This window comes from Oncorhynchus tshawytscha, unplaced genomic scaffold (assembly GCF_018296145.1).
Source record: "Oncorhynchus tshawytscha isolate Ot180627B unplaced genomic scaffold, Otsh_v2.0 Un_contig_5503_pilon_pilon, whole genome shotgun sequence".
Taxonomy (NCBI): Eukaryota; Metazoa; Chordata; class Actinopteri; order Salmoniformes; family Salmonidae; genus Oncorhynchus; species Oncorhynchus tshawytscha.
The window spans coordinates 1-72,089 of record NW_024608758.1 but is presented as its reverse complement, the minus strand read 5'-3'; the positions used below and the strand labels follow the sequence as shown (position 1 = coordinate 72,089).

Below are 72,089 nucleotides of genomic sequence, written 5' to 3'. Positions count from 1 at the left end.
TAGACATCCACTAGGTCATATCACCAGCACTGGGGAAGATAGACATCCACTAGGTCATAAGATAGACATCCACAGCACTGGGGAAGATAGACATCCACTAGGTCATATCACAGCACTGGGGAAGATAGACATCCACTAGGTCATATCACAGCACTGGGGAAGATAGACATCCACTAGGTCATATCACAGCACTGGGGAAGGAAAGGTGTAAATGTGAAGTTAATTTCCTCCTGGAAACCAGTTAGTTCCAGTATTAAGTCCACATGGGTGATTTATTATGGAAATCATATCAGACAACATTGAGTTCATGCATATTATACTGTACGATTCACCTTTATGTGGTTCGTAATTGTGTTGTGTGTGTGTGTTCTATGCCTTTCTGTATCTCTGTGTGTGTGTGTTTCTGTGTCCGTCTCTGTGTGTCTATGCCTTTCTGTATCTGTGTGTGTGTTTTCGGTGTGTTTCTGTGTCCATGTCTCTTCATAAGTGGATGACGGCAGGCCGAGGGGTGGTCCATGCAGAGATGCCCGTGTCTGAGGAGCCCGTCCAGGGCCTGCAGCTGTGGGTCAACCTGAGGAGGGAGGACAAGATGGTGGAGCCCCAGTACCAGGAGCTGAAGGACAGCCAGGTCCCCAAGCCCAGCAGGGAGGGGGTCACTGTGGCCGTCATCTCTGGACAGGCCCTGGGGGTACAGGTGAGGAGCACCATACTAACCATAACCCTGGGGGTACAGGTGAGGAGCACCATACTAACCATAACCCTGGGGGTACAGGTGAGGAGCACCATACTAACCATAACCCTGGGTGTACAGGTGAGGAGCACCATACTAACCATAACCCTGGGTGTAGAGGTGAGGAGCACCATACTAACCATAACCCTGGGGGTAGAGGTGAGGAGCACCATACTAACCATAACCCTGGGGGTAGAGGTGAGGAGCACCATACTAACCATAACCCTGGGGGTAGAGGTGAGGAGCACCATACTAACCATGACCCGGGTGTGGTAGTGGGTGTGGCCAGTTGTGCGGTTTTAGAGGCCTTCTTCTTGGCCGCAGAGACAAACTGCTGCTGTTTTAAAGCAAATTTCCTGAGAGAGAGTCGGACCAAAATGCAGCGTGGTAATTTTGATACATGTTTAATAAACGAATAAACACGATAATACAAAAACAAGAAACGGACCGTGAAAACCTATACAGCCTATCTGGTGACAATAAACACAGAGACAGGAACAATCACCCACGAAACACTCAAAGAATATGGCTGCCTAAATATGGTTCCCAATCAGAGACAACGAGAATCACCTGCCTCTGATTGCGAACCGCCTCAGGCAACCATAGACTTTGCTAGAACACCCCACTAAGCCACAATCCCAAAACCTACGAAAAACCCCCATACATAAACACAACACAAAATAAACCCATGTCACACCCTGGCCTGACCAAATAAATAAAGAAAACACAAAATACTAAGACCAGGGCTTGACACAGAGAGAACATTGTACTGTTTTTTTAAAGCTAATTTCATGCCATTCAAAAAAATGTGCCATAGGGCTGAGAGAAGATTTTAAAGCTAAATGTCCTTCAATTCTACACATTTTGCTGTGGCTTATGGCGTGTTCTTATGCTATCTGAATGACTCAAACAGTATAACTAAATCAATGGGGGCCCCAGGACATGATATTTTTTACATTTTGGATTCATCCCAACTGTTTATTTTTTATTTTGGGGGATTGTTAGTTCTCAAAGGTAATCATTAAAATATATATATATATTGCTCTATTATATTTTCTACATATTTTATCTGGGTTTTAGTTATTTAAGTTTATACAAGTTGTTATGGATGTTAGTTCTGACTTCCACATGACATCAACCGGTGTTTCCCCTATATGCGCTTAGCAGCGCTGCACCACGGGATGGTAAAATTATTTCTTATTTTTATATACGTTGTTCGGTGGCGTCCACGAATTAGCAACGGCAGTGCGCCGCTGCTAAACGCATTTAGGAGAAACACTGGTTGATGTCATGTGGAAGTCATAACAAACAGCCATAAGAACATGTATATACTTAAACGACTAAAAATAGATTTATATATTTCTCACCCTACAATGTAACGCATTTGTAATCATAGGTCCAAAACCACAGTGGATGAAAAAGGGGGGGGGAGTTTATCATCGCCATCATTGTCATCATCATTGTTCCTTTGTCACTGTATTATACAGAATGAATACTTAGTGTCGGCTGTTGATATGATGTGCTGGGGTCTTGCCCATATCAAAGCCAGAAAACTTTATACAATACAATGACTGAGATGTTGAAAGCCTCAGGCCTAGATATGCCTCGCCAGAAATGCCAACCAACCACAAGACATTCAGCTTCATCATGTGACGTTTGCAGGCAATTACATCTTCACGAGTATCCATCCTCTTTCTCACCCCCTCCTTCTCCTCATTTTCTCTGTGTCTGTCTGCTGAGTTAGACGAGACAGGAAATGAGTTGCAGGTTTCTGGGGAAGTGGGTTTGTCATGTTTCAGATGTAAATTTGACCAGGGCCGGTTTGGTTTGGGGTTACTCTAGGGCAGGAGTGGAGACTGACAGACGGAGTTTCTAATGACGTCCATAAGGTTTGTCATTTTACACATGAAAATGTGTTGAAGCTAGGAAAGGGGCGGGGCATCGCTGGGACCGTATTGCCTGACGGGGTTACTCTAGGGCAGGAGAGGAGACAGACAGAGTTTCTAATGACGTCCATAAGGTTTGTCATTTTACACATGAAAATGTGTTGAAGCTGGGAAACGGGTTGCCTCTGGTTACTACAGGGCAGGAGGAGACACTACAGACAGGCAGAGAGGCTAACGATGGCCAACAGGCTAATAGACAGGTAACTGTCAAAATAAAGGAAACACCAAAATAAAGTGTTTTAATATGTCATTGGGCACCACGAGCAGCCAGAACAGCTTCAATGCACCGTGGCGTAGATTCTACAAGCTGAGGGATAAGACACCATTTTTCCACTGGAAATTCCATCATTTTGTGTTTTGTTGATGGTGGTGGAAAACACTCTCAGGCATTGGTCCAGAATCTCCAGTAAGTGTTCAATTGGGTTGAGATCTGGTGACTGAGACACAACACACATTATACAGAACCCTAAGCATGATGGGATGTTAATTCCTTAATTAACTCAGGAACCCCACCTGTGTGGAAGCCCCTGCTTTCAATATATGTTGCATTCCTCATTTGTGTTTCCTTCATTTTGGCAGTTATCTGTATGTAAATGTGTTGGGGCTGGGACTGGGCTGGGGGTGGGACTGGGGATGGGTGGGATAGCTGCACAGCAAAATTTGATTGGTAAAACACACTGTGGTTGTCTGTGGTTGTTCAATTTCACACTTTTTAAGTGTTTATATGAGAATGCCCTTTTAACACTGATACTTCCCAACACCAGTGGCATTAAAATGTTACACTAAGTCAGTGTTATGGTGTTCACTGATACCGTCACAGCATATTCTTCAGTGTTAAATAAACACTGAGAGTGTTACATTTAACACTGGTCCAGTGTCTATACTGGTCCACACTTTCAGTGTTAAATGTAACACTGGTCCAGTGTCTATACTGGTCCACACTTTCAGTGTTAAATGTAACACTGGTCCAGTGTCTATACTGGTCCACACTTTCAGTGTTAAATGTAACACTGGTCCAGTGTCTATACTGGTCCACACTTTCAGTGTTAAATGTAACACTGGTCCAGTGTTTATACTGGTCCACACTTTCAGTGTTAAATGTAACACTGGTCCAGTGTCTATACTGGTCCACACTTTCAGTGTTACATGAACACACTGCTTAGTGTGGAAGCCTTATTTCCCAGAGTGCCTTGCCTTTCGAGTGACTTGTTGAGTTACGACCCATGCCTGTATTTGTTAGTGACAGAGACATGAGCAGCAGAAGTCTGATGAGAGCACATACAAATTCATTGCTTTAAACTAACTATGACAAATGTTACAGAAATGTTGAGCAATGTAATAAAGTGATGACTTTTCAAGTAAGTTATGTTACACGTTATGCTGGCTTACAAATTGTTAGCTACGCTAGCCTTACGAACCGCATATCATTACAACAATTGCTTGTATGTACTGGTATGTTAGCTAGCTACGTAATGTTAGTTGGCTACTAATACATTGAACTTTCCAGTATATTAACTATATGCTATCTAACTACCTACCCAACATTTATTAACTTGATTTATTCACGTCATTCTTAGCTTAGCTAAGTGGTATAGTCTTGGTGCGTTCTCAATGGACATTGTTAATGAAGTCGTAAGATGGCTAGCTATTGATATGTTATCTATGCTAACAAACTAGCACGAAGTTACATAGCAGCAGCAACAACTTCCGGGTGAGACAGGCGATGCGCTACTACACTCAACTGAAAGGATACCGTTTGTTTACAGTATACTAAAATAAACTACTATTATGTAGTATATGTACTCATTAAGTATGTAGTTTACAGTATGTTAGTATGGGTATTCAAACACAGCTATGGTTGACGCATTCATCCATTTTCCGTCCTGTGGCCTTCACCAAGTGAGATCCTAAGCGATTACTATTACAATTACAATATCATTACAATTGTATTATTTAACACAATACAACACATAATTCACAAGGCCTTATTTTTGAGGGCTTAGTTTTACCCTAATAAAGTGGCCTGAAACTCATGGTTTACAGGAAAAATGTAGGCCTGCAAATCACATTATGCTGGCTTGCAAAGTGATGTGTAATTCCTATTGGAATCCAGCCAGAGTGGGGATATCCAACATTTAGAATTTTTATTCACCTGCAACCTGATTCAGAATGACTGCTGGGATCAGAAGAATACCTTAATCATCTATACTGGATCAACCATTTCAGTAATGGGTGCAATGAATCCATATAACAGATTGGATTAGCTTAGAAAATGTATGTTATTTATATTTAATTAATTAATCACTGTACATTCAAAAACATAGATATCGAAACAAACAATTCAAAAAAAAAATCTAACTGCAGTAGAGCATGCTGGGAAATATGATAATGATGGGTGTGGTTTTAGTTCAACACTGGGTATTAACACCAACACTGGGTTTCTTCTAAACCAATGAGTGTTTAACACTTACAGAGCTACTTTAACACCTTAATCAACACTAGAAATGTTACACTGAAAAGTCAGCACCAGGTAACACTGTCTTCCCTCACAGTAGGGCTGGTCTGGTCTTCCCTCACAGAAGTGTTGGTCTGGTCTTCCATCACAGTAGGGCTGGTCTGGTCTTCCATCACAGTAGGTCTGGTCTGGTCTTCCATCACAGTAGGTCTGGTCTGGTCTTCCATCACAGTAGGGCTGGTCTGGTCTTCCATCACAGTAGGGCTGATCTAGTCTTCCATCACAGTAGGGCTGGTCTGGTCTTCCCTCACAGAAGGGCTGGTCTGGTCTTCCATCACAGTAGGTCTGGTCTTCCATCACAGTAGGTCTGGTCTGGTCTTCCATCACAGTAGGGCTGGTCTGGTCTTCCATCACAGTAGGGCTGGTCTGGTCTTCCATCACAGTAGGGCTGGTCTGGTCTTCCATCACAGTAGGGCTGGTCTGGTCTTCCATCACAGTAGGGCTGGTCTGGTCTTCCATCACAGTAGGGATGGTCTGGTCTTCCATCACAGTAGGGATGGTCTGGTCTTCCATCACAGTAGGGCTGGTCTGGAAGGGTAACACCAACAGATCAGGGTGCTAGGTGTTAAAAGAGGGAGTGGAAGGGTAACACCAACATATCAGGGTGCTAGGTCTTAAAAGAGGGAGAGGAAGGGTAACACCAACAGATCAGGGTGCTAGGTGTTAAAAGAGGCAGTAGGAGAGGTAACACCAACAGATCAGGGTGCTAGGTGTTAAAAGAGGGAGTAGGAGAGGCAACACCAACAGATCAGGGTGCTAGGTGTTAAAAGAGGGAGTGGGAAGGGTAACACCAACAGATCAGGGTGCTAGATGTTAAAAGAGGGAGTAGGAGAGGTAACACCAACAGATCAGGGTGCTAGGTGTTAAAAGAGGGAGTGGAAGGGTAACAACAACAGATCAGGGTGCTAGGTGTTGAAAGAGGGAGTGGGAAGGGTAACACCAACAGATCAGGGTGCTAGGTGTTGAAAGAGGGAGTGGGAAGGGTAACACCAACAGATCAGGGTGCTAGGTGTTAAAAGAGGGAGTGGGAGAGGTAACACCAACAGATCAGGGGCTAGGTGTTAAAGGGGGAGTAGGAGAGGTAACACCAACAGATCAGGGTGCTAGGTGTTAAAGGGGGAGTAGGGAGAGGTAACACCAACAGATCAGGGTGCTAGGTGTTAAAGGGGGGAGTAGGAGAGGTAACACCAACAGATCAGGGTGCTAGGTGTTAAAAGAGGGAGTGGGAGAGGTAACACCAACAGATCAGGGTGCTAGGTGTTAAAAGAGGGAGTGGGAGAGGTAACACCAACAGATCAGGGTGCTAGGTGTTAAAGGAGGGAGTAGGAGAGGTAACACCAACAGATCAGGGTGCTAGGTGTTAAAAGAGGGAGTAGGAGAGGTAACACCAACAGATCAGGGTGCTAGGTGTTAAAGGGGGGAGTAGGAGAGGTAACACCAACAGATCAGGGTGCTAGGTGTTAAAGGGGGAGTAGGAGAGGTAACACCAACAGATCAGGGTGCTAGGTGTTAAAGGGGGAGTAGGAGAGGTAACACCAACAGATCAGGGTGCTAGGTGTTAAAGGGGTGCTGCCTGAATGTTGGGGGTCAATGAAATACTAAACATGTTTTGTCCTTTTTTTTGTCCAGTCCAAAATCTTCACCAGGACTCCAACACTGTATCTGGACTTCAAGCTGGATGGAGGAGCCAAGCATGTACAACCAGTTCCTTCAGGTAAAACCATCTTTACTGAATAGGCCTTCTGTGGCTCTGGTCCAGGGCGTTACGTGCTCCTTGAAGAAAGCTCTAGCTGCATGTAACACCATGGACCAGAGCTTGGTCTACTGTAGCGATATTGTTCTGTGTGCTCCATTCATCCACAATCTGGCACTAAATCTGTTGACCTTTTCAGTAAAGTTAGCAGAACCTTTCAACTCAAACCCTAGCTAAGTGCTGTGTGGTGTGTATGACACACGCTTTCTCATTGTGGGAACTGTACTGTACCTGACGTTGGTTTGTGGTGGGAGAAAGTTGCTATCTACTGTCTGTGACAAACAGAAGTCCTCCAGGGGTTGGGAGTCTTCTAAAGTTTATACAACTGGCTTGGTTTCCATGGTCTGCCTGTTCTCTATGGAGTCTGGTGCTGTGTGGTTGCTATGGAGTCAGGGGTGCTGTGTGGTTGCTATGGAGTCAGTGGTGCTGTGTTGAATGGTCACATTATACACTGTGTGTGTGTGTGTGTGTGTGTGTGTGTGTGTGTGTGTGTGTGTGTGTGTGTGTGTGTGTGTGTGTGTGTGTGTGTGTGCACACAGTCAGTGTTGGTGCGTTGAATGGATGGCTCCCACGTCATCGTATTACAGGGCCCTATGGTGGATTAGATATGAGACAATCTCAGTGTTATGGCCCACAGCTCACATGGCAAGACGTCGGTATACCAAGTGGTCAGACTCGCCCACCAAGTCACATCATTTAGAATATGAGGCTTTATAAATGTCGTGATTGTTGTGTATACTGTGACAGTTAACTTGTTAATGAGGTAACAAAATGCATTATCAATGCCAGTCCAAAACAACAGTTTTTCTGTCATCTCTGCTAGGATGGACCTCGTTTATCTACACACTGGCAGGATCTGTCTGTGTTGGTGAGTTTCCGCTATTTAGTTTCTGTTGAACAGTTTTCCATGAGTTCCTAACTGCCCTGCAGCCTCATGTTGATGGTCACCCAGAACAGTGTTGTGTTTGGTAGTGGTTCAGAAACACTCTGCATCTTGTTGCTGTCCCTCGTCCAGAGAGAGAGAGACAATCAAACCGAGCAGGTGCATTTATTTATTAATGTTCCCTCCTCTCCTCCGTCCTCTCTGGGATGTTCCCTTCCTCATCTCCTCTCCTCCGTCCTTTCTGGGATGTTCCCTTCCTCCTCTCCTCTGTGCTCTCTGGGATGTTCCCTTCCTCCTCTCCTCCGTCCTCTCTGGGATGTTCCCTTCCTCTTCTCCTCTCCTCTGTCCTCTCTGGGATGTTCCCTTCCTCCTCTCCTCCGTCCTCTCTGGGATGTTCCCTTCCTCATCTCCTCTCCTCCGTCCTTTCTGGGATGTTCCCTTCCTCTTCTCCTCTCCTCTGTCCTCTCTGGGATGTTCCCTTCCTCCTCTCCTCTGTCCTCTCTGGGATGTTCCCTTCCTCTTCTCCTCTGTCCTCTCTGGGATGTTCCCTTCCTCCTCTCCTCTGTCCTCTCTGGGATGTTCCCTTCCTCCTCTCCTCTGTCCTCTCTGGGATGTTCCCTTCCTCTTCTCCTCTGTCCTCTCTGGGATGTTCCCTTCCTCTCCTCCGTCCTCTCTGGGATGTCATGTCAACGTTGGGATGTAGCCTTCTGATCTGAAGCCAATAGCAACTCTAGGAATGGTTTAGGAATGGGACAAAATCCCACTTGAACCCTTCATGTTGTGATTCATGTTCCAGGGCAACCTTTCCCTATATAGTGCCCTATGTAGGGAATAGGATGCCATATGGGACGCAAATATAGATGTATGTCTTATGGTACTATACCTGTAACAAATGGTTTTACCTACAGTCCTGTGACACCCTGCTATACAGAGTTGAACTATTCCCTACAGTGTTTGTCTATACAGGACATGTTAAGCCTGTCCTTTTTCACGTGTACAAATATCCTTATGCTGAAGTGTTTTATCGTTTCTTTTGTTTGTCAATGGGAAGCACATATTTGAGTTGGAGGAATTGTATTTTCATTATGATCGATGTTAGCTAGCGTGAGTCGGAGGAATTGTATTTTCATTATGATAGATGTTAGCTAGCGTGAGTTGGAGGATGATGTTAGCTAGCGTGAGTGAGGAATTGTATTTTCATGATCGATGTTAGCTAGCGTGAGTCGGAGGAATTGTATTTTCATTATGATAGATGTTAGCTAGCGTGAGTTGGAGAAATTGTATTTTCATTATGATAGATGTTAGCTAGCGTGAGTTGGAGAAATTGAATTTTCATTATAATAGATGTTAGCTAGCGTGAGTCGGCGTTATTGTATTTTCATTATAATAGATGTTAGCTAGCGTGAGTCGGCGTTATTGTATTTTCATTATGATAGATGTTAGCTAGCGTGAGTTGGAGGAATTGTATTTTCATTATGATCGATGTTAGCTAGCGTGAGTTGGAGGAATTGTATTTTCATTATGATAGATGTTAGCTAGCGTGAGTTGGAGGAATTGTATTTTCATTATGATAGATGTTAGCTAGCGTGAGAAGGCGTTATTGTATTTTCATTATGATAGATGTTAGCTAACGTGAGAAGGCGTTATTGTATTTTCATTATGATAGATGTTAGCTAGCGTGAGAATGCGTTATTTAATGCTCTTCACTCATTTAGAAAGGGCTTCTGTTACATTTCACTCATAGTTGATATTTGTTTCTACAGGAAGTTGCATTATGATCTGATTAAATGGAATCATTGCTTCGTAGGATCTCACGGAAAACTCCTTTTTAATTGTAGACAGATGTTTTGAAACCAGAATCAAGTTGAACCGTTCGCTGTAACTAAGATTAAAGTGGGTTTGAACCGAGATGCCACTGAATCGACAGTGTAGTCTGTAAGGCAAATCAAGCACAGCTGTGTCTGAAAAATATATCCACCACAACTTGAAGCGTTTTGGCGTTTCAGCATTTCTTTTGACCTTAGTATTCAGATGAAGGAAGCAGACGTAACCATCTCAGATAGAGAGGAAATGCACATTTTCTTTGGTTCTTGATTGCTCTGTTTCCCTCGGGTTAAAATCTTGACAGAAATTCCTCAAATGAAAGTTGTTTTGTTTACCATTTCCTTTGAGGTAATAATCTTGTTTTCATCCCAGGGGCCCGTCTGTAGAGTTCATTCTGTTTTCCATTGCTCTTTCAGGGCCAGATGCAGAGCAGCAGAAAGCGGAGCCACATCACACCATCGTGTTTGATGATGGAGACTGCATAGCCGTAGAAAACAAGGTAGGCTGTCTGAACTTCTTACAGACTCTTAACACAGTTTTCAGGAATTGTAAATTCACTAAAACTCAAACTCCTTTCTCCAGACATCAGAGGTTTGCCATTTTGTCTTGATTGCGGACAGCCGATCAATGAACCGGTGGTCCAACATGGTAAGACCTTCATTTCTTTACATCACTGAACTCCAGTCAGTTACCACAATATTGGATCGTTCATGTGTAACGTGACACACTACACTTTCCTTTTTCTCTCCAGGTCCGTTTGTGATGAACACAGAAGAGGAGATCAACCAGGCAGTCAGAGACTACAGGACAGGGACCAATGGGTTCGAGAGGGCTACGGCTTGGAGGTCTAAGATCAGGGATTCCTTCTAAGAGTCGGCAGACATCTTCTAATCATGTTATAGGTCTTGTCTTGTTATGGTCATGTGACCCAAGTGTATTTTAATAATGAACCAGCTTGATGTGTGTTTGTCTCTTTTTAAATCATTAAGTTCTCATTTTATACAGATTTTTTTTCTTCTCAAATAGATGTTTTGTTACTGTCCCTCCAAGCCATTAAACTGACATGTAAATGATGAAAAAAGCACTTTTAATTTAACCTCAACAAAACTATCCTGCCGTGATGTCTCCAGAAGCTATCTAATGGAACCACTGATTCGTTCCAGTCATTATGTCCTTGGACAGACCTCAGAGGAGATGCAAGTATCCATTACGGGAAGGAGGGAAACCAACCACGTCTCACATTTCAAGGCCATTTGCATCTGGCAGAATGACGTCTCATACTGTGAAACAGCGGGTCTCCTCTCCCTCTCTATCACATCTCCTGTTTCTCCCTCCTCCTCCCTCCCTCTCTATCACATCTCCTGTTTCTCCCTCCCTCTCTATCACATCTCCTGTTTCTCCCTCCTCCTCCCTCCCTCTCTATCACATCTCCTGTTTCTCCCTCCCCTCCTCCCTCCCTCTCTATCACATCTCCTGTTTCTCCCTCCCTCTCTATCACATCTCCTGTTTCTCCCTCCCTCTCTATCACATCTCCTGTTTCTCCCTCCCTCTCTATCACATCTCCTGTTTCTCCTCTCCCTCCATCCCCCCTCTCTATCACATCTCCTGTTTCTCCCTCCTCCTCCCTCCCTCTCTATCACATCTCCTGTTTCTCCCTCACTCTCTATCACATCTCCTGTTTCTCCCTCCCTCTCTATCACATCTCCTGTTTCTCCCTCCTCCTCCCTCCCTCTATCACATCTCCTGTTTCTCCCTCCTCCTCCCTCCCTCTCTATCACATCTCCTGTTTCTCCCTCCTCCTCCCTCCCTCTCTATCACATCTCCTGTTTCTCCTCTCCCTCCATCCCTCCCTCTCTATCACATCTCCTGTTTCTCCCTCCTCCTCCCTCCCTCTCTATCACATCTCCTGTTTCTCCCTCCCTCTCTATCACATCTCCTGTTTCTCCCTCCCTCTCTCACATCTCCTGTTTCTCCCTCCTCCTCCCTCCCTCCCTCTCTATCACATCTCCTGTTTCTCCCTCCTCCTCCCTCCCTCTCTATCACATCTCCTGTTTCTCCCTCCTCCTCCCTCCCTCCCTCTCTATCACATCTCCTGTTTCTCCCTCTCCTCCTCCCTCCCTCTCTATCACATCTCCTGTTTCTCCTCTCCCACCATCCCTCCCTCTCTATCACATCTCCTGTTTCTCCCTCCTCCTCCCTCCCTCCCTCCCTCTCTACCACATCTCCTGTTTCTCCCTCCCTCTCTATCACATCTCCTGTTTCTCCCTCCCTCTCTATCACATCTCCTGTTTCTCCCTCCTCCCTCCCTCTCTATCACATCTCCTGTTTCTCCCTCCCTCTCTATCACATCTCCTCTCCCTCCATCCCTCCCTCCGCAGACAATCAAACCCCTGGGCACACACTGGTTGAATCAATGTTTCCTCGTAATTAGACGTTGAAATGAGGTCTGTGCCCAGTGGGAAGTGAGTTTTGGCTGGGATGGGATAGGGGTGGGGTGGAGGGTGGGAGCGTCCCTCCCTGGCCCATGTATCCATGCTGCGTAGCTGAGGTCTGGATCACATTTAAAACACATGTTCATGCTGCTCCAGATAAGCTGAACTCTGTGGAAATACAGTGGCTTTGGATTTAACAGCCAAGGCAGGGGCAGACAGAACAGACTTATAGACAGACAGAGCAAGGCAACATCAGACAGGGACAGACAGAACAGACTTACAGACAGACAGAGCAAGGCAACATCAGACAGGGACAGACAGAACAGACTTACAGACAGACAGAGCAAGGCAACATCAGACAGGGGCAGACAGAACAGACTTACAGACAGACAGAGCAAGGCAACATCAGACAGGGGCAGACAGAACAGACTTACAGACAGACAGAGCAAGGCAACATCAGACAGGGGCAGACAGAACAGACTTACAGACAGACAGAGCAAGGCAACATCAGACAGGGGCAGACAGAACCAGGGAGACAAGGCAGGGGCAGACAGAACAGACTTACAGACAGACAGAGCAAGGCAACATCAGACAGGGGCAGACAGAACAGACTTACAGACAGACAGAGCAAGGCAACATCAGACAGACAAACAGAACCAGGGAGACAAGGCAGGGACAGACTTACAGACAGACAGAGCAAGGCAACATCAGACAGGGGCAGACAGAACCAGGGAGACAAGGCAGGGGCAGACAGAACAGACTTACAGACAGACAGAGCAAGGCAACATCAGACAGGGGCAGACAGAACCAGGGAGACAAGGCAGGGGCAGACAGAACAGACTTACAGACAGACAGAGCAAGGCAACATCAGACAGGGACAGACAGAACAGACTTACAGACAGACAGAGCAAGGCAACATCAGACAGACAAACAGAACCAGGAGACAAGGCGGGGCCAGACAGAGCCAGGGAGACAAGGCGGGGCCAGACAGAGCCAGGGAGACAAGGCGGGGCCAGACAGAGCCAGGGAGACAAGGCGGGGCCAGACAGAGCCAGGGAGACAAGGCGGGGCCAGACAGAGCCAGGGTGACATGGTGGGGACAGAGAGACAGACAGATAGACAGAGCCAGGGAGACAAGGCAGGGTGACATGGTGGGGACAGAGAGACAGACAGACTGACCCAGGGAGACATGGTGGGGACAGAGAGACAGACAGACAGACAGACAGACAGACAGACAGACAGACAGACAGACAGACAGACAGACAGACAGACAGACAGACAGAGCCAGGGAGACATGGTGGGGACAGACAGACAGACAGCCCTCTCAACCCTGAAGGACGGGAACTAAGTGTGGGGCCATGCTCGCTCGATGTGACAAGCAGGCCCTTTAACACAGAGGCTGAGACACAGTAGATAATGAGATCTGAAGAGGTCTGGACTAACTGGGGAGAAGAGAAGAGAGGGGATAGTCAAGACAGGCAAAAGAAAGAATGACAGTCTTATGAGTCCTTGCTTGTAGTTGGACCAATAGAGAGACAGTCTTTAAGAGTCCTTGAGGCAGTCTCAAGTGACTGAGTGAAACTTTAAGTGTCCTTGCTGTGTGTAGTTGGGGGGGAGAGAGAGAGGTAGAGGTGTTTTAAATCCTCTTTAGCTGTTCCATTTGCTCTGGAGTGTCTGTGGCCAGACGGAGAGAGGGAGAGGTGTCTGTGACCAGGGAGAGAGAGAGTGTCTGTGACCCGGGGGGAGAGAGGGAGAGGTGTCCGTAACCACAGGGACTGACAGGAGCTTGTGTGTGGTCTGAGGAGTCAGCGCCGGTCTGAGAGGGGCTGGTCTGTAGAGAGGAGACTCCTTCCTCTGGCTCTGCTCTCTATTATAGAGGATTACCCAATACAGAAACATCTCTCTGTTACAGGGGATTACCCTGAGAGAAACGGCTCTCTGTTATACAACTTCTGTCCAGAGACTGAAAATTGACTGTACAGAGACAGAAGGAGAACTTTGAACACAAAAGAGACTGAGATACAGCATCGAACCAGAGGATGCAGAGGATGCTTGCTGCCGGTGTTGGAATGATGCTGGTGTTGGTGAGGTTGAACTTGGGAATGCCAAACAAGGTTCAAGATGATCCCAGCTCTCTCAGGGTAAGTGTCCGGTGTCTATGCACTTCATTTCTGTATGGCTTCAATGTCCAGACCAGGCACTGTTTCATCTGCAACTCATGTTCTGCTCAGGCTCTTATTCTGTGGATTAAATGCACGAGTCATCGTCATCAAGAAGCTATGTATTAATAACCAGTATGTCATCAAATGGGGACACATGTCTCCCACTGGAGGCACCAGGTTTGAGTCCATCTTTGTGTTCTTATGAACTGAATCAACTCTCCTTACAACTCACCATGTGAGCTAATAAAACTAGCGCTGACCAGTTGGCAGGGGGCGTAGAGACACACACACACACACCACCTGTGAGCTGTCCATGAAGATCAGCGCTGACATGGTCTAATGAGCAGTGTGTGTGTGTGTGTGTGTGTGTGTGCCTCTTATGTAAACGGTGCAAATGTATTGGAAGTGCAAATGCATGCAAGATCTCACTGACCTGGAAAGAGGAGCGTTTGAACTTCCTAAATTATCAATCACTTCTCTCTCTCTCTCTTGCTCTTCTTCGCTCTCTCCTCTCTCTTGTTCGCTGTCTGTCTCCCCCCCTCACTCAATCTCCCGATATCTCTCCCTTGGGGCCCTGCTTTCCCCTGGGTCTAAATTGCAGAAGAGGGAAAAGAAAACTCCTTGTCTGTCTTGTTTACGAGGAAGCAGCCAGCTACACCACCCTAACGTCACAATCCTCACATAGAGGAAGCAGCCAGCTACACCCTAACGTCACAATCCTCACATAGAGGAAGCAGCCAGCTACACCCTAACGTCACAATCCTCACATAGAGGAAGCAGCCAGCTACACCCTAACGTCACAATCCTCACATAGAGGAAGCAGCCAGCTACACCCTAACGTCACAATCCTCACATAGAGGAAGCAGCCAGCTACACCCTAACGTCACAATCCTCACATAGAGGAAGCAGCCAGCTACACCCTAACGTCACAATCCTCACATAGAGGAAGCAGCCAGCTACACCCTAACGTCACAATCCTCACATAGAGGAAGCAGCCAGCTACACCCTAACGTCACAATCCTCACATAGAGGAAGCAGCCAGCTACACCCTAACGTCACAATCCTCACATAGAGGAAGCAGCCAGCTACACCCTAACGTCACAATCCTCACATAGAGGAAGCAGCCAGCTACACCCTAACGTCACAATCCTCACATAGAGGAAGCAGCCAGCTACACCCTAACGTCACAATCCTCACATAGAGGAAGCAGCCAGCTACACCCTAACGTCACAATCCTCACATAGAGGAAGCAGCCAGCTACACCCTAACGTCACAATCCTCACATAGAGGAAGCAGCCAGCTACACCCTAACGTCACAATCCTCACATAGAGGAAGCAGCCAGCTACACCCTAACGTCACAATCCTCACATAGAGGAAGCAGCCAGCTACACCCTAACGTCACAATCCTCACATAGAGGAAGCAGCCAGCTACACCCTAACAACACAATCCTCACATAGAGGAAGCAGCCAGCTACAAACCTAACGACACAATCCTCACATAGAGGAAGCAGCCAGCTACAAACCTAACGTCACAATCCTCACATAGAGGAAGCAGCCAGCTACACCCTAACGTCACAATCCTCACATAGAGGAAGCAGCCAGCTACACCCTAACGTCACAATCCTCACATAGAGGAAGCAGCCAGCTACACCCTAACGTCACAATCCTCACATAGAGGAAGCAGCCAGCTACATCCCTAACGTCACAATCCTCACATAGAGGAAGCAGCCAGCTACACCCTAACGTCACAATCCTCACATAGAGGAAGCAGCCAGCTACACCCTAACGTCACAATCCTCACATAGAGGAAGCAGCCAGCTACACCCTAACGTCACAATCCTCACATAGAGGAAGCAGCCAGCTACACCCTAACGTCACAATCCTCACATAGAGGAAGCAGCCAGCTACACCCTAACGTCACAATCCTCACATAGAGGAAGCAGCCAGCTACACCCTAACGTCACAATCCTCACATAGAGGAAGCAGCCAGCTACACCCTAACAACACAATCCTCACATAGAGGAAGCAGCCAGCTACACCCTAACAACACAATCCTCACATAGAGGAAGCAGCCAGCTACACCCTAACAACACAATCCTCACATAGAGGAAGCAGCCAGCTACACCCTAACGTCACAATCCTCACATAGAGGAAGCAGCCAGCTACACCCTAACGTCACAATCCTCACATAGAGGAAGCAGCCAGCTACACCCTAACGTCACAATCCTCACATAGAGGAAGCAGCCAGCTACACCCTAACGTCACAATCCTCACATAGAGGAAGCAGCCAGCTACACCCTAACGTCACAATCCTCACATAGAGGAAGCAGCCAGCTACACCCTAACGTCACAATCCTCACATAGAGGAAGCAGCCAGCTACACCCTAACGTCACAATCCTCACATAGAGGAAGCAGCCAGCTACACCCTAACGACACAATCCTCACATAGAGGAAGCAGCCAGCTACACCCTAACAACACAATCCTCACATAGAGGAAGCAGCCAGCTACACCCTAACAACACAATCCTCACATAGAGGAAGCAGCCAGCTACACCCTAACGTCACAATCCTCACATAGAGGAAGCAGCCAGCTACACCCTAACGTCACAATCCTCACATAGAGGAAGCAGCCAGCTACACCCTAACAACACAATCCTCACATAGAGGAAGCAGCCAGCTACACCCTAACAACACAATCCTCACATAGAGGAAGCAGCCAGCTACACCCTAACAACACAATCCTCACATAGAGGAAGCAGCCAGCTACACCCTAACGTCACAATCCTCACATATTGAACAGATCAGGGGCGGCTCATGTCGTTACAACGACTGGAAGAAATGAAAGCAAACTGTTTCTGTTTGACATGTTTCATATTGCATGACAGTCCTTTTCCTCAGCCTCGCCTCTGACCCGGCCCCTTTTCCTCAGCCTCGCCTCTGACCCGGCCCCTTTTCCTCAGCCTCGCCTCTGACCCGGCCCCTTTTCCTCAGCCTCGCCTCTGACCCGGCCCCTTTTCCTCAGCCTCGCCTCTGACCCGGCCCCTCTCCTCTCTGTTGTTTATTCAACTCTCCATCTGTTCTGTGGGTTTCCTTTCCCGTCTCATAAATGAATGGAAGTCCCTTATTCCCTCGTTATTTGTCTTTCTCAACAAATCCGACCGCACCCTTTTTATATTGTAAATGTTTAAAAGGTTATTATGATTTTGAACTTTTACAATTGGCAACAATAGACTATTTAAATTGCAACATTTTGTTGTTAAATTGACATTTACACCAACACAGTCATAATGTAATGTCTTAGTTTTTTGGGGGTAATAGTGTGCAGAGAGTGAATGTAGAGTAAATATGATTTGAACACTATAAGTGGAGGCAGAGAAGAAGCCACAGCTCCATAGGACTCAGCTGTAATACCAGACCGGTCTCCTCCAATGTGTTTGGAGTTGTACACATGACTGTTCCCTTTCTCCATGTTGGCCTGCAGGGCACTGAGAGAGATCACACAACACACCTTTATCAATTATTGTGCTCAGATTTTCTGACCTGCTTCTTATCTGCAGTAACACAGTATACTAGTTAGTGATCTACCTGCTTATTATCTGCAGTAACACAGTATATTAGTTAGTGATCTACCTGTTTATTATCTGCAGTAACACAGTATACTAGTTAGTGATCTACCTGCTTATTATCTGCAGTAACACAGTATATTAGTTAGTGATCTACCTGCTTGTTATCTGCAGTAACACAGTATATTAGTTAGTGATCTACCTGCTTGTTATCTGCAGTAACACAGTATATTAGTTAGTGATCTACTTGCTTGTTATCTGCAGTAGTACTGTATATTTGTTAGTTTGTGGCCTACCTGCTAGTTATCTGCACTAGCATGTGCAGCAGCAGTTGTAAGCTTGTCTCTGTGGGAAACAGTAGCTAGGTCTCCTAATATTCTGTGTCTCTCCTCCATCCTCTGCTCCATGGGAAGGAGGAGGCTTGTCTTCTCATAGCTCCTAGAGCTCCTCAACAGGTGGACCCTGGGAACTCCTGCCCCCACTACCCCTTAATGTCACCCCAGCCAACTCCACATTCACAGCTGTTATGTTGTCTATGGGCTGATGCCAGGGATCTACTGTGCATTTGGGGTACAATGGGCATCCTCTCATCCCAGCTATGAACAGTCATGGGAATGAGAAGAAGTAATGATTACACACGTAGTACTACAATACTGTAGTACTATAAAACTGTAGTACTATTATACTGTAGTACTATAATACTGTAGTTCTACAATATTGTAGTACTATAATACTACAATACTGCAGTACTATAATACTTTAGTGCTATTATACTGTAGTACTATAATACTGTAGTTCTACAATATTGTAGTACTATAATACTGTAGTGCTACAATACTGTGGTGCTATAATACTGTAATGCTATAATACTACATTACCGCAGTACTATAATACTACAATACTGTAGTACTATAATACCACAATACTGCAGAACTATAATACTACAATACTGTAGTACTATAATACTACAATAATGAAGTACTATACTACTGTAGTGCTATAATGCTGTAGTGCTACAATACTGTGGTACAATAATACTGTAGTACTATAATACTACAAATCCATAGTACTATAATACTGTACTACTATAATACTACACTACCTTAGTACTATAATACTGTAGTACTATACTATGTAGTGCTATAATACTGTAGTACTTTAATACTACAATACAGTGGTACTATAATACTGTAGTGATATAATACTATAATACACAGAAGCACTGATTGTTTTTGTATCTGTTGTGATCTAAATGATGATAGTCTTAAATCCCAGGACAGCTGTTAATGGTCTGTGGGACCTGGCGTTGGGCAATAATAGCACAGTCAGAGGTGGATGTGAGTGTGAGGAATCAGACTGACTTGCATGTATCATCAGCTCAGTCCAGTCCTTGTAAACCGGCCTCAATGGCATCTAAAGTTAATCCTGACTTGGATGTAAGAGTGCTGCCCTCTTGTGGTGAGACTGTTGACTCTCACAAACCAACTAACAATATTTTACCAGCGTGTTGGAGCTTATTTTCTATCCTGTCTTTAAAACAACACACATCATTAAATGTTTTGTGTCCTCCTCCTCTGCTCCCTGCAGGTGATCAACCAGGAGAAGTGGGAGAGGGATGTGCGTTCGGCCTCCAGTCTGGACGAGCTGCTCATGCTGACAGATTTCCCTGACTGGAAGCTGTGGAAGTGTGGTCTAAAACTCAAACACCTGGAGACGTCTCCCTCATCCTCTTCCTCTCAGCAGCCCAACCACCGTTCCTCCTCCTCCTCCTCCTCCACTGGATCTGGGTCACACCGCTCCACGCGCTACGCTGTAGCATCCTACAGCCTGGAGATACTCAAAGGTATGTGGGTTCGAAACCTGGGTCCGCTCTCTAAGCTAAAGCTTTGGTATTGTTTGTTGAGCTATGCTGCTGGCTCATACAGCCTCGGGATACTCAAAGGTATGTGGGTTCGAAACCTGGGTCTCCTCAAAACTGTGTTGGCTCTCTAAGCTAAAGCTTTGGTATTGTTTGTTGAGCTATGCTGCTGGCTCATACAGCCTCGGGATACTCAAAGGTATGTGGGTTCGAAACCTGGGTCTCCTCAAAACTGTGTTGGCTCTCTAAGCTAAAGCTTTGGTATTGTTTGTTGAGCTATGCTGCTGGCTCATACAGCCTCGGGATACTCAAAGGTATGTGGGTTCGAAACCTGGGTCTCCTCAAAACTGTGTTGGCTCTCTAAGCTAAAGCTTTGGTATTGTTTGTTGAGCTATGCTGCTGGCTCATACAGCCTCGGGATACTCAAAGGTATGTGGGTTCGAAACCTGGGTCTCCTCAAAACTGTGTTGGCTCTCTAAGCTAAAGCTTTGGTATTGTTTGTTGAGCTATGCTGCTGGCTCATACAGCCTCGGGATACTCAAAGGTATGTGGGTTCGAAACCTGGGTCTCCTCAAAACTGTGTTGGCTCTCTAAGCTAAAGCTTTGGTATTGTTTGTTGAGCTATGCTGCTGGCTCATACAGCCTCGGGATACTCAAAGGTATGTGGGTTCGAAACCTGGGTCTCCTCAAAACTGTGTTGGCTCTCTAAGCTAAAGCTTTGGTATTGTTTGTTGAGCTATGCTGCTGGCTCATACAGTCTCGGGATACTCAAAGGTATGTGGGTTCGATATCTGCGTCTACTGTGCACTTGCTGAATGTGTTAGACCTCTGAGCTAAAGGCTGGGCATTATTCACTGTTCTCCCTGGAGATAGTCATAAAGGATGAGACAGACGGGTTTGAACCCTGGGTCTTCTCGAGACTGTGTTAAGCAAAAGCCAAGACATTAATTCCAGGTTGCTAATGCATGTTTTGTGGTTAGAATGTGAGTGTACCCAGACGGTAGCCAAAGCATGTCTCTATGGTTGCTATTAGTTTTGTTCTGTGTGTAACTGGGGCGGCAGGGTAGCCTAGTGGTTAGAGCGGTGAACTAGTAACCGGAAGGTTGCAAGTTCAAACCCCCGAGCTGACAAGGTACAAATCTGTTGTTCTGTCCCTGAACAGGCAGTTAACCCACTGTTCCTAGGCTGTCATTGAAAATAAGAATTTGTTCTTAACTGACTTGCCTAGTTAAATAAAGGTTTTAAAAAAAAAACTGTTGATGTTGTGTGTATGTGATCAATAGCCATAGATGATGAGTGGCAGAAGACCCAGTGCACGCCCAGAGAGACGTGTGTAGACGTGGCAAAGGAACTGGGCACCACGACCTCCATGTTCTTCAAGCCCCCCTGCGTGTCCGTCTTCAGGTGCAACGGATGCTGCAACAAAGAGGGTGTATCGTGCAGAAACACAAGTACTGCCTATGTTAATAAAACAGTGAGCATTTCCTCTTTAAATATCTGTTAGAAGGTGTATTACAAATAAAACGCATTATTAATATTATTCTTAATAAATGGCAATAATTTCTGGCAGGGGTCGGCAAAGGGCAACAGGCAGCCCGCGGGCCCAAAGTTGTTAGTAAATAAATATCATTTTTTTTAAATATGATTTTAGTTTTTGGTCTAAAAAATACCTTTAATCACCAGGAATTCACCAGGAATTCAGCTAAAAATGTGTTTAATTTAGTAAATCTGTTCCCAAGTATTCCTACTAATTAAAAAAAAGATATTTAATCATGTCTCAATGTAATCAATGTATGAAATGATGTCTATTTTCAAATACAACCTCTTTTTGGATGTTTGCGGTGTACATATGATTGTAACTACGTTCCGGCCCCCTGACCATCCGCTCCAACAAACATCACCCCGCGGCTATAGTTCCGGCCCCTGACCATCCGCTCCAACAAACATCACCCCGTGGCTATAGTTCCGGCCCCCTGACCATCCGCTCCAACAAACATCACCCCGTGGCTATAGTTCCGGCCCCCTGACCATCCGCTCCAACAAACATCACCCCGCGGCTATAGTTCCGGCCCCTGACCATCCGCTCCAACAAACATCACCCCGCGGCTATAGTTCCGGCCCCCTGACCATCCGCTCCAACAAACATCACCCCGCGGCTATAGTTCCGGCCCCCTGACCATCCGCTCCAACAAACATCACCCCGCGCGGCTATAGTTCCGGCCCCCTGACCATCCGCTCCAACAAACATCACCCCGTGGCTATAGTTCCGGCCCCCTGACCATCCGCTCCAACAAACATCACCCCGTGGCTATAGTTCCGGCCCCCTGACCATCCGCTCCAACAAACATCACCCCGTGGCTATAGTTCCCGCCCCCTGACCATCCGCTCCAACAAACATCACCCCGTGGCTATAGTTCCGGCCCCTGACCATCCGCTCCAACAAGCATCACCCCGTGGCTAAGTTCAAACAAACATCACCCCGTGGCTATAGTTCCGGCCCCCTGACCATCCGCTCCAACAAACATCACCCCGCGGCTATAGTTCCGCCCCCTGACCATCCGCTCCAACAAGCATCACCCCGCGGCTATAGTTCCGGCCCCTGACCATCCGCTCCAACAAACATCACCCCGCGGCTATAGTTCCGGCCCCTGACCATCCGCTCCAACAAGCATCACCCGCGGCTATAGTTGGGGACCCCTGATTTATGTTTTAAGACAATTGTGATTATGATAAGTGCTCCTAAATTACAAGGATTTTGGAGAATGTGAATATATACAGAACGTACAGACTACATAATGTACACTATGCACATCATTGGGCCATCAATGAGTCAAATAAAATACATCTCTCTGTACAAAGTGGATCTCTGACTCCAGAACCGGACTAATGTGATCTGACACGTTCCGTCCTGCAGCTGCTGAGTGTGATACCGTTCAAATACGGACCTGAGCCGGTGTTGATAAAGGTAGCCAATCACACAGAGTGTAAGTGTATGGAACCACCCCTGATCCGACGGCAAGCCCATATACGCTCTCACAGGAGGAACGGGTGAGTCCAGATGTACAGATACACACACACACACACACACACACCTCGCTAGTCGTACCCTTTAGCACTAACCAGGCTGTGTGTTTGGTGCAGGTGCTCTCCGATGCGTCAGTTCTCTAAATCAGAGGACTCCAGGCGTCTGTGTGCCAGTGGGTTGATCTGGGACTGCATGGCCGACCGTTGTGTGTCCTACCCCTCCACTGAACAACCAGGTTAGTCTACCACTGGGTCCTACCCCTCCACTAAACAACCAGGTTAGTCTACCACTGTGTCCTACCCTCCACTAAACAACCAGGTTAGTCTACCACTGTATCCTACCCCTCCACTGAACAACCAGGTTAGTCTACCACTGTATCCTACCTCTCCACTGAACAACCAGGTTAGTCTACCACTGTGTCCTACCCCTCCACTAAACAACCAGGTTAGTCTACCACTGTATCCTACCCTCCACTGAACAACCAGGTTAGTCTACCACTGTATCCTACCTCTCCACTGAACAACCAGGTTAGTCTACCACTGTGTCCTACCCCTCCACTAAACAACCAGGTTAGTCTACCACTGTGTCCTACCCCTCCACTAAACAACCAGGTTAGTCTACCACTGGTAGATGTATCAACTATCCAGCCCAGTAGATGCACTAGATTTAGCTGGTATGCAGCACCGGGTTTGGGCAGTGTTTGCACTTTTGGGGACCATTCAAATCAAATCAAATTTATTTATATAGCCCTTCGTACATCAGCTGATATCTCAAAGTGCTGTACAGAAACCCAGCCTAAAACCCCAAACAGCAAGCAATGCAGGTGTAGAAGCACGGTGGCTAGGAAAACTCCCTAGAAAGGCCAAAACCTAGGAAGAAACCTAGAGAGGAACCAGGCTATGTGGGGTGGCCAGTCCTCTTCTGGCTGTGCCGGGTGGAGATTATAACAGAACATGGCCAAGATGTTCAAATGTTCATAAATGACCAGCATGGTCGTATAATAATAAGGCAGAACAGTTGAAACTGGAGCAGCAGCACGGTCAGGTGGACTGGGGACAGCAAGGAGTCATCATGTCAGGTAGTCCTGGGGCATGGTCCTAGGGCTCAGGTCCTCCGAGAGAGAGAAAGGAAGAGAGAATTAGAGAGAGCATATGTGGGGTGGCCAGTCCTCTTCTGGCTGTGCCGGGTGGAGATTATAACAGAACATGGCCAAGATGTTCAAATGTTCATAAATGACCAGCATGGTCGAATAATAATAAGGCAGAACAGTTGAAACTGGAGCAGCAGCACGGCCAGGTGGACTGGGGACAGCAAGGAGTCATCATGTCAGGTAGTCCTGGGGCATGGTCCTAGGGCTCAGGTCCTCTGAGAGAGAGAGAGAGAGAGAAAGAGAGAATTAGAGAACGCACACTTAGATTCACACAGGACACCGAATAGGACAGGAGAAGTACTCCAGATATAACAAACTGACCCTAGCCCCCCGACACATTAACTACTGAAGCATAAATACTGGAGGCTGAGACAGGAGGGGATGCTAAATCAGGGTGTTATTCAGGATATTACATAGCCTCTGTAGGAAGTGGTTATTCTGATGTTTTGTTCTCGCTCCATTTTCCCCGGTCTGGTCCCTGTAGTAATATTAAGTCATTCCTATGTTTTCTCTCTGTTTGTTCCAGACTTCTCTCCCAATATGAGAACGGTGGACTGTGACATAGATGTTGACAGGTGTGACTGTGTCCCAGACCGCACTACACTGTCCCCACAGCCCACCCTAACCCAGGACCCAGACCATCCTACCCTGCATGTCACCTGAACCATACTGCCTGTGCTAACAACAAACAGCACTTCAACCATGCCTCTTGCAGGTAGAGTGCAACTTGAGACACACCCATTTCGACTAGTTAGTTTGATCGTTTTGATAGTAGTTATTTGATAAATGTATCAGCTGATGTTCAAGGTCTGAATGAATCAGTCCCTGATGTACATCAGAAATGTTTGGGTCCTCAGAGACCGTGGTTGAACAGCCATGTTACAACATGTAATAACACCTTTTCATTCTTTTGATCCGCAGATGCCAGTGATACTAAGAAGAATATAACCTTTGACATCTGCTTGGCTTTGAAGTTTGGAAGCAGTGAAAAAGTTCATAATTTATTTATATCGCTATTTATATATCTAACTTCAAATAAAATAGTTTATCTTTCTAACCTACATACATACATGACGCTTTACATGTTTTATTTACATATGTCAATTATTAGTATTTATATGCACTGAACATGTATTTTACGCTAAAGAACAATATTTTTGTAATAATTGCTTCCAACATTTTGTAAATATAATCGAAGTTTGTCCTTTTGGTGTCTATCCTTCATATTTATAATTAAAGTTTTAACCGTTTTGTTCAAAGTTCTCTCACCTTGTAAAGTATAGGTCGCGACCAGACCTGTTAACGGTGGGTCGCGACGCGTTAGAGCGAATGTATCATTATTTAATGAATTACTGGAATTGATTTGGCCAAGTACAAATGGTCTGTGTTCATTGCGCTCTCTGCTAAGCAGCTGTGTCAGTTCGGCAGCTGCGCGACTGAGAGGGAGAAGCCTGTGTGCTTCGCGGTTTACCGGATCTTTTTTTTCCGGCAGTTTTAATTGAAGATCACTCCGCGACCAACACGACGCAGCGCTGTAGTTCCGCAGCAGGTGATGCGCGTCAGCCAATTAGTTGGTATTCTCACTCGCCAGCTGTCATCAAATGTAGTCAAGCTAGCCATAAATTCTGACAGCTCAATCGTCATTAAACTCAAATACAGCGATACGTTTCTTTCTCTTGGTTTCATACCAACTTTGAGAAATAACGAGGAGCGCACACAATGTATTTTGTCCAGGGAAGTGCTTAGTAATGAGACACTCACATTAAAATAACACATCCTGACCAAACATCCACAGCATGATGGTAAACCCAGGGAGGTCTTTCAGAGCAGGGCTGAATGCTTCAGGAAACATCGCTTCGACAGTGGAAAAGTAAGTTAACTAGCTTGTTGTCATTTTATAACAGGTAAGCAGAAATAAGGGAGTACAATCTCTCAAAGTAGCAACTTAGATGTGAGTTTCCCTTTCAAACAATTCCATTGTACACAGCTATTAACGTTAGTTAGATTGCTAATATTAGCCAAAGCAAGCAAGCTGGCTAGCTACTGTGCTACCCTTTTAAGTTACAGTACTGTATATTTTGAATATAAAATGATCGGGCCTACTGTACGACTTAATGTAGAAATTATTGTTGAAAACAACAAGTCTAGGTTGGAACTGTTGCTGTTAAAATACAAGTAATCATTTTTTATTCTGAACTGGAATAAAATGATTGATGCTTTTTTAGGCAAACCCACACACAGTTCTGGGTTGCTCATCTACAGCAGGAAGCAGTCTCCTGCCTGACTGAGAAAGCAGTAGATGTTCTGGTCCAGTTTGGCACCACATACTGATGTGAGTCAGGGTTCTTATCTCTGGCGTACTTAAAAAACAAGTACAGAAACAGACTACATGCTGAGCATGACCTCAGGGTTGCACTGTTAAAAACTGAACCCAGAATAGAAATGCTTGTTGAAAGCATCAACCAGCCACACACCTCTCATTAGGACTGTGTGTGTTTTCTGCTCTACATCTGTGTGATGTGATCAGCTTATTCCAGTTCAGAATGAAAATTATTTATTATATTTTAACAGCAACAGTTCCAACCTAGACAGATGAGTACAGAGTATTCGGAAAGTATTCAGACCCCTTCCCTTTTCCCACATTTTGTTAAGTTACAGCCTTATTCTAAAATTGATTAAATAAATAAAAATCCTCATCAATCTATACCCAATACCCTATAATGACAAAGCAAAAGCAGGTTTTTGCAAAGGTATAAAAAAAACCCAATGGAAATACCTTATTTGCATAAATATTCAGGCCCTTTGCGATGAGACTTGAAATTGAGCTTACAGGCATCCTGTTTCCATTGATCATCCTTGAGATGTTTCTACAACTTGATTGGAGTCCACCTGTGGTAAATTCAATTGATTGGACAATTGTCTATATATAAGGACCCACAGTTCATGTCAGAGCAAAAACCAAACCATGAGGTGAAAGGAATTGTCTCTAGAACTCCAAGACAGGATTGTGTCGAGGCACAGATCTGAGGAAAGGTACCAAAAAATGTCTGCAGCATTGAAGGTCCCCAAGAACTGTCACGATCCCGCTCCTTGTTCGGGCGGTCAGCCTTACCTCAGGTTTTCACCCCGAGAGTAACGGGCAGGTGGAGAGAGTTAACCAGGATGTGGGAAGGTTTCTGAGGTCTTATTGCCAGAACCTGCCGGCGGGAGTGGGCGGCGTTCGTGCCCTGGGCAGAGATGGCCCAGAACTCGCTCCGCCACTCCTCCACTAACCTTTCTCCCTTCCAGTGTGTCTTGGGGTACCAGCCGGTTCTGGCTCCTTGGCATCAGAGTCAGACCGAGGCTCCTGCGGTGGACGACTGGTTCCGGTGCATGGAGGAAACATGGGACGCCGCCCATGTCCACCTTCAGTGTGCCGTACTGCGCCAGAAAAGGGGCGCAGACCGTCACCGCAGTGAGGCCCCGGTGTTCGCACCAGGGGACAGGGTCTGACCCGAAACCTGCCCCTCCGCCTGCCCTGTCGGAAGATGGGTCCGCGGTTTGGGGGGCCATTTAAAGTCCTGGGGAGAGTGAACAAGGTATGTTACAGGTTACAGCTTCTCCCGATTACCACATTAACCCCTCGTTCCATATGTCTCTCCTCAGGCCGGTGGTGGCTGGCCCGCTCCAGGAGTCTGAGGTGCGGGAGGTTCCTCCACCCCCTCTGGACATCGTGGGGGACCCGGCGTACTCCGTTCGATCCATACTGGATTCGAGACGTCGGGCCTTCAGTACCTCATGGACTGGGAGGGGTATAGTCCGGAGTTGATAGAATGATTTATTTCAGCTTTTATTTCTTTCATCACATTCTCAGTAGGGAAGAAGTTTACATACACTCAATTAGTATTTGGTAGCATTGCCTTTTAATTTTTTTTACTTGGGTCAAACGTTTCGAGTAGCCTTCCACGAACTTCCCACAATAAGTTGGGTGAATTGTCCCATTCCTCCTGACAGAGCTGGTGTAACTGAGTCAGGTTTGTAGGCCTCCTTGCTCGCACACGCTTTTTCAGTTCTGGCCACACATTTTCTATGGGATTGAGGTCAGGGCTTTGTGATGACCACTCCAATACCTTGACTTTGTTGTCCTTAAACCATTTTGCCACAACTTTGGAAGTATGCTTGGGGTCATTGTCCATTTGGAAGACCAATTTGCGACCAAGCTGTAACTGATGTCTTGAGATGTTGCTTCAATATATCCACATATAGTTCCTGCCTCATGATGCCATCTATTTTGTGAAAGGCACCAGTCCCTCCTGCAGCAAATGATGATGAAAACATGATGCTGCCACCCCCGTGCTTCACGGTTGGGATGGTATTCTTCGGCTTGCAAGCCTCCCCCTTCTTCCCTAAACATAACAATGGTCATTATGGCCAAACAGTCCTATTTTTGTTTCATCAGACCAGAGGACATTTCTCCAAAAAGTCTCCAAAAAGTACGATCTTTGTCCCCATGCGCAGTTGCAAACCATAGTCTGGCTTTTTATGGCGGTTTTGGAGCAGTGGCTTCTTCCTTGCTGAGCGACCTTTCAGGTTATGTTGATATAGGACTCGTTTTACTGTAGATATAGATACTTTTGTACCTGTTTCCTCCAGCATCTTCACAACGTCCTTTGCTGTTGTTCTGGGATTGATTTGCACTTTTTGCACCAAAGTGTGTTCATCTCTAGGAGAAAGGTGTCTTCTTCCTGAGCGGTGTGATGGCTGCATGGTCCCATGGTGTTTATACTTGTGGACTATTATTTGTTTAGATGAAGGTGGTACCTTCAGGTGTTTGGAAATTGCTCCCAGGGATGAACCAGACTTGTGGAGGTCTACCAAAAAAATTCTGAGGTCTTGGCTGATTTCTTTTGATTTTCCCATGGTGTCAAGCAACGAGGCACTGAGTTTGAATTGAGGCCTTAAAATACATCTACACCTCCAATTGACTCAAATGATGTCAATTAGCCTATCAGAAGCTTCTAAAGCCATGACATCATTTTCTGGAATTTTCCAAGCTGTCAATTTTCCAAGGCACAGTCAACTTAGTGTATGTAGACTTCTGACCCACTGTAATTGTGATACAGTGAAATAATCTGTCTAACATTTGTTGTGAAAAGTACTTGTGCCATACACAAAGTAATGTCCTAACCGACTTGCCAAAACTATAATTTGAAGTTTGTGAAGTGGTTGAAAATCGACTTTTAATGACTCCAACCTAAGTGTATGTAAACTTCTGACTTCAACTGTAGCTGTGCAGCGACGCTCCCCATCCATCCTGACAGAGCTTGAGAGGATCTGCAGAGAAGAATGGGAGAAACTCCCAAATACAGGTGTGCCAAGCTTGTAGCATGATACCCAAAAATACTTGAGGCTGTAATCGCTGCCAAAGGTGCTTCAACAAAGTACTGAGTAAAGGGTCTGAATGCTTATGTAATTTTTAAAAACATTTGCTAACATTTCTAAAAAACTTTTTTTTGCTTTGTCGTTATGGGGTATTGTGTGTAGAATGATGAGGGGGGAAAAAAACAATTTAATCCATTTTAGAATAAGGTTGTAATTTAACAAATGTGGAAAAAGTCAAGGGCTCTGAATTTTTTCAGAATGCGGTGTAAGAATGTTTTTAAATGGGGAAAAAATAAACATGAATAGCTATTTATATTATTATATTTAATTGTTATTTGTCTATATTGCATGTGTTTTATGCATAAGGGCAGTGAAAAGTACCAATATTTATGTATAGTTGCATGTTTTCATAAGCGTAAATTGGGTCCCAGGCTGAAAAGGTTTAAGAACCCCTGATTTAGAGATGACATAACAACCATTCAATGGTGTTGTTCATGCCTCCGCGATACAGCTATTTTTATAAAAAATATTTTTTTAAATAGAAGAAACATTTTGATGTTGCTACGGCAACCAATTATTTCACAGAGACGATTTCAGAGTACTCTCGTCTGTGTGCCAAAGTGCAGAATAAATTATGAATTTACAAATGCTCAACACCTGTTGAATATAGCCGGTGTCAGTAAACGTTGGCAAAAAAAAGCGTAATTAAATTGTTGCCAGCACGGTTACAGTCACCAACGCTCTAGATAACATGAAAACTGCCTAACCAGCTTTTCTACGATGAGTAACATGATCAGAGTGAGGTGTTCTCCCATTTGTGTCTGGAAGTAGCTCGCAAACTAGCCAAATGGACAATCTGACAACGCTCTGAATTTACAAACGTCCAGAGCGCACTCTGAGCTGAGCGCACTCCATATTGAATTTACCAACACACCACTTCTCTGAACAAATGTGTGGAATGTTGCTCCAGGTATCTAGAAACTAGCCTGGGTACCAGTCTGTTTGTGCTAACATTCCACTCGTTGTACTCTTTATCCTATGCCAAACATGACTAGCTAGAAACCGAGGATGGAGACACTTTGTTCTGCTCCTAGTCATCTCATCTGTCCAAATATAGTTAGAATGCCCCCCTCTGTTCAAATATAGATCTATTCTCCCCCTCCGTTTAACTATAGTTAGAATGCCCCCCTCTGTTCAAATATAGGTCTATTCTCCCCCTCCGTTTAACTATAGTTAGAATGCCCCCTCTGTTCAAATATAGGTCTATTCTCCCCCTCCGTTTAACTATAGTTAGAATGCCCCCATCTGTTCAAATATAGGTCTATTCTCCCCCTCCGTTTAAATATAGTTAGAATGCCCCCTCTGTTCAAATATAGGTCTATTCTCCCCCTCCGTTTAAATATAGTTAGAATGCCCCCTCTGTTCAAATATAGGTCTATTCTCCCCCTCTGTTTAAATATAGTTAGAATGCCCCCTCTGTTCAAATATAGGTCTATTCTCCCCCTCTGTTTAAATATAGTTAGAATGCCCCCTCTGTTCAAATATAGGTCTATTCTCCCCCTCTGTTTAAATATAGTTAGAATGCCCCCTCTGTTCAAATATAGGTCTATTCTCCCCCTCTGTTTAAATATAGTTAGAATGCCCCCCTCTGTTCAAATATAGGTCTATTCTCCCCCTCTGTTTAAATATAGTTAGAATGCCCCCCTCTGTTCAAATATAGGTCTATTCTCCCCCTCCGTTTAAATATAGTTAGAATGCCCCCCTCTGTTCAAATATAGGTCTAATGTCCTAGCCTGGGTACTAGTCTCTTTAGTTAATCCACTCTGTGCCAAAGTGAATGGCTTTTACTGCCATCTTGAAATATGAGCATTTTATTATTAATGAGCTCGAGGAGAACATAGGAGTTGATCCTGATTTGATCACCCTCAAAGCTATCCTCCAATAACAATGATTTTATGCAAATTTTGGAACTCTATCCTTTTTTATCTCCCCAGAACACCTTGGTATCCGGTTGCTCAGCAACATTTTTTTTGTTTGATCCAGAGGAGACCAGTACATCAATAGCTGCTAGCTCATATCTAAAATTCTCTTAACAAAATACATACTGCAATTCCAACCACAGAACAAAATGTTAAGCCTCAAAATACAACAACTTGCCTAGCTAACAGCTAAAAGTTTGTTTTTGAATTTGTTATAAATTCTAATTATATTTGAAGCTCCACATGTTGTCCTGGAAAATATGAATGTTATTTCAATCAACCAATGAGCAACTCTGAGGTAAATCCAGCGCATATTGAACGCTGAGATTGCCGAAAGGCCAGTCTCATTGGCAATGACAAGGAGTAGCAAGGAGTGAAATGTTAGCTGAAGAGACTGGTACAGACTACTAATGTCCCCCTCTGTTGAAATATATAGATATAAAGTCCCCCTCTGTTCAGATATGGCTAGGTCAAATCAAATCAAATTGTATGTGTCACATGCTTGGTAAACAACAGGTGTAGACTAACAGTGATTGGTTCCTTACGGGTCCAGTCTGTGCTAGAGAAACAGTCCTGTAGCTTCCTCTTTGTCGAACTTTCATATTGAGCGTGTCACTGGTTCTTCCTATTAGAATTTTATTGTAAACTGGAGTTATGGTCTAATTTGCCAAAGGGAGGGTGAGGAAGTGCCTTGTATGCATTTCTGTGTGTGGAGTAAAGTGATCTAGAGTTTATGCATTTCTGTGTGTGGAGTAAAGTGATCTAGAGTTTATGCATTTCTGTGTGTGGAGTAAAGTGATCTAGAGTTTATGCATTTCTGTGTGTGGAGTAAAGTGATCTAGAGTTTTTCCCCTCTAGTTGCACAGGTGACATGCTGGTCAAAATGAGGTAAAACGGATTTCAGTTTCCCTGCATTAAAATCACTGTTTTCTGAATGTGTCTGTGCTCAGTCGCACCTATAGCAAGCAAATGTCTGTGATAGATTAGAGAAACCACTGTACTTCCAGCACCCATAGCTGGTTATGGTGTTAGAGGTTACAACAGGGGGGTAGGAGACATACATGTATGTACTGTATAGATTGTAGATATGTTCCTATAAATGCCTGATATGTTCAGCTGTCTAAACCAGATAACATATGGATTTCTACTGTATAGATTGTGTGTATTATACCATATACCACTGATGTGTTTTAGTTGTCTGAACCAGAGGAGACCTTGATGTTTACGGTAGCCTGGACATGCTCTCTTTTCCTTAGATTCCTGGTGAGGAGATTCTTGTTGAAGTCATAATCATGTCTTAATTACAGTATGTCATAAATGAACATAATTTGGGAAGCTAATTTCTTGGTTTTCACAGTGTGCATTGTTTTCACCAGTCTTGGAAAATGAAAGCTTTATCCAGACTAGTTATTCTTATAAGTCAAGACTTTAACCCCCTGGAGTCGATTGACTCACCCTCGGATCATTTAAACACACAAGACATGGAGGAATGAGTAGAATTGCAGGAAATGTGCTTTAAAACAAAAACAAACAAATGACGGGAACTTTAAAACTGCAACATGTTCTCTCCGCCAACAAGAGGGGTGCGAACAGTTTGGGGTCGCATGGAACATGCCTTAGCATCCAGAACATCCTCTCAAACACTCCCTGTGTGAACTTATGTGACTTTATACGCTCCTCGCAGATAGATTGAGCAATATTAACAGCTGCTCTGTTCTGCAATAAGACCAGCCACACACTGCGGGTTAGTGATGTCAGAGCTGTTGTTCTGTTGTCTCGTCCTCCAGCCATTTCTCCCTCTCCATCTCCCTCCTTTTCCCCTGGTTATTGTTCTGTTGTGAGACCAGCTGTCAGCCAATGAGCAGTGAGTCAGTGACCTTCTCCTAACAAGCCCCTGCATCTCTGCCCGGAGACCCCTGCTGGCAATGGGAGGGTGCTTTGAGGTCCAATCAGACTGAAGGACAGACAGCACTAATGTGCTGGGCGCTGAGGGCATTGGAGATGGTGTGAGGGAGGTGAGCCTTCACACCACTACCACCAACACTGTCAGATCCTTCACGTCAAACCCTCACTCCATGCATCTGAGTCACCCCAAAGCAATCGGCTAGGTTTGAGGTGTGGGCTATATTACATTCGGCTAGGTTTGAGGTGTGGGCTATGTTACTTTCGGCTAGGTTTGAGGTGTGGGCTATGTTACTTTCGGCTAGGTTTGAGGTGTGGGCTATGTTACTTTCGGCTAGGTTTGAGGTGTGGGCTATGTTACAATCGGCTCGGTTTGAGGTGTGGGCTATGTTACATTCGGCTCGGTTTGAGGTGTGGGCTATGTTACATTCGGCTAGGTTTGAGGTGTGGGCTATGTTACATTCGGCTCGGTTTGAGGTGTGGGCTATGTTACATTCGGCTAGGTTTGAGGTGTGGGCTATGTTACATTCGGCTAGGTTTGAGGTGTGGGCTATGTTACTTTCGGCTAGGTTTGAGGTGTGGGCTATGTTACAATCAGCTAGGTTTGAGGTGTGGGCTATGTTTATGAGACGAGCGTGTTTTTGGACTGCAGGGGTCCCGTGTCTGAAGGGAGGGAAGGATGGCAGGAAAGAAAGTAAGGAAGGAAGGAAATGACGATTTGGCTGCTGTTGCTAAAGGAGTGTGAGGTATGATGAGATGCATGCCACCTTCCTCTGTTGTTCCTGACCAGAGATATTATAATGTGGGCTGTAGCAGAGGTCACTTTGGAGGGAGGGAGGGAGGGAGGGAGGGAAGGAGGGCTGTGACAAGGGACTGTGTGATCTTTATTCTCTGTCACGCTGTGACAAGAGACTGGGTCTTTAGCCCCCACTCCTCCAGTTGTCAAAGAGAAAGTGAAAAGGTCATGGTCTAGTCCAGTCTGTCTACATTCAGGTACTGAGGTAGCTGAGCACCATGGACAACATCTGGGATACCGTTGAAATGGTCCTTTTTATTTGCTCCTCCAGTGCATTTAATCAGCTAATAGTAGAATTCAAGTTGAAATTCAAAGGACAACAATAGTATGATTCTGTACTCTAGGTTGGTTAAATATAGTCCATCTGTTGAGATGATTCTGTACTCTAGGTTGGTTAAATATAGTCCATCTGTTGAGATGATTCTGTACTCTAGGTTGGTTAAATATAGTCCATCTGCTGAGATGATTCTGTACTCTAGGTTGGTTAAATATAGTCCATCTGTTGAGATGATTCTGTACTCTAGGTTGGTTAAATATAGTCCATCTGCTGAGATGATTCTGTACTCTAGGTTGGTTAAATCTAGTCCATCTGCTGAGATGATTCTGTACTCTAGGTTGGTTAAATCTAGTCCATCTGCTGAGATGATTCTGTACTCTAGGTTGGTTAAATCTAGTCCATCTGCTGAGATGATTCTGTACTCTAGGTTGGTTAAATGTAGTCCATCTGCTGAGATGATTCTGTACTCTAGGTTGGTTAAATGAAGTTCAGACATGAAAATGATTCATCCTTGTCAAATAAAATGGCATTCAATTCATATTTAGTTTGCATTTCTTTTTGTAGGTTTTTCAGTGCTTGAAAACCACTAGACCCTGACCTATTCCCATTAAAAGCCCAAGTCATTATTGCCTGGATAGGTTCATTCATGGCAAACCTGTAGCTATAGCAACAGAATATTCTTTTTACAAATGGTACTGAATCAAAGAGACGACGTTCCATTAGTCATTCTCTTTAAGAGAAACTGGGTGACCAAAGGTCTACCATGACGACAAATAAAATATATTCAGTTATGAATATAAGAGTCCCAGCTGATGACAAACCCTTTTCAGGTTCTTATTTTTGATTGGGAACACAATTACAATTAGGTTCATTTTCTGGCACAAAGAACCTCTGCTGCTGCTGCTCCTTCACTGAGACTGACAATTCATTTCTAAAGTCTCCTACTTGGAAAACGTTACCTGAAAATCATCAATGTTTGTGTGTATATATATACAGTGGGGAGAACAAGTAGCTTTTCTTTTTGTAGGTTTACACTGACGATTTTGCAGGTTTTCCTACTTACAAAGCATGTAGAGGTCTGTATTTTTTAAATCATAGGTACACTTCAACTGTGAGAGACGGAATCTAAAACAAAAATCCAGAAAATCACATTGTATGATTTTTAAGTAATTCATTTGCATTTTATTGCCTGACATAAGTATTTGATACATCAGGAAAGCAGAACTTAATATTTGGTACAGAAAACTTTGTTTGCAATTACAGAGATCATACGTTTCCTGTAGTTCTTGACCAGGTTTGCACACACTGCAGCAGGGATTTTTGGCCCACTCCTCCATACAGACCTTCTCCAGATCCTTCAGGTTTCGGGGCTGTCGCTGGGCAATACGGACTTTCAACTCCCTCCAAAGATTTTCTTTTGGGTTCAGGTCTGGAGACTGGCTCCAGGACCTTGAAATGCTTCTTACGGAGCCACTCCTTAGTTGCCCTGGCTGTGTGTTTCGGGTCGTTGTCATGCTGGAAGACCCAGCCACGACCCATCTTCAATGCTCTTACTGAGGGAAGGAGGTTGTTGGCCAAGATCTTGCAATATATGGCCCCATCCATCCTACCCTCAATACGGTGCAGTCGTCCTGTCCCCTTTGCAGAAAAGCATCCCCAAAGAATGATGTTTCCACCTCCATGCTTCACGGTTGGGATAGTGTTCTTGGGGTTGTACTCCTCCTTCTTCTTCCTCCAAACACAGTGAGTGAAGTTTAGACCAAAAGCTCCATTTTTGTCTCATCAGACCACATGACCTTCTCCCATTCCTCCTCTGGATCATCCAGATGGTCATTGGCAAACTTCAGATGGGCCTGGACATGCGCTGGCTAGAGCAGGGAGACCTTGCGTGCGCTGCAGGATTTTAATCCATGACGGCGTAGTGTGTTACTAATGGTTTTCTTTGAGACTGTGGTCCCAGCTCTCTTCAGGTCATTGACCAGGTCCTGCCGTGTAGTTCTGGGCTGATCCCTCACCTTCCTCATGATCATTGATACCCCACGAGGTGAGATCTTGCATGGAGCCCCAGACCGAGGGTCATCTTGAACTTCATCCATTTTCTAATAATTGCGCCAACAGTTGTTGCCTTCTCACCAAGCTGCTTGCCTATTGTCCTGTAGCCCATCCCAGCCTTGTGCAGGTCTACAATTTTATCCCTGATGTCCTTACACAGCTCTCTGGTCTTGGCCATTGTGGAGAGGTTGGAGTCTGTTTGAGTGTGTGGACAGGTGTCTTTTATACAGGTAACAAGTTCAAACAGGTGCAGTTAATACAGGTAATGAGTGGAGAATAGGAGGGCTTCTTAAAGAAAAACTAACAGGTCTGTGAGAGACGGAATTTTTACTGGTTGGTAGGTTATCAAATACTTATGTCATGCACTAAAATGCAAATTAATTACTTAAACATACAATGTGAATTTCTGGATTTTTGTTTTAGATTTCGTCTCTCACAGTTGAAGTGTACCTATGATAAAAAATTGCAGACCTCTACATGCTTTGTAAGTAGGAAACACTGCAGATTTTGTAGGTTATCAATTACTTGTTCTCCCCACTGTATATAGTACCCGTGACCCTTAAGGCAACTTTTATGTTGTTCAGGCAGGCTCCATTCTTTAAGAACACAGGGTATGGAGAGTTTAAGAAGAGAGAAGTGGGGAAGAGGGGGAGAGAGAGAAAGGGGTAGGGGGTGATGAGAGCGAAAGGGGGAGAGAGAGAGAAGGGAGGCAGGGAGAGAGAGAAAGGGGTAGGGGGGTGATGAGAGCGAAAGGGGGAGAGAGAGAGAAGGGGAGGCAGGGAGAGAGAGAGATGGGGAGAGAGGAGAAGAGTCCAAAGAGATTACATAAAAGGAAAGGAGAGGACAGTTCCCCTGTACCTACATTAAAATATTCCAGATTAGATATGTACAGCAGTAGATCTATTCTAGATTAGATGATATGTACTGCAGTAGATATATTCCAGATTAGATGATATGTACTGCAGTAGATATATTCCAGATTAGATGATATGTAAAGCAGTAGATCTATTCTAGATATGTACAGCAGTAGATATATTCCAGATTAGATGATATGTACAGCAGTAGATATATTCCAGATTAGATGATATGTACAGCAGTAGATCTATTCTAGATTAGATGATATGTACAGCAGTAGATATTTTCCAGATTAGATCATATGTACAGCAGATCTATTCCAGATTAGATGATATGTACAGCAGTTTTCTGTCTTCACCATATAGAACTGTTTCAATTTTAATTTCTTTCCCTCTTTGTTATTTTGTATTTTTCGTGTTCTGATATAATAAATTTAACATGGACACGTTCCACGCTGCATTTTGGTCCGATCCTTCCTACTCCTCATCAGACGAAGAAGAAGTTCGTTACAATTCCAGATTAGATGATATGTACAGCAGTAGATATATTCCAGATTAGATGTCCACAATGTGTTAATGCTTGATGTAGCTATATGTTTAGTCCTATTTCTGACAGCTATGTATAAATAAAACGCATCACCTCTAATCAGCCACTACCATGTGCTAAAAGGAGTGTCATATCAAGGTGCATTAGATTCATAGCAGGCCTGGAGTGCCAGATTACACATCAACAAAATACAACATTTGGAAGAAATGTCTTCTGAGAATAATTATTCAGAATTCTTAAAACGTAATAAATTATTGAAGATTAAAGCGGTGTCTCTTTAAATCCAACAGTAAATGACGGTCTGATTACCTATCAGCTAACAACCCTGTTATAGTCTATTTTGGGTCGTGATTTTAAAAAAAACTATTTCGTATTCCTGCGCCTGTCTCCAATCATTATGCACCGTGACTCAGGCATTAATGGGGTCTGTATCAGATCCTGTGACTCAGGTATTAATGGGGTCTGTATCAGATCATGTGACTCAGGCATTAATGGGGTCTGTAGCAGATCCTGTGACTCGGGTATTAATGGGGTCTGTATCAGATCCTGTGACTCAGGCATTAATGGGGTCTGTAGCAGATTATGTGACTCAGGTATTAATGGGGTCTGTATCAGATCATGTGACTCAGGTATTAATGGGGTCTGTATCAGATCATGTGACTCAGGTATTAATGGGGTCTGTATCAGATCATGTGACTCAGGTATTAATGGGGTCTGTATCAGATCCTGTGACTCAGGTATTAATGGGGTCTGTATCAGATCATGTGACTCGGGTATTAATGGGGTCTGTATCAGATCATGTGACTCAGGTATTAATGGGGTCTGTATATAAAAGGGAAAGGGGGATACCTAGTCAGTTGTACAACAAAGTATTCAACTAAAATGTGTCTTCAGCATTTAACCCTACCCCTCTGAATCAGAGAGGTGCGGGAGGCTGCTTCAATTGACGTCAACGGCGCCCAGGGAGCAGTTATTTGGGGTTGCCTTGCTCAAGGGCAGAACGGCAGATTTTTCCACATTGCCAGCTCGGCATTCAAACTAGCGCCCTTTTGGCTACTGGCTCATTGCTCTTAACTGTTAGGCTACCTGCTACCTGAGGGACCCAGAGGTCTCCAGGACCCCTCTAATGGAGCCCTAAGTGCCCAGAGAAGAGGTGCTGAGAGCGGGTAGCCCTCACAGAGATACAGCCAAGAGGTCAACAGCAGGCCACAGTGATTCAGTATTCTGCATCGGGAGGAAAAACCCACCACTTCATATACATACTGTATGTACTACTCTGTGGATGTTCTGTGCCCAGTCACGTGTTTTATCCGTGTTGGCCCTGTCCGAGGACACCCCCGGACAGGGCCAAACAGGAAGGATATAACCCCACCCACAGTCACGTGTTTGATCCCTGTTGGCCCTGTCCGAGGACACCCCCGGACAGGGCCAAACAGGAAGGATATAACCCCACCCACAGTCACGTGTTTGATCCCTGTTGGCCCTGTCCGAGGACACCCCCGGACAGGGCCAAACAGGAAGGATATAACCCCACCCACAGTCACGTGTTTGATCCCTGTTGGCCCTGTCCGAGGACACCCCCGGACAGGGCCAAACAGGAAGGATATAACCCCACCCACAGTCACGTGTTTGATCCCTGTTGGCCCTGTCCGAGGACACCCCCGGACAGGGCCAAACAGGAAGGATATAACCCCACCCACAGTCACGTGTTTGATCCCTGTTGGCCCTGGCCGAGGACACCCCCGGACAGGGCCAAACAGGAAGGATATAACCCCACCCACAGTCACGTGTTTGATCCCTGTTGGCCCTGGCCGAGGACACGCCCGGACAGGGCCAAACAGGAAGGATATAACCCCACCCACAGTCACGTGTTTGATCCCTGTTGGCCCTGTCCGAGGACACCCCGGACAGGGCCAAACAGGAAGGATATAACCCCACCCACAGTCACGTGTTTGATCCCTGTTGGCCCTGGCCGAGGACACCCCCGGACAGGGCCAAACAGGAAGGATATAACCCCACCCACAGTCACGTGTTTGATCCCTGTTGGCCCTGGCCGAGGACACGCCCGGACAGGGCCAAACAGGAAGGATATAACCCCACCCACAGTCATGTGTTTGATCCCTGTTCCTGTGTTTTGTTTTGGTTTGTTTCCTTGTGGATTGTGACAAAAATGGGGTTGACAGTGTCGTGTGTAGTTTTAGCCTAACGTGTTGACAGTGTCGTGTGTAGTTTGAGCCTAACGTGTTGACAGTGTCGTGTGTAGTTTTAACCTAACGTGTTGACAGTGTCGTGTGTAGTTTTAACCTAACGTGTTGACAGTGTCGTGTGTAGTTTTTATCATAGTGTTTACAGTGTGTAGTTTTAGCCTAACGTGTTGACAGTGTCGTGTATAGTTTTAGCCTAACGTGTTGACAGTGTCGTGTGTAGTTTTAGCCTAACGTGTTGACAGTGTCGTGTGTAGTTTTTATCATAGTGTTTACAGTGTGTAGTTTTAGCCTAACGTGTTGACAGTGTCGTGTATAGTTTTAACCTAACGTGTTGACAGTGTCGTGTGTAGTTTTAACCTAACGTGTTGACAGTGTCGTGTGTAGTTTGAGCCTAACGTGTTGACAGTGTCGTGTGTAGTTTGAGCCTAACGTGTTGACAGTGTCGTGTGTAGTTTGAGCCTAACGTGTTGACAGTGTCGTGTGTAGTTTGAGCCTAACGTGTTGACAGTGTCGTGTGTAGTTTGAGCCTAACGTGTTGACAGTGTCGTGTGTAGTTTGAGCCTAACGTGTTGACAGTGTCGTGTGTAGTTTGAGCCTAACGTGTTGACAGTGTCGTGTGTAGTTTTAGCCTAACGTGTTGACAGTGTCGTGTATAGTTTTAGCCTAACGTGTTGACAGTGTCGTGTATAGTTTTAACCTAACGTGTTGACAGTGTCGTGTGTAGTTTTTATCATAGTGTTTACAGTGTGTAGTTTTAGCCTAACGTGTTGACAGTGTCGTGTGTAGTTTTAACCTAACGTGTTGACAGTGTCGTGTGTAGTTTTAGCCTAACGTGTTGACAGTGTCGTGTGTAGTTTTAGCCTAACGTGTTGACAGTGTTGTGTGTAGTTTTAGCCTAACGTGTTGACAGTGTTGTGTGTAGTTTTTATCATAGTGTTTACAGTGTGTAGTTTTAGCCTAACGTGTTGACAGTGTCGTGTATAGTTTTAACCTAACGTGTTGACAGTGTCGTGTGTAGTTTTAGCCTAACGTGTTGACAGTGTCGTGTGTAGTTTTAGCCTAACGTGTTGACAGTGTCGTGTGTAGTTTTAGCCTAACGTGTTGACAGTGTCGTGTGTAGTTTTAACCTAACGTGTTGACAGTGTCGTGTGTAGTTTTTATCATAGTGTTTACAGTGTCGTGTGCAGTTTTAGCCTAACGTGTTGACAGTGTCGTGTGTAGTTTTTATCATAGTGTTTACAGTGTGTAGTTTTAGCCTAACGTGTTGACAGTGTCGTGTGTAGTTTTAGCCTAACGTGTTGACAGTGTCGTGTATAGTTTTTATCATAGTGTTTACAGTGTGTAGTTTTAGCCTAACGTGTTGACAGTGTCGTGTATAGTTTTTATCATAGTGTTTACAGTGTGTAGTTTTAGCCTAACGTGTTGACAGTGTCGTGTGTAGTTTTAGCCTAATGTGTTGACAGTGTCGTGTGTAGTTTTAACCTAACGTGTTGACAGTGTCGTGTGTAGTTTTAGCCTAGTGTTGACAGTGTCGTGTGTAGTTTTAGCCTAACGTGTTGTGTCGTGTGTAGTTTTAACCTAACGTGTTGACAGTGTCGTGTGTAGTTTTTATCATAGTGTTTACAGTGTCGTGTGTAGTTTTTATCATAGTGTTTACAGTGTCGTGTGCAGTTTTAGCCTAGTGTTTACAATGTAGTATGTTGTTTTTATTGTAGTGTTTATAGTTTAGTGTGTCGTTTTTTCGTAGAGTGTTTACACTTAGTGTGTTGTTTTAGCGTAGAGTGTTTACAGTGTAGTGTGTCGTTTTTTCGTAGTGTTTACAGTTTAGTGTGTCGTTTTTTCGTAGAGTGTTTACAGTGTAGTTTTATCCTAGAGTGTTTACAGTGTAGTTTTAGTCTAGAATATTTTCAGTGTAGTGTGTAGTTTTTATCATAGTGTTTACAGTAGTGTGTAGTTTTTAGCCTAGAGTGTTTATAGTGTACATATTGCATGTGGATCGGTGTAAATTCCTGGTTTCTATATTCTGTCTGTATATTGTGCTTCTCGTCTGTCTGTATACTCTGTACTCTGAAATATCTCTGTAATACTCTGTATTCCTGCTGTACAGTATGTAAATCCACTGGTGGGAATAAAGGTGATAGTGATTCTATGTGCCTCACTCTGAGAACAATGAATTTATATGGAGACGTGACAGATTGACCCAAATCCACTACCCTCCCCTGTAAACATGTCATGGTTATTCTGATGTACTTTCTATATAGCAATAACTGCTAACACACCATTTAACACCCCATAATATGAAACCTCCAGGCATTGAGCCTCTCTCTATGCATTTAAAACAGACCTGACACCCGCAGTGAGTACCAGCCAGCAGCTGCAGAACTGCACGAAAATAAGAAAACTCATCCAACACAGTACCAAATGGTGCCCTATTCCCTATATAGTGCACTACTTTTAACCACAGCCCTGTGGACCCTGGTCAAAAGTAGAGCACATTGTAGGGAATAGGGCGCCATTTGGGACTCCAAACCATGGTCGTCAAAAACACTACCGTCTTCATCGTCTTCACCGGATCTCAGAAGCACTTAGCAGGAACAGAACCGGCTGACACACAGACAGTAGCATCCTGCTCTGACGAGGACAAGCTGTGCTGATGGACGTCCCAAATGGCACCCTATTCTCTATATACTGTAGTGCACTACTTTTGACCAGAGCCCTATGGGGTAGTGCACTACATAGGGAATAGGGTGCCAATTGGGTCGCAACAAATAGAGTTCACACTGCAACCCCCGACATTTTCTCCTGCTAACACCCCTGCCTTGGCCCTTTCTGACAAGAACAAGCTGGCTACCTGTCCCAAAAGACACCCATAGGGCCCATAGGTAGCTCGCAATAAAACATAAACTACATGACCAAAAGTACGTGGACACCAGCTCGTCAAACATCTCATTAATCCATTAATTTGGAGTTGGTCTCCCTTTGCTGCTATAACAGCCTCCTCTCTAATGGGAAGGCTTTCCACTAGATGTTGGAACATTGCTGCGGGGACTTGCTTCCATTCCGTCAAAAGAGCATTAGTGAGGTTTGGCACTGATGTTGGGTGATTAGGCCTGGCCCAAATGTGTTCGATGGGGTTGAGGTCAGGGCTCTGTGCAGGCCAGTCAAGTTCTTCCACACCGATCTCGACAAACCATTTCTGTATGGACCTTGCTTTGTGCACGGGGGCATTGTCATGCTGAAACAAGAAAGGGCCTTCCCCAAACTATTGCCACAAAGTTGGAAGCACAGAATCATCTAGAATGTCATTTTTACCCACTGCACTTCAGCACTCGGTGGTCCTGTTGTTTGAGCTTGTGTGGCCTACCACTTAGCGGCTGAGCCGTTGTTGCTCCTAGACATTTGCACTTCACAATAACAGCACTTACAGTTGACCGGGGCAGCTCTAGCAGGGCAGAAATTTGATGAACTGACTTGTTGGAAAGGTGGCATCCTTTGACGGTGCCACTGAGCTCTTCAGTAAGGCCATTTTCTACCTCCAATGTTTGTCTATGGCTGTGAGATTGCATGGCTGTGTGCTCGATTTTATACACCTGTCAGCAACGGGTGAGGCTGAAATAACCGAATCCACTCATTTGAAAGTGTCTACATACTTTTGTATATATAGTGTATATACTATATAGGGAATAGTGTGCCATTTGTGACACAGCCATAGAGGTGAGGAGATTGACGTTCTCAGAACAAAATACATTCGGTCTCATTTTACTGTGACACATCATGTGAAATGCATCTGAAAGGGATTTAGAGGTTAGCATAACTGAATGTACTTGTACGTCACGTACTTCTAGGGCTCATTTCTCAAAGAGCCATTGTTCTCAGCATGACTTCCTGTCAAAAGAAAAGGCCAACCTCCTGAAAACAGAAACAGGGTCAATTGAGAGGTGATTTTACTGTGACACATCCAGGCACATTCTATAGGCAAACATGTCCACTGTTCTAACCCAATGGCATTAGATTGAGTTGGGCCCATCGTGGCCCAATCATTACGCTGTTCTAACCCAATGGCATTAGATTGAGTTGGGTCCATCGTGGCCCAATCATTACGCTGTTCTAACCCAATGGCATTAGATTGAGTTGGGTCCATCGTGGCCCAATCATTACGCTGTTCTAACCATAGAATTAGTAAAGGATATGTGTTTAATGGAAAAGAATAAATGACGTTGAAGATGTGTCCCACGACGCACTAGCGGTGTCTGTCTGGGACAGGTAGCACGTCCGGTGAACAGGTCAGGGTTTCGTATCTGTAGGCAGAACAGTTGAAACTGGAGCAGCAGCACGGCCAGGTGGACTGGGGGCAGCAAGGAGTCATCAGGCCAGGTAGTCCTGAGGCATGGTCCTAGGGCTCAGGTCCTTCGAGAGAGAGAAAGACGGAGAGAATTAAATTCACACAGGACACCGGATAAGAAAGGAGAAATACTCCAGATATAACAGACTGATCCTAGCCCCCCGACATATAAACCACTGCAGCATAAATACTGGAGGCTGAGACAGGAGGGGTTGGGAGACACTGTGGCCCCATCCGACGATACCCACGGACAGGGCCAAACAGGAAGGATATAACCCCACCCACTTTGCCAAAGCACAGCCCCCACAACACTAGAGGGATATCTTCAACCACCAACTTACCATCCTGAGACAAGGCCGAGTATAGCCCACAAAGATCTCCGCCATGACACAACCCAAGAGGGGGCGCCAACCCAGACAGGATGGACCCATCTCAATCTAATGGCATTGGGTTAGAACAGCGTAATGATTGAGGCACGATGGACCCATCTCAATCTAATGGCATTGGGATTGACGACTCTGACAACTCTGATCTTTACTTATCACACTGTCCAGCAGAGGTCAAGTAACCATGGAGGATTAGTAACCAGACCAGCTCAGTACAGATACTACCATGGAGGATAAGTAACCAGACCAGCTCAGTACAGATACAACCATGGAGGATTAGTAACCAGGCCAGCTCAGTACAGGTACAGCCATGGAGGATTAGTAACCAGGCCAGCTCAGTACAGATACAACCATGGAGGATTAGTAACCAGGCCAGCTCAGTACAGATACTACCATGGAGGATTAGTAACCAGGCCAGCTCAGTACAGATACTACCATGGAGGATTAGTAACCAGGCCAGCTCAGTACAGGTACAGCCATGGAGGATTAGTAACCAGGCCAGCTCAGTACAGATACTACCATGGAGGATTAGTAACCAGGCCAGCTCAGTATAGATACAACCATGGAGGATTAGTAACCAGGCCAGCTCAGGCCAGCTACCAGGAGGATACAGGCTACAGCCCATGGAGGATTAGTAACCAGGCCAGCTCAGTACAGGTACAACCATGGAGGATTAGTAACCAGGCCAGCTCAGTACAGATACAGCCATGGAGGATTAGTAACCAGGCCAGCTCAGTACAGATACACCATGGAGGATTAGTAACCAGGCCAGCTCAGTACAGATACTACCATGGAGGATTAGTAACCAGGCCAGCTCAGTATAGATACTACCATGGAGGATTAGTAACCAGGCCAGCTCAGTACAGATACTACCATGGAGGATTAGTAACCAGGCCAGCTCAGTACAGATACAACCATGGAGGATTAGTAACCAGGCCAGCTCAGTACAGATACAACCATGGAGGATTAGTAACCAGGCCAGCTCAGTATAGATACTAGGAGGATTACCATGGAGGATTAGTAACCAGTACAGCTCAGTACAGATACTACCATGGATGATTAGTAACCAGTACAGCTCAGTACAGATACTACCATGGAGGATTAGTAACCAGACCAGCTCAGTACAGATACCTCCATGGAGGATTATTAACCAGGCCAGCTCAGTACAGATACTACCATGGAGGATTAGTAACCAGTACAGCTCAGTACAGATACTACCATGGAGGATTAGTAACCAGACCAGCTCAGTACAGATACCTCCATGGAGGATTATTAACCAGGCCAGCTCAGTACAGATACTACCATGGAGGATTAGTAACCAGTACAGCTCAGTACAGGTACAACCATGGAGGATTAGTAACCAGGCCAGCTCAGTACAGATACTACCATGGAGGATTATTAACCAGGCCAGCTCAGTACAGATACCTCCATGGAGGATTATTAACCAGGCCAGCTCAGTACAGATACTACCATGGAGGATTATTAACCAGGCCAGCTCAGTACAGGTACAACCATGGAGGATTAGTAACCAGGCCAGCTCAGTACAGGTACAGTGTGGCATGGCTCAGTTTGTCTCTAGCTCAGTAGTGTGAAATGGGTTCAGTTGTTGGCAGTTGGCACAGAGGCGTTTATGTTCATTGTGTTCATTGCTTATTAGTAACAGAGGCTAATAAATAACTTTGTTAGTATGCTGTGTTGTGGACAGACGTAGGAACCATCTGGACCTTGTCATTCAGATCACTGCTGGCAGAGGGGATAGATGGCTAACTAGTTATCTGTCAACCTGTGGAAAGAAAACCTGAAAGGATGATGAACAAGGAAGTGTGAAGAGATCAATATAGAAGTCCTTTTAAATTGAAGATTCAAGCCATTAAAATCCAGTGTACTTAGAGTGCTACTGGACAGTTGTTATAGTTCCATCCATCACATTATCTCTGCGAGGCATTGATCTGGTGTGTGTCCCAAATGGCACTTCATTCACTACATAGTGCACTACTTTAGACCAGGGCACATAGGGCTCTGGTCAGCAGTATTGGATAGGGTGTCATTTGGAACACACCCTTTGTGTGTCACATTAGAATCATCTGCTGAGGCGAAGCGCTGTCGGTGTCCAGACAATGTTTACGCTTTCTGTCAAGCAGAGATAAAACAGAATATCTTGTTAATGCTCTCTCTCTCCTTCTGTGGTTCGATGCCTGGTGTGCTCTTTGACTGACATGTTTTTTGTAAAGCTACTTCTGCTGTGTAGTCGGTGTAAATGCACCAACTCATTGGACCCAGCGTGCATAACGTCACGGGAACGTGAACTCTCATTAAATGCTTGTCCAACTTGAATTATAACACAAAGACATCGACAGAGACTTTTGCTCAGGGGTAACATGGCGTTTTAGTGGATTCACTTGCCCACTTAACAAAATGACCTTTGACTCTTTGAGTGGGTGGAGTTGGGAAAAAAGTCACCTTGAGAATTGTCAATATGTGCCCAAAAAAAGACACTTTGGGAACTTTGTTCTTGAGTCCCCGAATTCTACCCCTGTGTTTAAACGAATGCCTTGGAATCTCTAGTCTGGAGGAGGTAGTCAGGGAGCCAGCTTCTGTAGACACAGATCAATACAATGCTGAGGCAACATTTAACAGTTTGACACTAAAAACCTTTTTCATTAAGAACAACTTGGGTGACCTTCATGTCCTTCAGCGGACCTGAAAATGAGTTTCAGAAGTGTGGAAGCAAGTGTTATGTTTCTGGTTGTCTGCGTCCCAAATGACAATGAAATGAAAGCACTATGTAGTGTACTATTTAAGCAATAGGACTCAAGGTCAAAAGTATTGTGTAGGGAATAGGGTGGCTTTTGGGACTGATCCGTAGTGACGACTCCCCCCGATCCTAAATAGCGACGTGTTTAAGAGACAGCTGAGTCAAACCAAGCCAGGGTCTGGTAAAAGTTAAACAAATATTGTTCCGACATAATTATACCAACATGTCACCCATCGGAGGTAGTGCCTCCTATGAGATACCAAATTTGGCGTCAGAGGTTTGGTACGTGATGGCGGTAAATCCCGTGAATGGCATTGGCAGAGGATCATTGTCCAATATATTAAATGGAACATAAACAGTTTGCTATAATATATAAACATGAACGTGTGTGTGTTACTTTTTATTTAACTAGGCAAGTCCGTTCAGAACAACTTCTTTACATTGACACCGGCCAAACCCGGATGACTCCACCCTATGGGACTCCCAATCACGGCTGGATGGGATTCAGCCTGGATTTGAACCAGGTACTGTAGTGACACCTCTTGCACAGAGATTCAGTGCCTCAGACAGCTGCGCCACTCGGGAGCTCCCTTGTGTGTTGTTTAATGTCAAAACCAAAGTTCTTTCAATCCCAATACCACAGACACAGGCAGGAGGTAGATAGACAGTGTTTACGGTTCTCTAATATCTAAGTATTAAAAGAGGGTTACAGGATAGAAGCAACACAGAACAGGCCCGGGCCCACACCACAACACACTCTAGAGTCTTTAGTTGCTTGGCATGGAGCGTTTGTCGCCTCTGTGTTGGCATCATTGGGGTTGTGATGCGGTAGTCACGGCCTCTGTGTTGGCATCATGGGGTTGTGATGCAGTAGTCACGGCCTCTCCGTAGAAGACCACGTCTGGTAAGGGTGGAGAAAGCTTCATCAGAAACATCATCATACTGGAAACCATTGGTACACAATCACACCTCGTCCGGCTCTTTGTCCCGAGCAGGGTTGTTACGATCGGCTTTTCCCGAGCAGGGTTGTTACGGTCGGCTCTTTGTCCCGAGCAGGGTTGTTAGGGTCGGCTGTTCCCGAGCAGGGTTGTTAGGGTCGGCTCTTCCCGAGCAGGGCTGTTACGGTCGGCTCCTCCCGAGCAGGGTTGTTACGGTCGGGTGTTCCCGAGCAGGGCTGTTACGGTCGGCAGGGCCACACTCATCCAGTCCCTTCTCCCCGGACGTGGCGGTAATGGTGTGGCTGAACACAGCCTGTTGCACCTGTCCTCTCCAGTGCTGGCTTGATATCTGCTGAACATTGTCTGAGAGTTGAGCTGCAGGGGCAGCTCATTAACCCCAAAAGTCCTTATGGTGTGTGTGGCGTGGCTCAGGTCCCCGGTTAACACTCATTCCCACAACGAGACCAGCACTCAAAAAGGGGTTAGGCAATTCACAGGATAGGAAGTCACTAAAATGAGTAAATAAGAATTAAATCACAACACAGCACATGCTAGGAATGTATCCATATTAAAGCACTAAGTAAATCCTGAAGGAGAAGGTACTGCTCTGTTTCAGCTGTTATGGTCAGCCTAGTTGTGTGGAGGAGAAGGTACTGCTCTGTTTCAGCTGTTATGGTCAGCCTAGTTGTGTGAAGGAGAAGGTACTGCTCTGTTTCAGCTGTTATGGTCAGCCTAGTTGTGTGAAGGAGAAGGTACTGCTCTGTTTCAGCTGTTATGGTCAGCCTAGTTGTGTGAAGGAGAAGGTACTGCTCTGTTTCAGCTGTTATGGTCAGCCTAGTTGTGTGAAGGAGAAGGTACTGCTCTGTTTCAGCTGTTATGGTTAGCCTAGTTGTGTGGAGGAGAAGGTACTGCTCTGTTTCAGCTGTTATGGTCAGCCTAGTTGTGTGAAGGAGAAGGTACTGCTCTGTTTCAGCTGTTATGGTCAGCCTAGTTGTGTGACTTAGGTGCTTTAATTTCCTTCAGTGTCCTCTGAAATGTTTGGATCCTCTGATGTAATGAGATTTGTGGATTCAAATAAAGTGTGTGTGTGTGTGGCGTAGAGCATACAGAGCCAACAGTCTACAGTCTACCACTCAGGCTGAATAATGTAGAGGTGTACAACAGTCTACCACTCAGGCTGAATAATGTAGAGGTGTACAACAGTCTACCACTCAGGCTGAATAATGTAGAGGTGTACAACAGTCTACCACTCAGGCTGAATAATGTAGAGGTGTACAACAGTCTACCACTCAGGCTGTATAATGTAGAGGTGTACAACAGTCTACCACTCAGGCTGAATAATGTAGAGGTGTACAACAGTCTACAGTCTCCCACTCAGGCTGAATAATGTAGAGGTGTACAACAGTCTACAGTCTCCCACTCAGGCTGAATAATGTAGAGGTGTACAACAGTCTACAGTCTACCACTCAGGCTGTATAATGTAGAGGTGTACAACAGTCTACCACTCAGGCTGTATAATGTAGAGGTGTACAACAGTCTACCACTCAGGCTGTATAATGTAGAGGTGTACAACAGTCTACAGTCTCCCACTCAGGCTGAATAATGTAGAGGTGTACAACAGTCTACCACTCAGGCTGTATAATATAGCGGTGTACAACAGTCTACCCACTTACAATGTAAAAAAAAAAACAGCCCAAAAGTCAATGCCTCTTAAATAATGTGAGAATCACAGTAGGTCTTCCAACAGATTGCAGTTGTGTAACAGCACTTAGTTCAACTTCACAGACATCTTAGAGAACAGCACAAAACGCCAAGGCCTCGTAATAGAATGGGGGAATTGCTTTTGAATTGAAGTGTCACCACTAAATAATAGTCTAGCAACACCAAACAGCATTCCTTTTAACAGAACTGTGTCTGGACAATCCTGAAGCTAGTAAGAGTTCTGCTTTGGTTGCATGATGACTGTCTTTGAGTTTAGTGTTTTTCTACAGAGTTAGATTTGTTTTCCTGAACACAAGACACTACTTGTGAAAACACATTCTTCTCTCAGGCTCAACAGCATTCTTTGCATACTGCAATCATTTCATGAAGGTTGCATTGCAAATGGCATCCTGTTCCCTATGTAGTGCACTACTCTTACACCATGTAGTGCACTACTCTTACACCATGTAGTGCATTATGTAGGGAATAGGGTGCCATTTGGAATGCAAAGTCTTTATGGGAGCTGAGTTGGATATTTTCTTTCCCCATGGATGACTAGAACCATGATGATGTCGGAGGGGAGGGCTGCAGTCTTATCGGCTCTTAACCAACCATGCTATCTAAAAAAAAAACACTTGCATTATTCGTAACTTGTTTAGTACATAATGTTGCTGCTACCGTCTCTTATGACTGAAAAGAGCTTCTGGTCATCAGAACTGTGATTACTCACCTCAAGTTTTTCTTCAATGAGCCGGACGGGAGGGAGATACTTCAGACACCCGACCAGGCCCAGATCCCCGTCATTCTCTGGAGAAGAAAACTGAGATTTTGTGGGAAAAGATGCCTTATGAGGATCAGGCGACGAGTGGCTAATCTGCCTTTGCCTTCCATCCTGCTAGCTAACGTTCGATCGCTGGAAAATAAATGGGACAAACTGAAAGCACGTATATCCTACCAACGGGACATTAAAAACTGTAATATCTTATGTTTCACCGAGTCGTGCCTGAACGACGACATTAAGAACATACAGCTGGTGGGTTATACAGTCTATAGGCAGGACAGAACAGAAGCCTCTGGTAAGACACGGGGCGGGGGCCTATGCATATATCTAAACAACAGCTGGTGCACGATATTTAAGGAAGTCTCGAGATTTTTCTCGCCTGATGTAGAGTATCTCATGATAAGCTGTAGACGACACTATCTACCTAGAGTGTTTTCATCTGTATTTTTCGTAGCTGTCTATTTACAACCACAGACCGATGCTGGCACTAAGACCGCACTCAATGAGCTGTATCCTGCAATAAGTAAACAGGAAAATGCTCATCCAGAGGCGGCGCTCCTAGTGGTCGGGGACTTTAATGCAGGGAAACTTAAATCAGTTTTACATCATTTCTATCAGCATGTTAAGTGTGCAACCAGAGGGGGAAAAAAATTCTAGACCACCTTTACTCCACACACAGAGACACGTACAAGCTCTCTCTCGCCCTCAATTTGGCAAATCTGACCATAATTCTATCCTCCTGATTCCTGCTTACAAGCAAAAATTAAAGCAGGAAGCACCAGTGACTCGGTCTATAAAACAGTGGTCAGATGAAGCAGATGGTAAACTACAAGGCCGTTTTGCTATCACAGACTTGAACATGTTCCGGGATTCTTCCGATGGCATTGAGGAGTACACCACATCAGTCACTGGCTTTATCAATAAGTGCATTGAGGACGCCGTCCCCACAGTGACTGTACGTACATACCCCAACCAGAAGCCATGGATTACAGGCAACATTCACACTGAGCTAAAGGGTAGAGCTGCTGCTTTCAAGAAGCGGGACTCTAACCCGGAAGCTTATAATAAATCCCGCTATGTCCTCCGACGAACCATCAAACAGGCAAAGTGTCAATACAGGACTGAGATCGAATCGTACTACACCGGCTCCGACGCTTGTGGGATGTGGCAGGGCTTGCAAACTATTACTGACTACAAAGGGAAGCACAGCCGAGAGCTGCCCAGTGACACGAGCCTACCAGACAAGCTAAATAACTTCTATGCTCGCTTCAAGGCAAGTAACTCTGACGCATGCATGAGAGCATCAGCTGTTCCGGATGACTGTGTGATCACTCTCTCCACAGCCGATGTGAGTAAGACCTTTAAGCAGGTCAACATTCACAAGGCCATAGGGCCAGACGGATTACCAGAACGTGTACTCCGAGCGTACGCTGACCAGCTGGCAAGTGTCTTCACTGACATTTTCAACATCTCCCTGTCTGAGTCTGTAATACCAACACGTTTCAAGCAGACCACCATAGTCCCTGTGCCCAAGAGCACTAAGGTAACCTGCCTAAATGACTACCGACCCATATGTGAGAATGCTATTCATTGACTACATCTCAGCATTCAACACCATAGTGCCCTCAAAACCCATCACTAAGCTAAGGACCCTGGGACCAAACACCTGCCTCTGCAACTGGATCCTGGACTTCCTGACTGGCCGCCCCCAGGTTGTAAGAGTAGGTAACAACACATCCGCCACGCTGATCCTCAACATGGGGGCCCCTCAGGGGTGTGTGCTCAGTCCCCTCCTGTACTCCCTGTTCACTCATGACTTCATGGCCAGGCACGACTCCAACACCATCATTAAGTTTGCTGATGACACAACAGTGGTAGGCCTGATCACCGACAAAGAGACAGCCTATAATTTTTTTACTTTTTATTTAACCGAGAAGGGCTTATTGAGATTTGATATCTCTTTTTCAAGAGCGTCCTGGCCAAGATGGGCAGCACCAAGTCATTACACAATTACAGACAGACAACATGAAAAACTAAAAGTAATCTAGTAAAGTCCATAGAATTCACAAGAGTATAACAAAAACAGCAAATGAAAAACATTGACAGGTCAGGGAATCAGCCTCAAAATCCTTCATCAGTGATTTAAATACATCAATCGGGACAAGTTCTTCAAATTTACAAGTATTTTGTAAGGCGTTCCAAGACGATGGCGCAGAGTACATAAAAGCCCTTTTACCAAATTCAGTTTGGACATTTGGAACAGTTAGCAGGATAAAGTCCAGCGAACAAAAAGAGTACCCACCACATTTCTGAACAATAAAAATGCCCAAATGAACAGGTAGTGAACCCAAAATGGCTTTGTAAATAAAAGTATACCAGTGAATGAACCTACGAGTGACTAGAGAAGGCCAGCCAACCCTGGTATATAAAGTGCAGTGGTGCGTAAGGGTTTTGCAGTGTAAAATAAATCTCAATAAGGAGGAAGTCGGAGACCTGACTAAAGCGTCTCCACCTCTCCCCCTCTGGTGGGAGAGACCCACTGTAACCTGATCCTTCACATCCCCCTCTGGTGGGCGAGACCCACTGTAACCTGATCCTTCACATTCCCCTCTCGTGGGAGAGACCCACTGTAACCTGATCCTTCACATCCCCACTGGTGGGAGAGACCCACTGTAACCTGATCCTTCACATCCCCCTCTGGTGGGAGAGACCCACTGTAACCTGATCCTTCACATCCCCTTCTGGTGGGAGAGACCCACTGTAACCTGATCCTTCACATCCCCCAGACCCACTGTAACCTGATCTCTCACATCCCCCTCTGGTGGGAGAGACCCACTATAACCTGATCCTTCACATCCCCCTCTGGTGGGAGAGACCCACTGTAACCTGATCCTTCACATCCCCCTCTGGTGGGAGAGACCCACTGTAACCTGATCCTTCACATCCCCCTCTGGTGGGAGAGACCCACTGTAACCTGATCCTTCACATCTTCACAGGAGAGTTATGACACAATTTTGCTGGTTCTGCCCGCTGCTACAATGTATCAACTTTGTTCTGCCAGCTGCTACAATATATAAACATTGATCACTCTGCCCGCTGCTACAATGTATCAATTTGACTGGCTCTAGCCGCTGCTACAATGTATAAACATTGATCAATAAACAATGATCACTCTGCCCGCTGCTACAATATATAAACATTGATCACTCTGCCCGCTGCTACAATATATAAACAATGATCACTCTGCCCGCTGCTACAATATATAAACATTGATCACTCTGCCCGCTGCTACAATATATAAACATTGATCACTCTGCCCGCTGCTACAATATATAAACAATGATCACTCTGCCCGCTGCTACAATATATAAACAATGATCACTCTGCCCGCTGCTACAATATATAAACAATGATCACTCTGCCCGCTGCTACAATATATAAACATTGATCACTCTGCCCGCTGCTACAATATATAAACATTGATCACTCTGCCCGCTGCTACAATATATAAACATTGATCAATAAACAATGAGCACTCTGCCCGCTGCTACAATGTATCAATTTGATATATAAACATTGATCACTCTGCCCGCTGCTACAATGTATCAATTTGACTGGCTCTAGCCGCTGCTACAATATATAAACATTGATCACTCTGCCCGCTGCTACAATGTATCAATTTGACTGGCTCTAGCCGCTGCTACAATATATAAACATTGATCACTCTGCCCGCTGCTACAATATATAAACATTGATCACTCTGCCCGCTGCTACAATATATAAACATTGATCAATAAACAATGATCACTCTGCCCGCTGCTACAATATATAAACATTGATCACTCTGCCCGCTGCTACAATGTATCAATTTGACTGGCTCTAGCCGCTGCTACAATATATAAACATTGATCACCCTGCCCGCTGCTACAATGTATCAAATGTACAAAACTAACAACAGAAGACTGATCAGGGTCTGCATCCCCCCTTGCCATCATGGCTAAATTAGATTTTAAAAACTGGTGGAGGAAAAATGCATAGGAAGAGCAGACAGAGAGAAGGTGAGTGATGGCTGGAAGGGGATTACAGCTGCCACACATGATATGCCATGACACACACACACACACACACTCTCTCTCGCTCTCTCAATGTCTCTGTATCCTTCATAAACACACACACACTCTCTCTCTCTCGCTCTCAATGTCTCTGTATCCTTCATAAACACACACACTCTCTCTCTCGCTCTCAATGTCTCTGTATCCTTCATAAACACACACACACTCTCTCTCGCTCTCTCAATGTCTCTGTATCCTTCATAAACACACACACACTCTCTCGCTCTCAATGTCTCTGTATCCTTCATAAACACACACACTCTCTCTCTCGCTCTCAATGTCTCTGTATCCTTCATAAACACACACTCTCTCTCTCTCTCTCAATGTCTCTGTATCCTTCATAAACACACACTCTCTCTCACTCTCTCAATGTCTCTGTATCCTTCATAAACACACACTCTCTCTCTCTCTCAATGTCTCTGTATCCTTCATAAACACACACTCTCTCTCTCTCTCAATGTCTCTGTATCCTTCATAAACACACACTCTCTCTCGCTCTCAATGTCTCTGTATCCTTCATAAACACACACTCTCTCTCGCTCTCAATGTCTCTGTATCCTTCATAAACACACACTCTCTCTCTCGCTCTCAATGTCTCTGTATCCTTCATAAACACACACACTCTCTCGCTCTCAATGTCTCTGTATCCTTCATAAACACACACACTCTCTCTCGCTCTCAATGTCTCTGTATCCTTCATAAACACACACTCTCGCTCTCAATGTCTCTGTATCCTTCATAAACACACTCTCTCGCTCTCTCAATGTCTCTGTATCCTTCATAAACACACACACTCTCTCTCGCTCTCAATGTCTCTGTATCCTTCATAAACACACACACTCTCTCTCGCTCTCAATGTCTCTGTATCCTTCATAAACACACACTCTCTCTCTCGCTCTCAATGTCTCTGTATCCTTCATAAACACACTCTCTCTCGCTCTCTCAATGTCTCTGTATCCTTCATAAACACACACACTCTCTCTCGCTCTCAATGTCTCTGTATCCTTCATAAACACACACACTCTCTCTCGCTCTCAATGTCTCTGTAACCTTCATAAACACACACACTCTCTCGCTCTCTCAATGTCTCTGTATCCTTCATAAACACACACACTCTCTCTCGCTCTCAATGTCTCTGTATCCTTCATAAACACACACACTCTCTCGCTCTCTCACTCTCTCAATGTCTCTGTAACCTTCATAAACACACACACTCTCTCTCGCTCTCTCAATGTCTCTGTATCCTTCATAAACACACACACTCTCTCTCGCTCTCAATGTCTCTGTATCCTTCATAAACACACACTCTCTCTCTCGCTCTCAATGTCTCTGTATCCTTCATAAACACACTCTCTCTCGCTCTCTCAATGTCTCTGTATCCTTCATAAACACACACACTCTCTCTCGCTCTCAATGTCTCTGTATCCTTCATAAACACACACTCTCTCTCTCGCTCTCAATGTCTCTGTATCCTTCATAAACACACACACTCTCTCTCTCTCTCAATGTCTCTGTATCCTTCATAAACACACACTCTCTCTCTCGCTCTCAATCACTCTCTCTCGCTCTCAATGTCTCTGTATCCTTCATAAACACACACACTCTCTCTCTCGCTCTCAATGTCTCTGTATCCTTCATAAACACACACTCTCTCTCGCTCTCTCAATGTCTCTGTATCCTTCATAAACACACACACTCTCTCTCGCTCTCAATGTCTCTGTATCCTTCATAAACACACACACTCTCTCTCTCTCTCGCTCTCAATGTCTCTGTATCCTTCATAAACACATACACTCTCTCTCTCTCTCAATGTCTCTGTATCCTTCATAAACACACACACTCTCTCTCGCTCTCAATGTCTCTGTATCCTTCATAAACACACACACTCTCTCGCTCTCTCGCTCTCTCAATGTCTCTGTATCCTTCATAAACACACACACTCTCTCTCTCAATGTCTCTGTATCCTTCATAAACACACACACACTCTCTCTCGCTCTCAATGTCTCTGTATCCTTCATAAACACACACACACTCTCTCTCGCTCTCAATGTCTCTGTATCCTTCATAAACACACACACTCTCTCTCGCTCTCTCAATGTCTCTGTATCCTTCATAAACACACACACTCTCTCTCTCTCTCAATGTCTCTGTATCCTTCATAAACACACACACTCTCTCTCGCTCTCTCAATGTCTCTGTATCCTTCATAAACACACACACTCTCTCTCTCTCTCACTCTCTCAATGTCTCTGTATCCTTCATAAACACACACACACTCTCGCTCTCTCAATGTCTCTGTATCCTTCATAAACACACACACTCTCGCTCTCTCAATGTCTCTGTATCCTTCATAAACACACACACACTCTCTCGCTCTCTCTCTCTCTCAATGTCTCTGTATCCTTCATAAACACACACACTCTCTCGCTCTCTCACTCTCTCAATGTCTCTGTATCCTTCATAAACACACACACACTCTCTCGCTCTCTCAATGTCTCTGTATCCTTCATAAACACACACACTCTCTCACTCTCTCGCTCTCTCGCTCTCTCAATGTCTCTGTATCCTTCATAAACACACACACTCTCTCTCGCTCTCTCAATGTCTCTGTATCCTTCATAAACACACACACTCTCTCGCTCTCTCAATGTCTCTGTATCCTTCATAAACACACACACTCTCTCGCTCTCTCAATGTCTCTGTATCCTTCATAAACACACACGCTCTCTCAATGTCTCTGTATCCTTCATAAACACACACACTCTCTCTCGCTCTCAATGTCTCTGTATCCTTCATAAACACACACTCTCTCTCGCTCTCTCAATGTCTCTGTATCCTTCATAAACACACACCTCTCTCGCTCTCAATGTCTCTGTATCCTTCATAAACACACACCTCTCTCGCTCTCTCACTCTCTCAATGTCTCTGTAACCTTCATAAACACACACCTCTCTCTCTCTCTCTCTCTCTCTCACTCACTCACTCACACAAACACACAGCTACAAACTTTAAAAACGTTAGGCACCACACAGAATATAAGGAGGACCAGAAGGAGATTGGTTTTTGATAGTTCAGGCTCACATTAGGCCTTTTACATATGAATCTAACCTTTTTCAAGCACATCTCATGAGTAGCAGAGCATTTTCTTTTCTTCCTGTGCCAATCAAATTAGCCTACACCTACTATCAAGTTACCATGTTGTTAGCTAGCTAGGTAACATGACTGAACAACGTTGTTGGTTATCGAAACAATCATAGTGGCCCGGGATTAGTTTTAAATTGGCCCGTGACAATGTTTGTGAAATTATCATTATTGGCCCGGCGCATACAATAGACTAGTCTACTTCCTGTTTCTTAAAAAATGTAATAGAATTTATAAATAAAACTGACTTTATTAACGTTTTATAACAGGCGTCAGCTGGTTCTTTAGATCAGTAGGGCCGAGAAATGTGGTAGTATCATATGAAATAAGGTAAGGTATTATAAAATATTGTTGCCAGAAGTATCATGACGTTTTGTTACTGGGATATTACCACGATACTGATATACCGTGCAACACTAATCTAAACCAAAGTAAATCATTTTAAGATTGTTCTATACATCAGTTGGGGTCTCTAGAAGCTTCCATACCAGGTCCTAAACCTAGCATTAAAGTGCATCCTTGTAGGTGTGAGGGCTAATATAGTCAAAATGTTTGCCTTGGGGTAAGTTTAGCCAATGGGAAGTTGAACACATTTGAATGAAAGCCTGGGATTTGTTTGATCTACAGTATACACTGAGTGTACAAAACATTACGAACACCTACCTAATATCGAGTTGCACCCCCCCCACCACCCCTTTTTGCCCTCAGAAAAGCCTCAATTCGTCGGGGCATGGACTACAAGGTGTTGAAAGTTCCACAGGGATGCTCCATGTTGACTCCAATGCTTCACATGGTTGTGTCAAGTCCTGTGGGGCTCAGTTACCCTCGTGGCTCAGTTACCCTCGTGGCTCAGTTACCCTCGGGGCTCAGTTACCCTTGTGGCTCAGTTACCCTCGTGGCTCAGTTACCCTCGGGGCTCAGTTACCCTCGGGGCTCAGTTACCCTCGTGGCTCAGTTACCCTCGAGGCTCAGTTACCCTCGGGGCTCAGTTACCCTCGTGGCTCAGTTACCCTCGTGGCTCAGTTTGTAGAGCATGGCGCTTGCAACACCGGGGTTGTGGGTTTGATTTCCACTGGGGGACCAGTATGAAGAAGAAACTAAATCTGAACATGTACAGTATGCACTTACGTAAGTTGGCTGAATGGCCTTTGGGTGGTGGACTGTTCTTGATACACACAGGAAACTGTTGAGTAATGAAAAACCCAGTAGCATTGCAGTTCTTGACACACTCAAAACAGTACGACTGGCATCTACTACTATACCCTGTTTTAAAGCACTTACATTGTTTGCCTAACCCATTCACCCTCTGAATGGCACACAATCCATGTCTCAAGACTTAAACATCCTTCTTTAACCTGTCTCCTCCTCTTCATCTACACTGATTGAAGTGGATTTAACAAGTGACATCAATAAGGGATCATAGACTGACCAGGTGAAAGCTATGTCATGGAATGAGCAGGTGTTCCTAATGTTTTCTATACTCAGGACATCTTAAGCTTTCCAGAGAACATAAGATTATGAATCAACTGTCAAAATGGAGTTCAATCAGTGATCTGGGATGGTCTAGTGGTTAGGGCAGCTGCCTGTACAAATAACACTTACCATGTCAGCGTGGATTTGATTCCAGCCCTTCTGGCACAAATCACTCAGGGTAGGGTAGCCTAGTGGTTAGAGTGTTGGACTAGTAACCGGAAGGTTGCAAGTTCAAACCCCCGAGCTGACAAGGTACAAATCTGTTGTTCTGCCCCTGAACAGGCAGTTAACCCACTGTTCCTAGACCGTCATTGAAAATAAGAATTTGTTCTTAACTGACTTGCCTAGTTAAATAAAGGTAATATAAAATTCCCCTCTTTGACTTGATTTAGTAACATGGACAGATACCTTGACAAGAACTGACTACACCAGACACGTTTCTTTAATGGAAAACATCAATAGGAAACTAATTCAATAATAACAGGTAGGTTACACCAACTGTAACGGGGTTCTTCCGTCGAAGGAGAGGTGGACCAATACGCAGCGTGGTTGAACTTCATGGTTTTTTAATAAGAAAAACTATACATGAACAAACTACAAAACAATAAATGTGAAAACCCGAAACCAGTCCCGTGTGGTACAAACACTGACACAGGAGACAATCACCCACAAACCCCAACACCAAACAGGCTACCTAAATATGGTTCCCAATCAGAGACAATGACTAACACCTGCCTCTGTAAAACCATATCAGGCCAAACACAGAAAGAGTCCAACTAGACACACAACATAGAATGCCCACTCAGATCACACCCTGACCAAACAAAACATAGAAACATACAAAGCAAACTATGGTCAGAGTGTGACACCAACATTAGTTTCCATTCATACAAAGTGTTGTGTAAATACCACAGTAGATTTAGCGCAGTAAACAAGGAGACTCTTCATTTAAATTCTACAGAATCAAATAGATACATCACCCCGCAGGTCAAAAAGGACCAGGTTGTTCCGATGACAATACCAACCAAGGTCGAACATCTCTTCAAAGACTTTGGTTGCAAGCAGGACAAAGACGTCGTCTTTTAGGGAGTGGTAGTGACTGTATTGATGGTTTAACTAGTGTCATGGAGGGTTGCAATAGGCTGCAATACATTCTGTAGGCTACGCGTTAGCCGATCCATTGTCACATTCTGGCTGCGTTTACACAGGCAGCCCAATTCTGACTCTTTTTTTTTCACTCATTGGTCATTTGACCAATCAGATGAGCTCTGAAAAAAGATCATGATATTAAAGGTGTGATGTGATTGGTCAAAATACCGATTTAGTGGAAAAAAATATCAGAATTGGGCTGCCTGTGAAAACCTATAGTAGGCTACTGTTTGTGTTTCCCTGGCAGAGTGGATGAGCTGAGTTGGGCCATCAGTTGATTGCTAACCAATTGAACAGCTTGTGGAACAGCTGATTTTACCTCCCCCACTCCTGCCATTCGCACCCACCCTGTCTAATCCCGCCGACAATGATTCGGTCATTATCATTCAAAGAATCTGTTTTCCCCACCCATCTGTTCACGTTAGAATTCTCCCACTGCATATCATCAGGCCTATATCATCATCATCATCATCAGGCCTATATCATCATCATCATCAGGCCTATATCATCATCATCAGGCCTATATCATCATCATCAGGCCTATATCATCATCATCAGGCCTATATCATCAGGCCTATATCATCATCATCAGGCCTATATCATCATCATCATCATCAGGCCTATATCATCATCATCATCAGGCCTATATCATCATCATCATCAGGCCTATATCATCATCATCATCAGGCCTATATCATCATCATCATCAGGCCTATATCATCATCATCATCAGGCCTATATCATCATCATAATGCATGATCCTTATATTATAAACCTATTATTATTCATAAAGGTCTTCTTTAAGAAGTGGGGCAGTCCCAGTCCTCTCATAACCTGTAGTTTTTATGTAACCCCCGGACAACACAGACACAGCAATACAGTATCCTGTGACAGAGATGGAAATCTGTTAAAAACTCAGAAAGAGGGGGGATGTAAAATATTTGAATGTGAATGTCTGGCTCAGTTGACGGCCCCATTCATCTATTAAATCACTGTCCTGCACACATCAATGAACCATCAGCCTGGCCTGTTCTCTCCCAGCTTCATAGTCAGAAGGAAGTGTGTAATTCCAGTCCATATGACAGGACTACAGCACAGCCAATCAGGCACCATCCTTTAAGAGTCATGCCCCCCCCTGTTGGACTATGCATTGTACACATTGCTAGTTGGGCCATGGGGTGTGGGCATTCCAATGAGTTGGGTCCGGGGATGTTGGATCAGAATCTGTTGTATTTATAAACAGTTTAAGGTACAATGTAGGTACGGTTATGCATTGAAAAGCCTACAAACACCGCTTCCAGCTGTCCCCTGGCGGCGAATCTAAATATTCAATATTCATTCAAATCCTCCTGCTGCAAGATCATTTTACTCCTGCGACAAAAATGGGTCAAATTAAGATCCGACATCTGTAGGGTGCCATTTTCAGACACAGCCAATGTCTGGGCCATGTGAAACATTGGTAAACAATGTGAGCGTGCAAAATGACACCCTATTCCCTATGTAGTGCACTACTTTTGACCAGGAAAAATCTGTGCACTATATAGGGAGTAGGGTGCCATTTCAGACACAGACAATGGCTTATTCCCAAGACCTCTAGGGTCTTACGTTACAGACAACATCTAGCCAGTCAAGACAATACACAGAAGCAGCATACTACAATAACATAGACAATTCAATACCCACATGAGGTGAAGAATTGTACCACATTACTGTACCACACAGCTGTACCACAGAGATGTACCACACAGCTGTACCACAGAGCTGTACCACATTACTGTACCACACAGCTGTACCACAGAGATGTACCACATTACTGTACCAAAGAGCTGTACCACAGAGCTCTACCACATTACTGTACCACAGAGCTGTACCACAGAGCTCTACCACATTACTGTACCACAGAGCTGTACCACATTACTGTACCACAGACCTGTACCACATTACCGTACCACATTACTGTACCAAAGAGCTGTACCACATCACCGTACCACAGAGCTGTACCACATGACTGTACCACATGACTGTACCACATAGCTGTACCACATAGCTGTACCACATTACTGTACCACATAGCTGTACCATAGAGCTCTACCACATTACTGTACCACAGAGCTGTACCACATTACTGTACCACAGAGCTGTACCACATTACTGTACCACATTACTGTACCACATAGCTGTACCATAGAGCTGTACCACATTACTGTACCACAGAGCTGTACCACATTACTGTACCACATAGCTGTACCACATTACTGTACCACAGAGCTGTACCACATTACTGTACCACATAGCTGTACCACGGAGCTGTACCACATTACTGTACCACATAGCTGTACCACGGAGCTGTACCACATTACTGTACCACATAGCTGTACCACGGAGCTGTACCACATTACTGTACCACATAGCTGTACCACAGAGCTGTACCACATTACTGTACCACATAGCTGTACCACAGAGCTGTACCACATTACTGTACCACAGAGCTGTACCACATTACTGTACCACATAGCTGTACCACGGAGCTGTACCACAGAGTAACATTCTGTCCACCAACTGGTGCCCAGCCCACATGGGCTTATAGGACACCATATCAAGTATCAAAACATTACATTAAACAAATGTAATGCCTTTAACAATTAAATGTGTAATTAGCAAACACATGTTCAAATACATACAGGTTCACATACTGTACAAATACATACAGGTACACATACTGTACAAATACATAAAGGTACACATACTGCTCAAATACATACAGGTACACATACTGTACAAATACATACAGGTACACATACTGCTCAAATACATAAAGGTACATATACTGTACAAATACATACAGGTACACATACTGTACAAATACATACAGGTTCACATACTGTACAAATACATACAGGTACACATACTGTACAAATACATACAGGTTCACATACTGTACAAATACATAAAGGTACACATACTGTACAAATACATAAAGGTACACATACTGCTCAAATACATACAGGTACACATACTGCTCAAATACATAAAGGTACACATACTGCTCAAATACATAAAGGTACATATACTGTACAAATACATACAGGTACACATACTGTACAAATACATAAAGGTACACATACTGCTCAAATATATAAAGGTACACATACTGTACAAATACATAAAGGTACACATACTGCTCAAATACATACAGGTACACATACTGCTCAAATACATAAAGGTACACATACTGCTCAAATACATACTGCTCAAATACATAAAGGTACACATACTGTACAAATACATAAAGGTACACATACTGTTCAAATACATAAAGGTACACGTACTGCTCAAATACATACAGGTACACATACTGTTCTATGTAGATCATCTATATAGCTGCTGTGGGATCTTGATTAAAGGCTCAATACAATCAAACAGGTCAGGAAACTCTCAGGTGATTCCAGATTAGCGGCCATTTCAAAGGGTGAGCAATTTCCCCAGTCCCACCCGACCATCTGCATACCGCACTGGAACCTTTGATATCCCTTGGTTCTTCTATTCCCTTGGTCCTACCATCCAACTACACCTGTCTGTCTCACACTCTCTCCTCTTGGTAGACCTGTCTGTCTGTCTCACACTCTCTCCTCTTGGTAGACCTGTCTGTCTGTCTCACACTCTCTCCTCTTGGTAGACCTGTCTGTCTGTCTCACATTCTCTCCTCTTGGTAGACCTGTCTGTCTGTCTCACATTCTCTCCTCTTGGTAGACCTGTCTGTCTGTCTCACATTCTCTCCTCTTGGTAGACCTGTCTGTCTGTCTGTCTCACATTCTCTCCTCTTGGTAGACCTGTCTGTCTGTCTCACATTCTCTCCTCTTGGTAGACCTGTCTGTCTGTCTGTCTGTCTGTCTGTCTGTCTGTCTCACATTCTCTCCCCTTGGTAGACCTGTCTGTCTGTCTCACATTCTCTCCTCTTGGTAGACCTGTCTGTCTGTCTCACATTCTCTCCCCTTGGTAGACCTGTCTGTCTGTCTGTCTCACATTCTCTCCCCTTGGTAGACCTGTCTGTCTGTCTGTCTCACATTCTCTCCTCTTGGTAGACCTGTCTGTCTGTCTCACATTCTCTCCTCTTGGTAGACCTGTCTGTCTGTCTGTCTCACATTCTCTCCTCTTGGTAGACCTGTCTGTCTGTCTGTCTGTCTCACATTCTCTCCCCTTGGTAGACCTGTCTGTCTGTCTCACATTCTGTCTCCCCATTCTCTCCTCTTGGTAGACCTGTCTGTCTGTCTCACATTCTCTCCTCTTGGTAGACCTGTCTGTCTGTCTCACATTCTCTCCTCTTGGTAGGTCTGTCTGTCTGTCTGTCTCACATTCTCTCCTCTTGGTAGACCTGTCTGTCTGTTTCACATTCTCTCCTCTTGGTAGACCTGTCTGTCTGTCTGTCTCACATTCTCTCCTCTTGGTAGACCTGTCTGTCTGTCTGTCTGTCTCACACTCTCTCCTCTTGGTAGACCTGTATGTCTGTCTCTCTCTTACCATCCACCCATCTGTCTCTCACACACTGTCCTCCTGACAGATGTGTTTTCCATTAATAAAGCTCAGACTGGCCACTGAGTGGTTGGTGGTCTTGAGGGAGGTCATGTGTATGTTGTTCCTGTTCCTCCTCTGGCTCTGGGACCTCTTCGCCAGGGCTCGACAACAACAACACAGCTGCTTGTTGAACTGCTTCTGGAAACTCTTGCTGAGCAGGTAGAGGGCGAAGGGGTTGACACAGGAGTTAGTGAAGGCCAGGATACGGGCTCCCACGGTGAAGATGAAGTGGGCCATGGAGGTGTCCACTTCGGAGTAGTGGTAGGAGCGGTTGAGGTAGATCACGTGACAGGGGAGCCAGCACACGGCGAACAGGCCCACAAACACCAGGACGGTCTTGGCAAGGCGCTTCCTGGACTCTATCTGTGATGTTGTGGAGAGAGAGAGATGAAGATTAAGAAAATAGAAGAGATGATGAGGGAGAAGAACTAGAAGAAAATAGAAGAGATGATGAGGGAGAAGAACTAGAAGAATGATGAAGAAGAACTAGAAGAATAGAAGAGATGATGAGGGAAAGAACTAGAAATAGAAGAGATGATGAGGGAGAAGAACTAGAAGAAAATAGAAGAGATGATGAGGGAGAAGAACTAGAAGAAAATAGTAGAGATGATGAGGGAGAAGAACTAGAAGAAAATAGTAGAGATGATGAGGGAGAAGAACTAGAAGAAAATAGTAGAGATGATGAGGGAGAAGAACTAGAAGAAAATAGTAGAGATGATGAGGGAAGAACTAGAAGAAAATAGTAGAGATGATGAGGGAGAAGAACTAGAAGAAAATAGTAGAGATGATGAGGGAGAAGAACTAGAAGAAAATAGACTGATGAAGACCCCACCTGTCTTCTGACGTGCACGTTGCCCTCCACCGGCATATTATAGGCACTCCTGATCAGGCTCCTGGCGATGAACAGGTAATAGACTGATATAACCGACAGAGGAATGACATAGAAGATGAGGAAGGAGGCCATGGAGTGGATCTTGGGGTGCAGTTCACCATCGTGGGGATAGGGGGCGCAGGTGATGAAGGTCTCATTGGTGCTGTGGATGCTGAATGAGCGGAGGTCTGAGAAGACAGCCTCGGGGACAGCCAGGGTCATGGAGAAGAGCCAGATCACTGCAGCCCGCAGGACGATCCTCGCCGGGGCGTTGGATGCCTGGATGTCCATGGGCTTCACGATTGCCTTGTACCTGGAGGAGGAGGAGGAAGAGGAAGACATGATCTCCTCAACTTAGGCCACCTGTTCAGAAGTATGTGTGACGTATGATTCTTGATCTCTGCTTGCCTTATACAGATATCTTGCTGGCACTTGGGTTGAGTCCTGAATGGCACCCTATTCCCTATGTGGAGCAAGGCAATATAAAGGCACCCTATTCCCTATGTGGAGCAAGGCAATATAAAGGCACCCTATTCCCTATGTGGAGCAAGGCAATATAAAGGCACCCTATTCCCTATGTGGAGCAAGGCAATATAAAGGCACCCTATTCCCTATGTGGAACAATGCAATATAAAGGCACCCTATTCCCTATGTGGAGCAAGGCAATATAAAGGCACCCTATTCCCTATGTGGAATAATGCAATATAAAGGGAATATGGTGCCCGTTGGGACACAGACAGTTTTCAACTAACCAGGTGCTATCCTTCAAAACCCGATTGTTCTCCAATCAACTCTACATTCTCCTGTTTCTCATTTTTCTTCATATTTCAACCCCTCGGTTCCTTTTACTGTTTGGTAAAGAGCGTCATGTCTGCTACCTGAATTAATATTTTCTACTGACGTCAGACGGGACCATAAGATGTTGATTGTGCATCAACATTCATTCTATTCAATTCCTTCTATTCTATTCCTTCTATTCTGTTCATTCTATTCCTTCTATTCTATTCCTTCTATACTATTCCTTCTATACTATTCCTTCTATTCTATTCCTTCTATACTATTCCTTCTCTTCTATTCCTTCTATTATATTCATTCTATTCTATTCCTTCTATACTATTCCTTCTATTCCTTCTATTATATTCATTCTATTCTATTCCTTCTATTCTATTCCTTCTATTATATTTATTCTATTCTATTCCTTCTATTCTATTCCTTCTATTCTATTCATTCTATTCTATTCCTTCTATACTATTCCTTCTATTCTATTCCTTCTATACTATTCATTCTATTCTATTCCTTCTATACTATTCCTTCTATTCTATTCATTCTATTCTATTCCTTCTATACTATTCCTTCTATTATATTCATTCTATTCTATTCTATTCTATTCCTTCTATTCTATTCCTTCTATTCTATTAATTCTATACTATTCATTCTATTCATTCTATTCTATTCATTCTATACTATTCATTATATTCTGTTCATTCTATACTATTCCTTCCATTCTATTCATTTGTCGAACATCTCATTCCAAAATAATGGGCATTAATATGGAGTTGGTCCCCCTTTGCTGCTATAACAGCCTCCACTCTTCTGGGAAGGCTTTCCACTAGATGTTGGAACATTGCTGCGGGGACTTGCTTCCATTCAGTCACGAGCATTAGTGAGGTCGGGCACTGATGTTGGACGATTAGGCCTGGCTCACAGTCGGCATTCCAATTCATCCCAAATGTGTTCGATGGGGTTGAGGTCAGGGTTCTGTGCAGGCCAGTCAAGTTTTTCCATACCGATCTCGACAAACCATTTCTGTATGGACCTCGCTTTATGCATTTGGGCATTGTCATGCTGAAACAGGAAAAGGCCTTCCCAAACTGTTGCCACAAAGTCGGAAGCACAGAATCATCTAGAATGTCATTGTATGCTGTAGCGTTAATATTTCCCTTCACTGGAACTAAGGGGCCCGAACCATGACAAACAGCCCCAGACCATTATTCCTCATCCACCAAACTTTACAGTTGGCACTATGCATTGGGGCAGGTAGCGTTTCCACTGCTCCAGAGTCCAATGGCAGCGAGCTTTACACCACTCCTGCTGACACTAGGCTTGCGCTTGTTCTTTGGCTTGTGTGCGACTCCTCGGCCAGGAAACCCATTTCAACCCAACAAACCGCTATTGTGCTGACATATCTTCCAGAGGCAGTTTGGAACTCTGTATTGAGGGTTTTTACGTGCTACGCACTTCAGCACTCGGTGGTCCCGTTCTGTGACCTTATGTGGCTTTACACTGAGCCGTTATTGCTCCTAGACATTTCCACTTCACAATAACAGCACTTACAGTTGACCGGGGCAGCTCTAGGTGGGCAGAAATTTGATGAACTGACTTGTTGGAAAGGTAGCATCCTATGACGGTGTTGCCACGTTGAAAGTCACTGAGCTCTTCATTAAGGACATGTTTGTCTATGGAGATTGCATGGCTGTGTGCTCGATTTTATACACCTGTCAGCAACGGGTGTGGCAGAAATAACCAAATCCACTTTGAAAGGGGTGTCCACGTACTCTAGTACATATAGTCCAGCTGTAATGTTTACTCCTGCACACCTGGAGAGCCAGGTTCCATTGAGGCAAGCTCAATCAAGCACAGATAAAGTTGATTGAAATGATCTCATAGTATTTTAACCTCGGTTTTGAAAGTATATGGTTAGGATTTAAACGGAGGAAACGTTGGGAAGCTGGTGAGGAGAGGGGGTATCTGTCATTTATGAATGGATTATTATCTGCTAATGGGATCCTAGGCTAAATGAGAGACTTTAGAGCAAAGACACAGAACATAGTAATAGGCTAGCTAGAGAGGGTATCATTATATGGCTGCCATGGTGATGGTCAGTCTATATGATGGATGTCTTCTCCTCCCACTCCACAGGGATGCACACTTTATGGTAGCGTTCCAAATGAAACCCTATTCCCTAGTGCACTACTTTTGACCAGAGCCCCGTGGATACATAGGGAAAGGGTGCCATTTGGGATGCAAACTATATCATCCCAATTAAAAGGTTGGTTGTGGGAAGTTGTGTGGGAAGGATATAGCCTATGACCCCCCGACAACACACAGGCACGCCCATGCATGCAAGCACCGTCACTCATTTACTCATTCACTGTCACAAACACACACACGAAGTCGCACACACATGAAGTCGCAGCACATCTCATATCGCTCATCGAGATTTCATTTCTGTGCCTCTACTCATCTGTCAGATCTCATTTCTGTGCCTCTAGCACATCTCATATCGCTCATCGAAGTATGATCTCATTTCTGTGCCTCTAGCACATCTCATATCGCTCATCGAAGTATGATCTCATTTCTGTGCCTCTAGCACATCTCATATCGCTCATCGAAGTATGATCTCATTTCTGTGCCTCTAGCACATCTCATATCGCTCATCAAAGTATGATCTCATTTCTGTGCCTCTAGCATCTCATATCTCTCATCAAAGTATGATCCCACTGATCCGAACGCGTAATAACGCAACAGAGTAAATCAGATTGTATCTGCATTGTCTCAGTAGCATCATGTTCTGGACAGGTTGTACCCATACCGTTGTTTAAATTCATATTATTTCCAGCTCGATAGAGTTTAGCCGAAGAACCTCTCGCCCGCCAGAGATGCGTTCAGAGATAATATTCGATAAGGATGGCAAGCTATCCCGTTTTCATCATTTTACCTAAACGACAATATGTTGAGCTAAAAGTAACTACAAGTCTACAACCATTTAACTATACAACTACATTAAAATACCAGATCAGTTGGCAATGGTATGTGTAGCCTATGGATAAGTTGGATAACTAAACGTCCATGTTGCAATATGAGTGTAGTAGACTAAAACATAAAGTGAAGGCTATTTACCTATCAGCAGACAACGCAGTCAGGGTAAAAACAGACACTCCGACGGAGGTGAGTTGGATGAATGGTATGAGTTTACATCCAACTCTACCGAAGAGCCACTCGTCCGCGAGGTACCGACTGGCATCCACCGGCGCGCAAGTAACCAGGAGGACCAAGTCCCCGAACGCGAGACTCGACATGAAGAGGTTGGGGACATTCCGCATGGATTTAGAGGAAGACAATGTCTTGATGAGGGTTATGTTACCGATTAGTCCCACGACTATGATGACTCCATAAATGGCAGTGATGACGATGCTGATGTAGAACATAGATGGTTCCGAAGTGGCCCTGTGTGATTACCGTGGTGCGCCCATTTGGACACATTCTGGTACAAATCAAATTCTTGTGTAATATGAAAAGGTTCTTCGAAGGACATTCTCTCAACATCCCATGTCTTGTTTATAAAAGTTTAAATAAAATTCGCTTCATTTGCCTTACTGATAGTCTCCAACTGGTGCGTAGAAAAATGCATTTCCACTTTGGAGAGTTTTACTCTGACGTAATAAATGTATATTATCCGATTATAAAGTGTGCTTTCTTAGACGACGTGCGCGGTCTACCTATAGTCCCCAATCCCAACACTGATTGAGGTGGGGTTGTATTGACTGGACCACGCGACCTCTACTGTTCTTTAAATGCGCGTGCGCAAATGCGCTTTTCTGTCCTCTTTCGCGCGCTGTGGGTCTGCGCTCTCTGTCAGCAGTGTCTCTCAAGAACGAAAAAACTTTTTATTAATTTAATTTTAGCATTTATTTACAATGATACAAAAACACAAATGCAATACATATTGTAGTGTAGTTAGTAGTTTTGGTTTCCTGAGGAATCCAGAAAATGCAGTTGATTTTGTACCAAGGCCGTGGCACTACTTGAATGCACTATTATTGAGCTTATATAGACAACATATCATATGTGTGTATGATGGATTTTGTATATTGATTGTATATTGATTGTGTATAATTGATTGTATATGATTGTGTATAATTGATTGTGTACAATTGAGCTCACCATCCTATCCCCAGGGACATTGGTGTTCTCACTTAGATATAAGAGCTATTGACCACTGGTGACACTGATTTCATATCAGTTGTGAGCTGGCAGCAAAAGCCTGAGAAAAGTGAAAATGCCTGGTGTTTTATGGAGAGGTGATAATACCCAACCATTATTTTTATTGAACCTGTTTCATACAGGTTATACTCATTGACAAACAATATATTTTACTAGAGAGGGCATTAATGGTCCTAGGAAAAAATATGTTTACCCCTGTGGATGTGATGATGTTGGGGATTAATGTTTTGTGAGGGAGAGAGAGAGAGGGGGAGGGAGAGAGAGAGCGGAGAGAGAGAGACAGGGAGAGAGAGAGAGAGAGAGAGAGAGAGAGAGAGAGAGAGAGAGAGAGAGAGAGAGAGAGAGAGAGAGAGAGAGAGAGAGAGAGAGAGAGAGAGGGGTAGAGAGAGAGAGAGAGAGATGATTAGAAAATAAAGTATCAACCATCAGGACATCTACCAGACCTCCAGCTGACACAGTGAACGCCTCAAGTGTGACATCACATGTTCTCAGAATGGAAGAACTGAAAACCACAGCATGTGGGGCCTTCAAGGAGACCATGTCTTTCTCTCTCCATCTCTTCTTTAATCCTTTCCACTGCCCCATCCCACAGCATTGGGGCCTTCAAGGAGAGATCTCTTCTTTAGGTAAAACCACAGCATGTGGGGCCTTCAAGGAGACCATGTCTTTCTCTCTCCATCTCTTCTTTAATCCTTTCCACTGCCCTCCATTAGAAGGTAAAACCACAGCATGTGGGGCCTTCAAGGAGACCATGTCTTTCTCCATCATCTCTTCTTTAATCCTTTCCACTGCCCTCCATTAGAAGGTAAAACCACAGCATGTGGGCCTTCAAGGAGACCATGTCTTTCTCTCCATCCATCTCTTCTTTAATCCTTTCCACTGCCCTCCATTAGAAGGTAAAACCACAGCATGTGGGGCCTTCAAGGAGACCATGTCTTTCTCTCCATCTCCATCCTTTCCACTGCCCTCCATTTAAAACCACAGCATGTTCCTTCAAGGAGACCATGTCTTTCTCTCCATCTCTTCTTTAATCCTTTCCACTGCCC

At 44.6% G+C, this 72,089-nt stretch overlaps 2 protein-coding genes, 1 long non-coding RNA gene and 1 pseudogene across 4 annotated transcripts in view; 3 read left to right on the top strand and 1 right to left on the bottom strand.

The window, feature by feature from the left end:
• LOC121843792 overlaps window positions 1-418 on the top strand; it is a 2,973-nt gene extending 2,555 nt beyond the window's left edge. For both annotated transcript variants that reach the window (XR_006081744.1, XR_006081743.1), the window contains exons 4-5: window positions 1-14; window positions 178-418. The exon at window positions 1-14 is cut by the window's left edge. This is a non-coding gene — a long non-coding RNA (uncharacterized LOC121843792). The remainder of the gene's footprint in view (window positions 15-177) is intronic.
• Window positions 1-10,724, top strand: part of LOC121838798 — a 13,368-nt pseudogene extending 2,644 nt beyond the window's left edge.
• A 2,561-nt stretch (window positions 10,725-13,285) lies between these two features.
• Window positions 13,286-24,912, top strand: LOC112248091 (vascular endothelial growth factor D-like). Its single transcript, XM_042313608.1, has 7 exons — window positions 13,286-14,224; window positions 19,398-19,653; window positions 20,952-21,142; window positions 22,583-22,716; window positions 22,810-22,928; window positions 24,370-24,558; window positions 24,765-24,912. The coding sequence occupies exons 1-6, from the start codon at window positions 14,123-14,125 to the stop codon at window positions 24,504-24,506; spliced, it is 939 nt and encodes a 312-aa protein (XP_042169542.1). The 5' UTR covers window positions 13,286-14,122; the 3' UTR covers window positions 24,507-24,558; window positions 24,765-24,912.
• A 40,154-nt stretch (window positions 24,913-65,066) lies between these two features.
• LOC121843793 (gastrin-releasing peptide receptor-like) lies at window positions 65,067-70,254 on the bottom strand. Its single transcript, XM_042313609.1, has 3 exons — window positions 69,940-70,254; window positions 66,001-66,352; window positions 65,067-65,531 (listed from the first exon to the last, which is right to left on the bottom strand). The coding sequence occupies exons 1-3, from the start codon at window positions 70,245-70,247 to the stop codon at window positions 65,133-65,135; spliced, it is 1,059 nt and encodes a 352-aa protein (XP_042169543.1). The 5' UTR covers window positions 70,248-70,254; the 3' UTR covers window positions 65,067-65,132.
• Window positions 70,255-72,089: the final 1,835 nt, after the last annotated feature.

What these genes read in the sequence shown, in the direction of transcription:
- LOC121843793 (XM_042313609.1), bottom strand. Translation starts at nt 70,247, where the DNA reads ATGTTCTACATCAGCATCGTCATCACTGCCATTTATGGAGTCATCATA. An exon ending in ACTGCGTTGTCTGCTGATAG is followed by an intron (nt 66,353 to 69,939) that starts GTAAATAGCCTT and finishes CTCCTCCTCCAG; the next exon opens with GTACAAGGCAATCGTGAAGC. An exon ending in ACGTGCACGTCAGAAGACAG is followed by an intron (nt 65,532 to 66,000) that starts GTGGGGTCTTCA and finishes ACAACATCACAG; the next exon opens with ATAGAGTCCAGGAAGCGCCT.
- LOC112248091 (XM_042313608.1), top strand. Translation starts at nt 14,123, where the DNA reads ATGCAGAGGATGCTTGCTGCCGGTGTTGGAATGATGCTGGTGTTGGTG. An exon ending in ATGATCCCAGCTCTCTCAGG is followed by an intron (nt 14,225 to 19,397) that starts GTAAGTGTCCGG and finishes TGCTCCCTGCAG; the next exon opens with GTGATCAACCAGGAGAAGTG. An exon ending in CGCTCTCACAGGAGGAACGG is followed by an intron (nt 22,717 to 22,809) that starts GTGAGTCCAGAT and finishes TGTTTGGTGCAG; the next exon opens with GTGCTCTCCGATGCGTCAGT.